General features: G+C 32.8%; 6 protein-coding genes across 9 annotated transcripts; 4 read left to right on the top strand and 2 right to left on the bottom strand.

Annotated features, from left to right (window-relative positions):
- The first annotated feature begins 4,703 nt into the window (after positions 1–4,703).
- Positions 4,704–9,508, top strand: LOC114413511 (inactive protein kinase SELMODRAFT_444075-like). 3 transcript variants are annotated; one of them, XR_003666922.1, is made up of 10 exons: positions 4,948–5,576; positions 5,847–6,001; positions 6,081–6,175; positions 6,367–7,391; positions 7,880–8,040; positions 8,217–8,293; positions 8,371–8,518; positions 8,629–8,778; positions 8,875–9,063; positions 9,166–9,508. XR_003666922.1 is itself a non-coding variant. In XM_028377965.1 (9 exons), the coding sequence occupies exons 1-9, from the start codon at positions 5,384–5,386 to the stop codon at positions 8,908–8,910; spliced, it is 2,040 nt and encodes a 679-aa protein (XP_028233766.1). In that variant the 5' UTR covers positions 4,704–5,383; the 3' UTR covers positions 8,911–9,154. The 3 variants fall into 3 exon arrangements, 2 of the variants coding, with proteins under 2 accessions (XP_028233766.1, XP_028233767.1); XM_028377965.1 differs by lacking the exon at positions 9,166–9,508 and having other exon boundaries at positions 4,704–5,576; positions 8,875–9,154; XM_028377966.1 differs by lacking the exon at positions 9,166–9,508 and having other exon boundaries at positions 5,386–5,547; positions 8,875–9,154.
- Positions 9,509–19,119: 9,611 nt separating this feature from the next.
- LOC114413509 (transcription factor MYBS3-like) lies at positions 19,120–20,671 on the top strand. The gene is made up of 3 exons (XM_028377964.1): positions 19,120–19,566; positions 19,914–20,110; positions 20,254–20,671. The coding sequence occupies exons 1-3, from the start codon at positions 19,290–19,292 to the stop codon at positions 20,578–20,580; spliced, it is 801 nt and encodes a 266-aa protein (XP_028233765.1). The 5' UTR covers positions 19,120–19,289; the 3' UTR covers positions 20,581–20,671.
- A 7,933-nt stretch (positions 20,672–28,604) lies between these two features.
- LOC114413508 (K(+) efflux antiporter 4-like) lies at positions 28,605–37,241 on the bottom strand. Of its 2 annotated transcripts, XM_028377963.1 has the most exons (20): positions 36,711–37,239; positions 36,225–36,268; positions 35,575–35,633; positions 35,367–35,445; positions 35,107–35,168; positions 34,933–35,008; positions 34,766–34,840; positions 34,477–34,548; positions 34,301–34,384; positions 33,407–33,475; positions 32,786–32,863; positions 32,521–32,609; positions 31,652–31,748; positions 31,515–31,568; positions 31,034–31,129; positions 30,448–30,636; positions 30,274–30,351; positions 29,987–30,031; positions 29,299–29,388; positions 28,605–29,200 (listed from the first exon to the last, which is right to left on the bottom strand). In XM_028377963.1, exons 1-20 carry the CDS (start codon positions 36,952–36,954, stop codon positions 29,120–29,122), a joined length of 1,761 nt encoding a protein of 586 aa, XP_028233764.1. In that variant the 5' UTR covers positions 36,955–37,239; the 3' UTR covers positions 28,605–29,119. The 2 variants fall into 2 exon arrangements, 1 of the variants encoding a protein (XP_028233764.1); XR_003666921.1 differs by lacking the exons at positions 28,605–29,200; positions 29,299–29,388 and having other exon boundaries at positions 30,274–30,369; positions 36,711–37,241.
- A 2,797-nt stretch (positions 37,242–40,038) lies between these two features.
- Positions 40,039–41,970, top strand: LOC114413507 (1-aminocyclopropane-1-carboxylate oxidase 1-like). Its single transcript, XM_028377962.1, has 3 exons — positions 40,039–40,285; positions 40,385–40,608; positions 41,096–41,970. Exons 1-3 carry the CDS (start codon positions 40,184–40,186, stop codon positions 41,691–41,693), a joined length of 924 nt encoding a protein of 307 aa, XP_028233763.1. The 5' UTR covers positions 40,039–40,183; the 3' UTR covers positions 41,694–41,970.
- A 1,845-nt stretch (positions 41,971–43,815) lies between these two features.
- LOC114413506 (cytidine deaminase 1-like) lies at positions 43,816–45,099 on the top strand. Its single transcript, XM_028377961.1, has one exon. It carries the CDS (start codon positions 43,839–43,841, stop codon positions 44,718–44,720), a length of 882 nt encoding a protein of 293 aa, XP_028233762.1. The 5' UTR covers positions 43,816–43,838; the 3' UTR covers positions 44,721–45,099.
- A 7,755-nt stretch (positions 45,100–52,854) lies between these two features.
- LOC114411405 lies at positions 52,855–71,730 on the bottom strand. The gene is made up of 17 exons (XM_028375098.1): positions 71,471–71,730; positions 70,711–70,824; positions 70,453–70,524; positions 70,267–70,310; positions 69,328–69,463; positions 65,959–66,024; positions 65,312–65,391; positions 64,469–64,568; positions 63,289–63,464; positions 62,300–62,340; positions 62,181–62,209; positions 61,316–61,385; positions 61,119–61,208; positions 60,067–60,308; positions 59,662–59,788; positions 56,842–56,891; positions 52,855–54,707 (listed from the first exon to the last, which is right to left on the bottom strand). Exons 1-17 carry the CDS (start codon positions 71,501–71,503, stop codon positions 53,235–53,237), a joined length of 2,943 nt encoding a protein of 980 aa, XP_028230899.1. The 5' UTR covers positions 71,504–71,730; the 3' UTR covers positions 52,855–53,234.
- Positions 71,731–72,089: the final 359 nt, after the last annotated feature.

The following is a 72,089-nucleotide window of genomic DNA, read 5'->3' as shown; positions in this document are numbered from 1 at the left end:
GCGGAGGCGTGGTGGTAGTTTTGGACTTGGATCGAACCATAATCAAGACTCCACTCCAACACTACGGCTTGTTAGAGTACATTCTCTCACACAATTTCTCTCCAGCAGATACCAATTATAGGGTTATTCATTGTTTGTGGATGCATTGTTTTGTTCCCCATTTTCCATTACAAAAATAAAGCCCTGTTTCGATTTTCAAAACATTTCTCAAATTTAGTTTTATTATTGTATCTACCTGCTTCTGTTCCATTATAAGTGAGTGACCAAATTTATAGAGACAAACAATATGATATTTAAAAGAAATGAATTTGAATTATAGATGAGAATTCATATTACATCATGTTAGGATTGGAATTCCTCATCATCAAACAGAGAGAGAATAGAAGAAAACACGATAAAAAAATGATGAATCTTACACTTTGTCAAATCGGCAGATTCACCTCTTAAAGGGTCACAGGAGGAAGACCTGGAGATAATCATTGGTCTCTAACCGTAAAAAATTACTGTTTGCGTCTAAGTTGGAATGCTATTTATAGCCTTTTCACATTGCTCTTGCGTTAACAACACTGAAGTATGTGTTATAACGTTGTAGCTACCACAAAAATTAAACCGTATTCTCACTTTCTAATGTTATCGAGTCTCACCCGATGATACAGAAAGCAATTTTTTTTTTTTATGAAATGATACAGAAAATGTTAATAAATCTTCATGTAAAACTTTTTCAAAATTCATGGTCATAACAGAGTGAGTATTAAACACCAACATGACGAAAAATTAATCCAATCTAACATATAAATATACTCCTTAAATCACAATGGAACATTTAAAACTTACTATATTTGTATATTGTATGAAATCTAATCCTATAACATTATGAAAATTGAAAACAAAAAATCTCTTTACAAATCACACAAGCAAGTGTCCTTCACAACACTTGTCAAACTACAGGGTTGTAACCTTACACCTCTATTATATATTAGTATATTAAATATAAACGCACATAAAAAAAAATCATATGACTGTGCCTAGAGCCCTAGACGCTACATCTCCTGTGATGAAGGTTCGCTCCTAGATTAACATATATATCATCATCACAAAATGAAAGGCAAAATTGGTGAAAAGTAATATATGAATGCTAATCCTCGGTGTACAATAGTACAAAAAAGTTATCATGACTTTTATCCTGTATTCATATATGTTTAATGACATGACATTTCTTACTCACATTTCAGGTCGAATGATTTACAATATTTTTTCAGTCATCCATAAGAATATTTTTAATGTCAAATCTTGAACAAATATCTTGTGTTCAAGATCTGATCTTACAAAGATCTTGTAATAAAAATAGTGTAGAAATCTTTAGGATGGAGAATGAATTCTCTTAGAAGAACCTGGAGATTTCTACATAATGTTAGAAAAATTACCAACAGAACCCCAAAAACTAGCTCAGAGAATAAGGATTGCCCCTAACTTATATAGATAGATTGACGGAGGGAAAAGGGGGTCACAACGTATGAGGAGAGAGGGATATTAAAGATATTGATTAGTTTAGTTAGTTACAAATCAATTTTTACATGAATACACTCTGATATCATCTTAGACTCTTAGAATGTGAATTTAGACCTAACTCAATTTCAAAAGCTAACTTAAGGAGTGGGAGTTGCCCTTCACTTATATATTTTAATTTGACTTTATTTTTAAGTGATGTGAAACTTTAGTTTTTCCCAAAAGGGAGGAGGAGGTCATCACTGTAGAGGGAAGGGGGAGGGAGGAAGGAGAAGGAAGAAGAAGAAGATGGTGGGGAGGAGAAGAAGAAAGGTCAAGAGAGAGGGAGGAGAAGAAAAAGAAAAAAGAAGTGCACTTTGGAAGAAGAAAAAAAAAAGAAAAAAACTGAATTGTGCTAGGAATTCCATGATTCATATAAAAAGGGAAGTAGGCATCTCGGTTTATTACACAAATAAATTCGTTTCTGCTATAAGGACTTCAACTGTGCAGAATAAAAGCCTCATGATCCAGGATACAGTAGCATTAAGCTTCACACGAAATGATATATTCCATGGATTTCTAGCACTTAATTACCAAAACCTTGAACAAGGCTCATACTACCTTGCCCTAACAAGGGTCATAATAGGTCAATGTCTCATAAAAAGGAGAAGGGACGAGAAATTAAATAGAAAAGGAGCTGAATGCGCTATTGGAGATGAAATTTGCATATTATTTACAATTCATGTCCCTAAACTTAATTAATTGAACTAACTTAAGGGGTTAAAATGCATAATTGTAAATGAATTGTTATATTTTTTTTGTTCTACTCTATTTCACTTTTCTTTTCTCACAAACAAACACCATGTTAATCATAAGTCATATTTTAAAAAACCAATACAAAATATGGTTGCTTTTCTGTAAAAAAAAAATTTCGCTTCCAAGTTCTGATTCCACCGGTTCTGAATTCTGATCAGCTGTAAGGAAAGCGACAACCTCAACAACTGTGCCATGTTACCCATCCCATGTGTGACTAACATGCAGACATATACAATTTTACTCGACGTTTTCCAAGCATAAAAGAAAGCAACCATGGATTCTGGCCATGCCATACAAGGAGTATATTTAATATTTAAACTTATATTTTTAAAATAAACTATTAAATTTTAATTTTATTTCAGTGTTGATTATTATTTTTTTCTTAAAAATTAGACATTTTGAATTTTAATTTTATCATAACCAATCTTTAAATTTTTTTTTTTTAACAATAAATACTTTAAATATCGTATCAGTTAATTATCATTAAATTTTACCTCCTTTACTTACAACTCTATCTATTAAATGGAATTAAATTATTAATTTAATCCCTCCTCTCTCTCTCTCTCTCTCTCTCTCTCTCTCTCTCTCTCTCTCTCTCTCTCTCTCTCTCTCTCTCTATATATATATATATATATACACACACACACACACAAGTACTCGATTTCTTTCCTAAATATATAAGAATAATTCTTATAATACTACTATTAATAAACATCATGATTATCATGTATTTCAGGTTCTGGTGGATAAGATTCTTTTAACAATATTTCAGTACTATGCTACTAAATTAAGAGTAAATATTTTAATATAACTATCATAAGTTCGTAGGTAACATCCCTTTATATAATTCAAGAGAAACAATTATGGGCAAATTGAAGCATTCCTAACTAAATCAAATAATAATTTTGATTTTAAGAAAAATTGGGCGGCCAACGGGTGGGTATGCACCTGATTTATATAAAGGAAAGCACTTATAGATGACTAGCTAGAGCAATAATATGAATATATTGTTAGAGAAATGGCTGGTTGAGGTGGAGATTCGCATTGAAACTATGGATGAAAATAAGATATAGACTCAATGAATCCGTAAAAATCATTTAGAGTGGATAAGTTTTTACCTATTAGATTGTTTCAAGTATATAGGTAATTATTGATAAAATTTTGCAAGCATGAGTACACGTTTGAACACTAAAAGTATCCATCTACCCTAAAATTGTGCACACATAAAATTATGTTTATACATTAATTTAGAAATTTACCATGTCACCACATCATATTAATGAATAACATGATGTAGTAAAATGATCAAATCCTATCAAAATTTTACGTAAAAAGGTTTTATACTAAAATGATTTTTCTATTTTATTAATTTGTTAAAAAATATTACATTAAAATATGTGTTATAGGTTTTTAAGTATGAATATGGACACTAAAAGTTGTTATTTACCTGCACATGGGTTCGAATCTATTATTAGCATGCATACTTTAATACCCTACTTAAACAAGTATTACCTATTACCTTCTTTATAATTATTAAATGACTATATCTTTAATTTATTTTTGGTATCTTTCGGAGGTCGATCTTTATAAATTGTAAGTCCGTTGACGAAAGGGAAAAGAAAACATATTACTACTATGGTTTGTTTGGATTGGAAGAATAACAATTGATAATCGACAGTGCACAGTATCATTAATGAACTCGCGATAAAGCATTATTACGTGTGAGAACACATAGCTCGCCTGAAACAAAGTTTGTGCCAAGTCTAACCTGATTGGTATAAACCGCAGTGCAGATATCGTCCATTAAAGATGCATATGCCTTATTATAACATCACCCTTTCACTTTCAAGTTAGTACATATCTTTTGTTGGCTCATTATATACATAGCAAACAAAATGGGCATATAGTCAATCGTGGCCTTAGTCCATCCTATCTATTTGTATTCAGTAGAGAAAAGTTTTCTCCGGTTAATGATTATAAACAATTGGCACCTTCCCACTTATGAAAGCAACATTTTCAATTCAGCTCTTCCTAGATTTTTGTAGTATTTTACTATTGCACCTTGTTGTGCCAAATGTTGAGTGGGGATTGACGTGCAGTGTAATTTCGTGCCCAATATAATTATTCATATTTCCAAATTAAATAATCTTAATAGTAGTAATTGGAACTTTCAAAGAGACTTCAGTTCAATGCCTTGTAACTTGCACAAGAATGGTACTGGTACCACACCACTAGTAAAAAAATCCACATGTCATGTCATCATTGACAACTATGGATAGTGATTTCTAAGTAAAACCTGTGTAAATATCACTTGCCAATAATATACTAATACTAGTACTACTTTTAACATCCATTTCCCTCGGTTCAAGTGACATTTTACACTGCTCATTCATCATGCATTGCCTTTTTCATTCTCATAATTTTCGGTAACTGAAAATGGCTTGAACTTTTGTGGGTTCCTAAGAAGGGGACTAACAATTCAGTGGTTAACATGATTAATATGACATGAACCTTTTTCATTCAGTTTTGGGATTAGTGAACAGGATTTGTCTCTACACTCTCACCTAAAAACTGTCCATTTCTTCGTGTCCTTACTTAATTGAAATTATCCCCCCCCCCCCCCCCCCCCCCCCTTTTTTAATTTCAATTTTTCAAAGCCCCTTCGTGTCTCAATCATTATGCACACACTGTCAGAGCAAAATGGTAATAATACGAGATGGGGTAACGGAATCTGTTTCCATAGCCTCACGCATTCAACGTGAAATGGGCATCCTCGGTTTGTAATTTTATGAAATGTAGTGTAACAAGCACTGTCCTTTCTTCTGTACCTGTTTTGTTTGTGGTGTCGCTCCCTGTTAAAGCGTGGATTTTCACTTGTGCTGTGTGTGCTTTAACTGGAAGGTTGTTTAACTAAAGTGCCTTGAAGTGTGTGTAGCCTTCTACTTTTTCTCTTCTGGCTCTGGGCGACACAAAAGAAGAACCTTGGTTTCCGAGGCTGTTTGTTGTCACTGCTCATTGCTGCAAAGTTGTAATATTTTGGCTGATTCAGATGGCTTTTGCGGTTGCAAGTTGAGAATTTGAGATGAGCAGCCAAAAGGGTCGTCATGAGCATGAAGAAGAGATGGGTACCTCAGAAAGCACCGGTAAAGTGGTTGTGGTTGCAGTGAAAGCTTCTAGAGATATTTCAAGGACTGCTTTGGTGTGGGCTTTGACTCATGTTGTTCAGCCAGGGGATTGCATTAAGCTGTTGGTTCTCATTCCGACTCTTTCCTCAAGTATTGGTTCTTTTCTTTCAATTTTTCTCCAGTTGCTTAGGCTGTTAATTACTTTACTCAATTTATGTCACACTTAATGACTTTATAAAGCTGAGATTAAAAAAGAAGTTAAGAACAGCACATTTTAAACAATTCAGTTTTGAACTTTCAAATATGTGAGGCTTTAGGACCTTAGAGTTGCTTGAGATCTGAACAATCCAGAAACCTTTTCTACTCATTCTAGTAGGGAGGTTCATGTCATGATTGACTATAATCTGTGCATTTTTGCAGACAAGAGGGTATGGGGACTTTCAAGATTTACTACTGATTGTGCCTCGAGTCATTGGAGATCCAGTTTAGGAACCATTTCAGATCAGAAAGAAGTTATTACAAATTCCTGTTCTCAATTAGTACTTCAACTCCATGATTTTTATGATCCAGAGAAGGTTTGAACATTCCTTTTCTTATTTATTTTTTTGCTTTGTCTAGTGTTCAGCTTTTCTAAACTGTCAAATATTTACACAGATAAAAATCAGAGTGAAGATTCTTTCTGGTTCTTTATGCGGAGCTGTTTCTGCTGAAGCCAAGAGAGTCCAGTCAAGCTGGGTTATATTGGACAAGTAATGTATATAATAATGAATACTTTTGTATTTTCACTTTCTATGTTAAAGGCTGTGTTGTTTAATACATCTTTGCTGTGTTTATTAATAACTTAATATGCAATGCCATTGATATAAGGCTGTTCCTGCTGTGAAATTACCTTAGTTACTTATGGACTGAACAACAATTATCTATTCTTCCACAATTGCAGAAAATTGAAGCATGAAAAGAAATACTGCATGGAACAGCTGCATTGCAATATTGTAATTATGAAGCGGTCTAGGCCAAAGATTCTGCGCTTGAATTTGAACAGTTCGTCTAAGATGGAACTAAACATGGCTTGTCCATTGACACTTACAAAGAACTTCAAAGACAACTCTGAACATGCAGATATAATTAGAGGTCCAGCTGTTACTCCTGCTAGTAGTCCTGAGCAAGGGTCACCACTACTGACTGCAACTGATATTGGAACATCATCCATATCAAGCTCAGATCCTGCAACTTCACCATTTTTCCGCTCTGACAATAATGAAAGACAAAGGAGAGGTTTTACCTTTGTTCATGAGGGACTGACAAACCTGGAGGATATCGAGTCTGACTCTGAGAGCGAAAAGCTAAGTATGTCATCCAAGAGTTCATATTTTCAGCCATGGATTGCAAATGTAATTTGCATGGATGGTGATTTCTCAAGACATGAGAACAACATGCAAAGATCCAGTGACAAGACTTTAGCTACTGCCTATGAAGCTTTGCTTCAGAAATTCTCAAAGTTGGATCAAGATCCTATCCTAGGAATGCTTAACTGTAAACTTGATGTGAACTTAAGCAAAAGTGTTAGAGAAGCAATTTCACTGGCTAAAACTTCAGCCCCTGGACCTCCCCCATTGTGCTCCATTTGTCAGCACAAGGCCCCTGTGTTTGGCAATCCACCAAGGTGGTTTACATTTTCTGAATTGCAACTTGCCACAGGTGGTTTTTCACAAGCAAACTTCTTGGCAGAAGGTGGTTTTGGTTCTGTACACCGCGGTGTCCTGCCTGATGGGCAAGTCATTGCTGTCAAGCAGTACAAATTAGCCAGTACTCAAGGAGACAAAGAGTTTTGCTCAGAAGTAGAGGTCTTAAGCTGTGCACAACATCGCAATGTTGTGATGTTAATTGGGTTCTGTGTGGATGATGGAAGAAGATTGCTAGTTTATGAATACATCTGCAATGGCTCTCTGGATTCTCATCTCTACAGTAAATTCCTTTGAATCCTTAAATGTTTTTTACCCATACTACATATCTTTGCAGCTGAAATAATCTGACATGTTAATTACCATTATACTCCCTAATGAAAAATTTGTCTCTCCAATGATCTTTATTCTACCTTGATCGAGGGATTGTCATCATAATCTTCATAAAATGTCTTTTGAATGGCTGTCCTACTGTGAATGTGCAGCAATCAAATATCTCATGAAGTACTAGTGTCATCAATGCACTTTTTCCATATTTGTTCATTTGTCAAATTCATTTAGAATACACTAACAGTGTAAAGATTTTTTATACTATCATTTAATCATAGATTGTCATGTATCATAAATTTATTGACTTTGATAATAACTATCTTAAAAGTCATACCTATTATTTTTTATTGGTTAATCTTTACACTGATAGTGCATGAAAACCCATTGATTTATATAGAAAAAAAAATAAAAAAACATTTAAGGGATCATTTGAATTTGCAGGACGAAAGCAGAATGTACTGGAATGGTCTGCTAGGCAAAAGATTGCAGTTGGAGCAGCTCGTGGCTTGAGATACCTTCATGAAGAATGTAGAGTGGGTTGTATTGTGCACCGTGACATGCGGCCAAACAATATTCTTCTCACTCATGATTTCGAGGCTTTAGTACGTCTCATTCTTCAATTTCAAAAATGGACTAATGAGTGTTCACATAATGGTTTCATATGCTGTTTAGAGCAATTACTTACTTCTGTTTAAAGATTGCTTATCTATGAAGCCATATGTTCATAACTATGCTTTTAGGTATGTTTTATAATATGAAATGTCTTAATTAATTTTAGGTAGGAGATTTTGGACTAGCAAGGTGGCAGCCAGATGGAGACATGGGTGTGGAAACCAGGGTGATAGGAACATTTGGGTAGTGCCAATTTCATTTTTCCCATTTTCTTTTGATTAGTTGTAAAAAATGATGATGTAAACCTTGGTTATTCATAGGTATTTGGCGCCAGAATATGCTCAAAGTGGTCAAATTACTGAAAAAGCTGACGTGTACTCGTTTGGGATAGTATTACTGGAGCTTGTCACAGGACGGAAAGCAGTAGATATAAATCGGCCCAAGGGCCAGCAATGCCTAAGTGAATGGGTAAGATTTCATCTGAAAATGTTTACTACATATTATAGTTTTCAATTTTTCTTATGATGTTTCAAGACAAACACTTAAAATTATTGCTTGTGGTTCAAATGTCTGCATAGGCACGCCCATTGCTTGAAAAACAAGCCATTTACAAACTAGTAGATCCGAGCTTAAGGAACTGCTATGTTGATCAAGAGGTTTATCGCATGCTGCAATGTTCCTCTTTGTGCATCGGACGCGATCCTCATTTAAGGCCACGAATGTCTCAGGTTGGAAAATTTATTCACATGCATTTTGCCTTTCTAATTTTTCTTATCCGGAACCCATATTCATCCCTCACTCATTGTTTATACTTTCTCATATAGGTGCTCAGGATGCTGGAAGGTGACATTCTCATCTGATTGCCTATCACATTTCCATTTCCCAAGAACATTAGTGTAGAACTAGTTCAAAGCTTCTTGCAGATTCTTCATTTGTAAAAAGCTTCGAGTTTTTCCTCCTAGATTTTTATATCAATGCTGTAAATGTTGTCTTCGGTTTTGTGGAGAGGAGAGGTGCGCAATTCGAACTCGTGTTAATTGTACAGAAAAACATTCCAGTTTTGGTTAAACCCTTTCTTCCCAATTTAATGCTAATTTCGTGAAACTGTTTTGAAGGTGTGTCAATCACTCAATGGAACAAGATTGCCTCAACTCAACTAACCAAGGCACCGATCTTCACATAGTGTGACATGAAATGGTGTGTTTGGAAATTATGTTGGAAAGTTGAAAAATTTAAAGCAACTAATGTTTTGGGTTCAACTGCATTTTAGAATTGATTTTTGCATAATTGAAAACTAATGGGCCCTTTAGGCCTTGGACAAAGCCCCCAAGTTACTAGCTTATGTTGATATATAACGTGTTGACTTGTTAATACTTACCTGACACTGAGGATAATTTAATGTATCCAATTGTTGACATGTACATATATCGAGGTCTGAGATGGGTTAAAACCATCAAATATGGAGAACCTTTTATAGACAAAAATAAATTAAATTTAGAAACATAATGTTGTTATTTGTTAATATTTATCAAAATGGTTAGACAGGTGAGTTGATAAAAGTAAAATCGCTCACCAGCTATTTTTTTTCTTTTTTTTTGATAGGAAGCTAATTTTATTTCAGTACCCCATAATTGTATTCTAATAATGTTTTGAACTACTGATTTGAAAAAAAACGAATTTCGAGATAATGAATGTATTCAGCAAAAAAAAAAGTAAGCTTGTACCAAGAAAAAAGAACATTAGTTTTTTTTTTAATATGAACGAAGAAATTATTGAAGATATGGGTACCAGAAGTACCGAAAGAGCAGTACATACAACCTTGATGCAGCATTAACTCACTTTAATGGTAAATACAAGGTAACCAAATCAGAGAAAAAAATTAAAACTCCCCAAAAGAGTGCCTAGACTTTAAAACTACATGTATTAAAAAACACTCTTTTATCACAACCGGTACATTCCAAAATAACAATTACCTCGGATATCTTTACTAACGCATCAGCAGCCAATCACAGATTCTTCTCCAAACGATACATTCCAATCCGGGAGAAGTTATGAAGAGTATCATGAAACTCTCTATTCCAACAAACTGCCAGAAATGACCTTCCAGGTTCTCATGAAGGGCCACTGAAAATGAAGGGGATAGCCACAGATTTGTAACTACTTCACATGGGAGGAAAAGATGAAGAGCTGATTCGATATAATTGTTGCACAAAACACAAGTCTGGTCAGAATTTACATCAATAACATCACTTTTCAACAAATTATCCTTTGTTGGTAGCCGATTCTTAAGGGATCTCCATACCAGAAAAGCAATTCTGTTTGGAATTTTAGTGCACCACAACACTGCCAAAACAACATTAGTAAGCAGTTATTAGTTATAAGGTTGATTAAGTGGTTGGAAAAAAAAGAAAACAAGAATTTGGTGGGAAGTTGGATCTTCCCTATTAACAAAAAGTTAAAAAATAACATTTGTAGGTAAAAAAAAAAAAAAAAACAGGGATTATGTACACACTATTTACCCGTGAACAAAATTTGTAAAATGACAGTCACAAAAAAAAATTGTAGAATGATAAAATTAACTTTTCCTGAGTTTAACAGATCGACTTTATTTTAAGCAGTTACTATATCCATTTTCTTTCTTTGCTTATTCATTCTCCTTTTTAATTTGTTTTCCAAAATATACACTCCCCTATTTACTTAAAAAAGGGGAGGAGATAAGCAAAGTGGATATAACAAATACCTTATTTTATTTTGGTTAGGAGTTCTTATTTAACAAGATGAGTATGCTGTTGTACATTTGGTAGTTAAACTTCCAAAAAGATTTTTAAACAGTCTTCTGAAATATAATTTAAAAAACTATTAAATATTTGGAAACTAAATTTTGGAAATTGATTTGTGACTCACTTTAAAAATTAGAGAGGAATAACTTATAAAAACAATCAAAATAATTAAAAGATGTTGCAACAAATAAAAAAGGTGTGTAAAAAAAATTTTGGACGAAGGCAGCGTTTATATTTCCCTTTATCAACTTCAGTCCAATGGGGTCCACCAATATGGTTCAACTTGGGCTCCCATGAGGACAAGTCTCGTGCATCAGTAATTGGTTCATCCGAAACAGTCGGAAAAGGCAATTTTTTAAACATACCTCCCTTAATTATTCATTGTACCTCCATTTTCTATTTTTTTTATTAAATTTACTTAATAGTTAACATAAAATAGTTTCTCACTGTGGTCCAAATAAAAAATAAAAAAAATCATTATTCATATAAATTTTAAAATAATTATCATATAAGTCAATAAATTCATCATGTTTAACCTATTTTCTCTTTCCTTCAATAGCTCCGAATATTATAAACAGTTTCTTCAAAATTTTCACCCCCTTACACCTCTCCCAAATCTCACTAAAACAAGTCCATCAATTCTTGGAGAATTAATCAAGCATATAACTCAATGCATATTTAAGGCGAGAACTAAAAAGAAAGTAATTTCAGTTATATACATCAAATCTCACAAAGCTTCAATTGCTTCCTATATGTGGTTGATCACAGCTTTTGGTGTTTCTAGGTTGCATGATACTCCTTGTTTGTGGTTTGAGGGCCGATGTGTGAGTGCTTGCAAGTTTTGGTATGATGCTGAAGTAGTTTCAACTATTCTGATCAGTCAATGGTTGGCTTCATGACACGGTAAAAGTTCATATTGTGTGCGCTGGTACTGTGATGACATCAGAATGAGTTGGTGCAGTGTGTGTGAGATAAAAAATTCAAAACCTAAAAAATTGATGAAATTTGAAAGATTTCACTATGGTATTTAAAAAAATGTTTTTTTTTTTAAAAAAATTGAGTAAAATTTGATATTTTGTGGCATAGTGAAGTGTGCCAAGTTAGGTGTAGCTAGTGGTGACAAGGATAGGGAAAGGACAATAAGTATGATAATAACAATATGTGAGTATGGTGAAAATATGAAGAATAATTATGTAGCATAGAGAAGTTATAAAAATTGTCTATATCCTAACTTAAAAGACTCCTCAACTCAACTTTTCCCTAAGGAATAATTTTTAATTGTGCAACAATATAGGGTAAACTAACAGGATAATCTTATCTTATGTTTGGCACAAAGTATGATTTAAATAAAATGGAATAAATTATCCTATCCTACCTTTTTCATCCTTGCCAGATGTTAATGTAAAAATTATTTCGATCAAGTGTCGAAATACATTTTTCTTTGACAGAATTGTTATTACAATTGAGATTTCAAGAAAAAAAACCCATAAAAACTATATAAAAGTCATCAATGATTCAGAATGAAGATAAAAAAAATATAAAAAAAAGATCAATGGTTATGACCGTTGAAAATGATTATATATAGCGATTAGAAGTTAAATAGTACAGTATCAATTTGTATAATATATAAATTATTAAAAAAAATTATAAGATTGATTTGATATTGGAAGAAAGAAAGATAATGAAAAATTATAGATTTGAAACTCTCTCCCTAATATAAATTAAAAATTAACAATTTAACATTATTATTTAAAAACAAAAGTTGTTGGAAACCTTTATTGAAACTGGTACAGTGCCCAATATATACAACACTCATCGAAAGCTTAAACGGGTTTCAAGCAAGTTATCAATCATTTTACTTCCAATTATATATACCATTTCAATTTTATTTTATTCTTTTTCTCCTTTCTTTTCAATTCTTTCCTTTTTGTTTGCAAATCAATCACCAAGTTGGCTTTTTTTTTTTTTTATAACTAAAATTAACTAATCACTCAAAAATCTTCATAAAAGTCATTCTCTTCTCCGAATCGACATCTGAAACCCAAGTTTTGATGAAAATTGCAAAATTTTCCACTCAACACCACTAAACCCAAAAAAAGTAAGCATCAATGCAATCACTAGGCTGCGATGCATGCTTATTGCCATCTTGATAATTTCGTAGAAAGAATATAATGTCATTGTCTTCCAAAGATATAATTACTAGCTAGGGAGTAGAGGAAAGATTTTTCTTATTTCTTGAACCTGATTAGACTGTCTAATGAGAACAGATAGCATATACTAGTTGATAATCACATAAGAAACCTAACGTTTGAATGTGATAGGTATTTCTGTAAAGAATGAACGTATGAGAACAACAAATTAAAAAAACAGATACTTCACCAGCTCTTCCACACTCAAACAGCAAAGTTGGTGTCGGAAAAGGATGTTTAATTTGTGAAAATGTCCGTACAGTGCATCACTGGGTCGATTGATTGCTCTTACAAATCTAATAGAGATTTTATTTTTAATTATGTGATGGTTATCACAACGTGTGAAATGAAGTTCTAGAATCAGTTGATAACAGCTGGCCTGGCCTTATAAACCATTTCAGTTCTCTTATTTGTTACCTTTCTAGCTAGGTTTTTTTTACATATATTCTCTATACGAAGCTGTAGATAAGATTTTATACGTTTGATATAAGGAAACATACATTTTAATTTTTTTTTTACTTAAAAGTTACTCTGGACAAATATGCACGTAAGGTGTGGAGTACTTACTTATCATTCCCATCCATATATAATTCTCAAGTCCATTGATTGAACCCGGCACAAATAATTGGTTATTTATAGAAGAGAGTGACAAATTAACTGATTTTAAATCCTTGAAACATGAGGAATCTTTGGGAAATAATAAACAGATGGAAACGTATGCATTCTATATTTCTGTGTTAATTTTACTAGTCAATTATGCAGAGCTGTTTCCATCTTTCTCTTTAGACTAATCGATAAGTGGTCGATCGCAGATAAATTATCAATTTAGAATGAGCTGTAATATAATAGAAAGCTAGATATACGATAAGGAACGCGGGGACTTGTTATTTATCTACAGTGTTTTTCAATCTGTCATTTGCACTAGTCTATTTTATCTCACGACTTTTAATTTGTCTTGTTTTACTTGTTAGTAATTCTTTTTTATTGTTTATCCTAGCTAAAACAGAAAAACTTACTGTTTATAAGCTTCTTTTATGTTTTTCAATGATGTGAGTTGTGTTATAAAATTCAACATTTTTTTTAATGTTTATCCTAGCTCATATATAATCTTCTTTTATATATGTTAATTTTTTTTCAAAGATGATGAGTTGTGCTATACCATTTTTATAAATCATTTTTGGTTAATTTTACTCATACATCAATGTCCAAATTTAGTTTATAAAGGAAGAGAGAGAGAGAGAGAAGAATCTCACTTGTGCATTTTAAGTATTCATTGATATATTAGTGATTTTTTTTAATCAGCTGGTATCTTGGTGATAATTACTCACGTAAACTATGATTATGCTATTCAAGGGTGACTAATAATTGCTCACTGATATTAGGCGATATGATGAACTCACTAGCTATAAACTATTGAAATGATTGCAAAAATGAAATTTCATATTGTATGAAATGCGCAAATGGGTGGAGTGCCGAATAGATCGAAGACCCATAGTTTCCTCATTTGCACAATCATTGTTGCTTAATTTTCCATGTTGCTTTTGACTTTAAAGAAAGCGATTACTCGGAAGAGTACCTCTTTGAAAAATTAGAAAGCCGCTTTTGGTGATTGTTAATATAACAAACATAAAGTACATATTATCGTGATCCTTCGCCTCTACCAAGTGGTGCCATCATTTGGTGAAAAGTTGTAGGGCTACTCCTACCTAGTATCTTATGCATCCATTGGAAATTAAATATGACTTGGATTAATTGTTTTTGGAGAATGAAGTGCCTGTGCATTGGATATTCAGTTAAAAAAACCTTTATTCTACTACCGGATCGATTTTAGTGATGCAATATTAATCTATCTTTTCAGCTAGAGTGGCACAGTGCTATATAATTTTCTCAGATAAAATAATACGATTGGTCATGATCGAAAAAAGTAATTAATTACTGGCGATTTAATTATCATAAAATTTACATGAAAAAGGTAACGACTAAGATAATGTAATGATACGAAGGGCAAGTGAAGAACACTTTAAAAGGATTTGTTTGGTTTAAATATTTAGATGATAGAGGATCAAAATCCATCCCTTCCAATATTAGAGGATTTGGAGATATTTGAAAAAAAAAAGTACATTATGTGTTGGATTAGACTTTAGAGTACGCGCGAGTACCTTATTCTAATATTTCTTTAATGATAATTAAAATGTTAACATAAACATTGTGACTCTACTTTAATAATATAATAAATATCAAATTAACAAATATTTATATTGATACAGAGAATTAACATATATTATTAACAAATGTTAGTATAATACAAAATTGATTATTTTTCATTAAACAAAAGTTATACAAATAGATTTAATATGATGTCAAATCTTTATTTGATAATAATTAATGACATTTTGTTTTTGCAATGAGGAGAAAGACACAATATATAAATTGTGCCGATTGAATTGTTCTTAACTAATTAAGAGACACATCTAAACATATCTTGAATCAAAGAGTGTGCGCACATTATATATTAAGAAAATAAAAAAAATATTCAATAAAAAGAAAACAACTTATTATAAAAAATACAAAAATATTTAATATTCTTTTAATTAATTAAAAACAATTGGTATATTAAATATTCTTGATTAGTATTTTCACGTATATATTCTCTATATCCTTGGCTGATTTTGACCTGTGAACTAACCTGCCCCGTTCTTTACCATTTGTCCTTTTCCAAATCCAATATATGTTTGTGAGTAGTGCTTCTTCCTCTGTGGATACCCAAAGATACTAATTATCAGTGATAAAGTGGATAGCCCAATTTGGTAAAATGAGGTGGAGATGCATCCATGCCGTATCGGAATAGGATAGTTTAATAATATTCTTAACACAAGCTACATTTATGCATGCACATGGATTAGTATCGTACTTTCACTAAAATTATATTCTATATCAATCGTATTCGATCGGAAAGCGGAATGTAAAAAGTGCTCTTTGTACTTCAAGAAATCATGAACTAAATTTTGATTAAACACTTCGTTACTGGATGCAACTCATTCTAGTGGCGCACTGGTGCCCACATATTGCTCTCAAATTTCATATGCATGCCTTTTGGCGTTTGAGTGTGAGTGGAACTAATTAATGGTTATAAAACTAATACCTATAATTAATTAGCCAATCAATTAACGAAGCTTCATTTTTTAAAATCGATCTAACAAGATATAGATCGTTTATATTAAAAATACATAAAGCATCGTGCATGTTTAGTACACATGAAAAGGTATGATAGAAAGTATACATATTCTGTGTGGAGCAAAAATAGTTTTGCTAATTTATATTTATAGTAACTAAATACACCATTTAAAGAATATTAACTAATATTTTGACCATGATTTGAGAGAAATTATAATATTTTAGATCGACAATCAATTTTCTGTTAAAATTATGATAATTATCAATATTTTTAGAGTGTGCTATTAATTTATTATTTAAATCTTAAAATCCTTTTAATTAAAAATAATATTTATTAGTTTGAAAGAATTTGAAATGTATTTTGTAAAATTCTCTAAAATAATTAAGCATCGTAACAATATTCAAGAAGATTCCTTTCTATGATAATGCCAAATAAGTCTCAGTTTTAGATGACCACATATATGGATGTATCGTCTGTCACATAAATTGAAATTAGCTTAAAGAAACCTTCAACTTGCCTTCAACTCAAATTGTATTATTAATTCATGATCTGGACTGAAATTCTTAACAGCTTAATTGGCCTCGCTATAAAATAATGATAATCACTAGCTAGGTAGCTAGATGAACATAATTATCCAAATTTTCTGTTTTGATATGCAAACTTAATGATATATTACCCTATTGATCAACAGGAATGTCCTCATCAATCATCACTTTTTTAATCGAGTGATTCTAAATCTAATTATGGCCAAGGGTACATCCATGGCAAAAGAGACTTGGATGATATTTTCAAAGAGACTTATTATATTATTAATTTATTATATTTTTTTAATTATATTTTTGTTTTTTTTCTATCTTTCCTAGTTTTTATTGTTCCGGAAAATGTTTTCTCGTAATGAAGGTGACCTAATCTAAAACACTCAACTGAAGTGTATTGTTTGTCATCTTAGGTTAAGGTAACAACCTTTTTATCCTTGTTTGAAACGAATATCCTATGTGATATTCATAGGTCAATGTGTTATGACATATCAAAATGTTCTATTATATTCCTTGATTATTGGGATCTAATTATGTCCATATCAGTTTTATGACACATTTAAATCTCTGAAAATAAATAAGTCGAGCTTAAATTTGATAAGACTAGATTGGATTAGGAGCCAAGTCAGAAGGACTGAGCTAAAAGGAACAAATAACGATTCGACCTAGAAGATACACAGTCCACAAACCTCAAACACAAAATACATAAAGGCTAGGATATGAGGATCAAATAAGGATCGATATCTGATTGGGAAGGTATATAGCCTTCGAGCATGAAATGCGTAGAAGTAAAGTTAAAGGGATCTGAAAATGATCCAACCTAAAAGATACACTTATCATATATATTATTTATCATATATAACAGTTTTTTATTTTCTATTTTTTCATCTTTTCTTCTTTCTATGCATAGATAGATAGACTCTTTTAAATATAGTGTTATAATGTAATTGACTCGAACTAAGTTTGAGTATATGTAAAATTTATCTATGATAAATAAAGTAATCACGTACATGATAAGTAAAAACATGGTTAATTACCCACACATTAGTTTACATATATAATTATAATAATAAATATATATGTGGAGTGTATAGAAACCTAATAGACATTAATCCTTATTATTTTCTGTCACACTTCAACTCGAATTCTCTCATGATACGTGAATTGTATGAAATAATACACAATAAGAGCTTCACATTCTATCTCTTGCATATCTAATTAGTAAACCATTACAAGGACTAAGAAGTTAATAAATTGCATCACAGTAACATAAAAACGATAATCATAAGTACTCTTCTATCCTGCAAAGAAGTTAGTCCACTCTACTATCAAATGTTTGAAAAAAGAGGTCACCCCACAAAATGGTTTGATGTTTAGACTTTGAACAGTATAACCTTGAATTTATTGACTAGAAACGTGAAAACGGGTGTTGTAATGTATGAGTTGAGGTAAAAAAAAAATTATATTTTATAATTCTATCGAATTTCAACTATAAGTTAACTTAGGTTATATATTATAATAATTAATTAAATTATTTCAAATAATATTTTATATGATAAATTATAAATAAATTATACTATTAATGTTTCAGTTTAAATAGTCTTCAATATAACACCAAATTAATTAGGCCAAAAAAAAAACTATATAGACTATATATACCTCGCTGCCCTTTACTACCTGAATTCAACTCTTACCACCCGGCACTAGTAGCTTACCACAAATACGGTTTCTATAGATTTAGCTGGAGAAAGTCAGAAATTTTCTTATCACGTTCACTTCACGTTATTTAAATAACAACGTGAATTTGATGTACGTTTAGCAACTTCCTTCGAAAGAAATTTTAGTTGACCGACACAACTTTCAAAGTCCTCCTTTCTTATGATATATTTTTTTTTCTCAAGTCATACATAGACCTACCTATGGAGAGAAATTCTTGACGGTCTTGTTTTTACACATTAATTCAATATTCCTGGGTTGAACAAGAATAAATTAGTATATACATGGGTCTAATTAAAAAATACAAGTAATCAATTACATGTATATATATGCATATATGTAAGTTACATCTACCAAAAAAGTACTGTTCGTTAGTAGATATTTATGTAGAATTTAAACAATATAGAATGTGGTATATATGCAGTTCCCTTAATGACTCTAGTATATTATATTATATCCACTCTTTAAAATAATTTGCAGGGTAGCTGTATACTTTATAGTCCCAGAGGACATAAATGCTCAAAATAAGATAAGGTATTCCTATCTTTATGATCTTTTTTTACAAAAAAAAAGGAAAATAGGAAAATGTTTATAAAAATATCAAACAATAAACTATATCTATCCAATCAACTTCCGTGGGTGTGACTCCATTGTCATTAACCCCACACCTTACTCTCCATCATCATATATACCATCAAACCAATCCATTTTTTCTGCTCTCTCTCTCTATCTCTCTCCCACACACACACACTCTCACATATACACATACATATCACAGTTTGGTTTTGATTTGAGGGGGGAGGGGTGAGAAAATAATCCTTGTTGAAGGGAGAATAGTTAATAATGGGGAGGAAGTGCTCACATTGTGGAACCATAGGCCATAATTCAAGGACTTGCACATCTTTGAGAGGCACATCTTTCGTTGGACTTCGCCTCTTCGGCGTGCAATTAGACACTACTTGTGTTACCATCAAGAAAAGCTTTAGCATGGACTCCTTACCCTCATCATCATCTTCCTCATTCTCTTCATCAAGAATAACCATTGATGAAAATTCTGACCGAACCTCTTTTGGGTATCTCTCAGATGGTCTCTTAGCTCGAGCCCAAGAGAGGAAGAAAGGTATATCCACACTTTTTCTTCAGGAAGATAATAGTAGTTATTACGTTTCTTTGTAGTTTCAATCTATAATATATGTCTGTACAAAATAAGCAGTCCCCCCCCCCCCCTCCCCATTATTTTTAGATATTATATGAATTTGTTGATATATGATTTGAAATTATTAATACAAGAAATTATATATGCACTAGCTAGTATCTTTTATCCTGACTTTTTGGAAAATCTTTGATTATTATTGTTGAAGTACTTTTCCTTCATTCCTATCTAGTATCTACCATTTCATTATATGTATATATATAATCTAACATTGTTGTTATGCTTTTTTTTTTTAATGCAAACTTAATTATCAGGAGTGCCATGGACAGAAGAGGAACACAGAATATTCCTTGTTGGACTTGAGAAGCTGGGAAAGGGTGACTGGAGGGGAATCTCTAGAAACTTTGTGACTACAAGAACCCCAACACAAGTGGCAAGCCATGCTCAAAAGTACTTTCTTCGATTGGCAACTATGGATAAGAAGAAGCGACGTTCAAGTCTCTTTGACTTGGTATGCATAACAAATTAATTCATATATGATGCTTTTATTAGCTACCTGATTTCACATTGAATGATATATGTTTCTCTTTACACTGAAAAGTAATTTACTTTTTCTTTTTTTCCTTTTCCTTTGTCGTTGAATTATTGTGGCAGGTTGGTAGCAACAAAGCAGGTTCTAATTCAGTTTCGGCTCATCAAAATGATGAGTCTAAATGTGAAGTTAAGAATAATAATGATGATGCCACTTTGTCGTTGCTAGGGCGTATAACCTACTTTCAACAAGAAACCAAATCATCAGATTATAAGCAAGAAACATTTGATAATTGCTCTAATCAAAGTCAACCAAGTGAAGAACATCAACCTGCAGTTCTTAATCTGGATCTCACTCTCGCAGCCCCCAAGGCAAAGACCCTGCAGGAACAAAACAAACCATCCCCTTCTGCTCCATTTCTGCCTGGGCCAATTATCAGCGTGACTTAAACTGCGATGTACCCTTTAATTTATCTGTTGTCAGGTGTCAACTGGTGTAGAAGATCTTATGGTCAAAGAAACACATTGTTCTTTGCAGTAATGGTCGTGAGTAGTCGTTATTAGTCCCTAATGATCTATGGAATGATCAGATCCCTTCAAGATATATAATACACCATCATATATATACATAAAGCAGTTGACTAATATTATACAACAAATTTATATGCAAATCTCTGTGGGATCCAAATTCCAGTTAGCTAGTGTGTTCACTGGGTTAGGTTACGTAATGAGATAATTCACATCAAATGAATTGAATTAATTTGATTAAATATTGTGTTTTTAGACTTCAGTAATTAAGTTTTTTCTTTTCTGCCTTTTTCTATAATCAAATATAGCACCTTCACTTAGTGCCTAAACCATTATCAAGAGTATCTTTAAATATGTTTGTTAACTAACTTTGTCATCATATTTTGAGCAAAGAACTCAATGAAAGATAAAGTATAATTAACCATAGAAAAAGCCAATAATGTTGATGAAATGTAATATCAAACATTTCGATACAATTTTTTTATAAGGAAAAACTTTATTAAATAAACAAAGTGGAAGGAATACTCTAATCCATTTACATAAGTCTCATATAGCTAAATTAGAGATTAAAGATAAATAAATACAAGATAAAAGATGAAACACTAATAAGAAAAAGATCTTTTTATCAAGTTCAAACATGTTCACGATCTGAGATTTATCAAGATAAATAAATACAAGATAAAAGATCAAACACTAATTAGAAATAGAGCATTAGTTGAACATTATCCCTCTTAACCTTGAACCATGCATGTGCACGATCTGAGATTTATCAAGTTCAAAACACCTATATATGAAACTAAAAGGGGCACCCCGCACATTATCTAAATAGACCAAAGAAAAGCATGGGATGGCGAATAGGGCACAACTTTTCCCTCTGAATAGAGAACTAAAGTTAGTAAAATGAGCAAAATATCATTAGGCAAAACCTCTGAAAAACCAAGCCAAGCATAATTAAGTTGCATTCTAAATTCGTTTTGTAACTGGTTAAGATAGAAAAGGTCATCAAAGTTTACCTGAAAAAAAAAACACAACACATGAGGTTTTTTTGCCCTTAGATAAAACTCCTCTTTTTACTCAAATTAATACAAATTGGCATCCTATCTAAAATTCATATTTTAATATAAAATTAAAGAATTGCAATTATTATTTATTAATTTATTATATTATTATTTAATAAGTATAATCATTTATCAATTTTGTTTATCTCATTAAATAATTGTACAGTGCATACGAATTATGTATATAATAAAGGTTTTGATAAGGCTGTCATAAAAAAATAGGGGTTTGGATATGAGGCGAATTTTGATTCTGGAAGAAGATTTTGCAGATTCATTACTACTGGTGTCTTAAAGCTGGCGTGTGGCTTTAGTTCAGATATTATTCTGCCTGTTAGTAATTTCAAAAAGCACTTTTCCGTTGTTTTGTCTCACACGAGGATTTTTTCCCCCCATAAACAGAAATGAAAGGGGAACGAGCATAGCACGGCAAGTTGAACTTGAACACTAGGTTCTAGATCATGGTAGTTTTCTTAATTTAACATAATTTAGCATGTGGAGTTGATTTGAGTGTTTAACAATAGATCGAACCATATATTAGTTTCTTCAATAATGGTTTAATTTGGATATCTTTCGTAAGTGTGGTGCTGTTTTTCTTTCAGTAGCTCCCAAGCAGCACAGTGGAAGAATTGAGTTTTTAGACAACCACATCAATCAAGGTTTTAAAAAATGTTTTGCCATCAATTTTGGCAGCAACATAAAAAAATTTAGAATCTTCGCGATTATATGATTGCAGCCGCATTTGTCGGTAATTTTTCACAATATTAAAGATCGCGTACCACCACAATTTAAAACTTTTCCATTTCAATACTCAAAGTAAAGGTTTGTTTTAAGTAACACGGTATAGGAAAGAACAAGTTATGAACATGTGCATTTTATTTGTAAGATGAGTTGATGATTTTTTTAATAATACCTTATCAGTACTCTTTATTTTTCTCTCTTTCTTTCTATTAAATCATTATTTATCATATATATTTTATCTCTTTAACTGGGTGTCAAATATATAGTACATTAAATGTCCAAAAATCAGTTTTGTTATAAGATTGAAGTGAAAGTGGATAACAAGCATGATAAGAGTAGCTCAACTGCTTGATACATCTAACTTCCTCCTGTGAATTAGTGCAGCTTTGAGTACATGAGGTGCCTGCTTCAGGGTTAGGTTGGTTAGACCCGGGTATTTTGGGCTTAACCATGATTCAGTCCAAAACAATGGGATTTTTCTCTAAAAAGTGGATGGTGATCAATAGATTTTTATTTTATTTTATATAATTTGAGGGGTTTTAAGACTAAAAATAGATTGGAGAGCTATAAAATAAATAATATACGATTATAAGTTTGGAATTTTGAATACGTACTTAGCCACAAACTTTGGTGAAGCATTTTCGGATATGTTGTTTTCTTGCTGCAACATTACAGTCATTAAGATTTCTGAGTATAATAAGTTACAACTTTAATTTGTTTTTTGTAATGTAATGAATAAATAAGCTGTTTGGAAGTGACCAGAAGCGCGATCCCTCTCACGCACATTTAATTTATCTATACCCCAATATATCTGCATTGGCACTATATACCATATGTCTCCTCTCACATCACAATTCACATTCAAGATGATGCAGATGTGCAGAAAGAGACTGATGCTATTCAGAAGAAAGAAAGCATATGGCCCCCCACATTGTGAACACGGACATTTTTGTCGTCATCGTAGAATCGCGGGCCCAGAAATTAAGTAAAATAAATGAATAAAACGTAGTATGAAATTCCTAAATAAGTCAAATTTTGAATCTGCTTTTATTTGGAAGAAATTATTACCTTGGCTAGATCTCTTCCAGTTTGACAAATTTCTCAACTCTATTAATTATATGCATGTTTCCATTAATAAATTTGTAAAGAACCTTGAAATTCAACAAGTCCAAAAGGAGTTATACCAGCTTGTTCAAGGTTTATATTCCTAAAGCTACGTGTGAGCTTAGTTGGTTGGATTTGATAATGCTCTTATTATAGCATATATAAGTGATCATTTGATTAAATTTCACTTGGCAGGGAAAAACACAATTAAAGCTACGGGTTCATTAAACAAAAAATCAAAAGATTCATCCTAACTAATTAATAAGATATATAGTAGCATTTCTTGTAAGGTAAAATTGTAAAGGTATGCATGGCCTTAAGTCAAATTATTTTTACTGATTCTTAATTTCTCTACGCCTTCTAAGTTCTAACTTAATAATATGCTAGCTGTTCCATAATTTTAGTAATAATGCTTTTCCTAGAAATTGTTTTATTGACTTGACAGAACTCGCCTATCTTATGTACGATATGACTGTCATTAATTATTCTAAAACAAACAATCGGCTGACTATTCATTTTGACATTTTCAACCTGATTTGTTTTTCTGGGTTTTATACTTTTGATAGGAAAGTGCAAACAACTTGGTAAAAAATTTAAAATAAGTTAGCAATCCGAATTTTTTAATATTTAAGCATATCGTTTCTACTTCAATCGCACGGCAGGCATGACTAGATGTTGGACTGTTACTTTCATTTATTTTCTCATTAACTAATTAAACTAATAGTACTATATTTGGTCACAAAAAGTATGGTACTATATGAAAGTATAAAGTATTAAGTCTTCATGATAGAATATTAATGTATATTTGTGTGACTAGAAACTGAAGCACATATCCTGCCACATTTTGATTATAAATATGAGGATAAGGATATGAGGGAAATAAAGCGCGTCCACAAGATTCTGTAGATAACATATGCCAATCTAACCCTTCTAGGACTTTCTCTGTCCGGAAAGTTCCTATCACTTTGTGTTAATTTTGTTCAGATCCATTCAAGAGTTGTTGAGAGAAAGAATTTCTTGGATACGAATATGGATGTGTACTTTTTCTTTGAATTTCCCAGATTGATTCGTTAGCATAGACTTCGAAGTAATACTTCTCAAGAATATTTACGAGAATCCAACCGAAGTTTCGGCGGCATATTATATATATATATATATATATATATATATATATATATATATATATATATATATATATATATATATATATGATAGTAACTTACATTTATATGCAACAAGGCACAAATTAATAATGCATTCAGTCTACCAATTCCAATTTCCGAAGAACGAAGAAAATCCTTGATTCATACTAGAGCTTGAAATTGATGGAGAGATTTCTATGAATCTGTGTGCACTATAAACTTCTTTGTAAATTATATATTATTAATTGGACACATGAAATATTTAAGTGACATAAAAAAATAGTTAATATTAATTTACTTAGAATATGTACAATTTAATATACAAGATTTTCTTTATTGATAAATAAGGTCAACCTCACTAACAAAAAGTTTGAAAAACTCATATTTTGTTTGGCAGCAGATATGGATTATCAATACATTCGTCTATTTTTATTTCTTTGATTGAAAAATAAAATATTAATAATTGTTCCAGCTTAAATAAGAAAATTATATTTTTTCTAGTTGTTGATTTTTTTTTTAATGTAATAACATTTTTTAATTTAAAAAAAATGTAAGAGACATGTAATAATTTGATTATTAAGGTTAAGTGAGGGAAGCATCGTGTTGAGTGTCATAATTTCGGTGAAGTTTGTATGGTTAAAAACGTGCTAGCTAAGCTAGCTCTTGAATCTTGACTTGAATTCTTGGTCTGTGCCTTTAAGTCAGCGGGTTAAGCTGTCTCAGTTTTTACTTTTTTAAGTTCTCAGTTCTTTCCTTGTTGGACCGTTAAACCTGCTCATTTCTTCCAGGAAAATGATCAATGTTTTAGGGTTTATGTATGTGGAACGAAAAAGAGATACAAACAAAAAGAAAAGGAAAGCAATTTTTTTTATAGACGTGATGTGATGAAAAAGGAAAAAAAATAAGTGAAAAAGAAGAAAAATGGAATAGAAAAGAGATGAAATAAAAGCTAGGTCCATGTTTATAATAATTTTTTCTTCAATTTTTTGATAAAATGTTTTTTTTTTGTACAAGTGTTATATATTTTATAATTTTTTACTGAATTAATTTTTTTATTTTATTTTATGATATATCCTTTCAATCGTTTTTATTAAATCAAAACAGTACTTTCTTCTTTAATCAATGTTATTGAAACTTTTTCAATTAATAATATACACAATTAATTATTTATGTATAGTTATTGTTGTGAAAGATGAGACATTATTTTTAATCACGCAACTATACATAAATATTTCAAACTATTTCACTTTAAATATAATATTGTTAACTATATATCTATTTTACTCATATACATGGTTGACAAATGATTTTTTTTCTTAAATAAGAATATAACAAGATTCAATGTATCCAAAAAAAAAAAATCAAGATTCAATAACTCATGTATGAAAAACACTTATAAAAAAATGTTAGAGTGAGTTTATTTAAACTTATTTGTTGAAAATGTACACCCATATTTTAATAAAATAAGTAATTTTTTTTAGTATATTTGTCTAAACTGTTTTTACTTAAAAAAATATTTTTTTGTTTATTTTATGAAACAAATCTTATATGTTTATTAAAAAAAAATTTTAAAAAAATTATTTTAAAACTACTTTTTTATCTTAGTTCCTTAAATAATAAATCTCAATATCTCAAAAAATTAATAACTGATTTCTAGTTAAAGATATCCGAACTTTACAAGTACCAGGAATAAGAACCTCTCACCATTTACTTGATAGAAAACACTATAAACTATAAACCAGCTATGATGGATGAGCATACGTGTAACAATGTAAGTACGTATAAGCACAGTGTTATAACCTAACTAATTAGGTCTATGTTTATGTTTAATCGTACATTTTATCATTTAATATTATTATTTTATAAATTTTATCTTTCAATTTTTTTTAACAAATTTTATCACTCAAGTTTTTATTTTTATTTTTGGTGCATTTTACCATCCAAGCTTATTATTTGTGAACATTACCACCCAAATTTTTAATTTTGTAAACTTTACTATCATATTAATAACAAAACAATACAGTTTTTTTTATAAAAAAAAACGTAACTTTTTGAGTGACATGTCTTCAACGACAAAATACACAAAAATTAAAAACTTGAATAATAAAATTTACAAAATAATAAAAGTTTCCTAATAAAATATGGAATTAAACCTTCCATCAATTTCTTAGAAACTAGAGTCATATAGTTGTCATGGATGACATTCAGAGTCCTATAACTAATATTAATAATATAAGAAACTAAGAAAATAAACTTTATATATGTAATAATAACAATAGTTTAAATTAATAATTAACCTAGTAAGCACAAGTGAAAGGATCGAAGACAAAGTGATTGGCGCCATCTCGGGGTAGCGTAGTACAGCTCTTATGGAATTATCTTGAACATATATGACATGGATAAAGGCATATTATACAAGGACCACCATTTTTCTTGGGGGAAAATAAATGCTGTCATGTTCTCCACGGACGCATACCTGGTTCCTCCTTCTGTTAGTGTCATTTTGAATATGGTAGTATTTAACACATATCTCATTCACTGCCCTAGCTCATACAACACAAACACACCAAGAAGTTGATACCACGAGCCCACGCCGGTTTCAAAATTACTTCGCCTACCCAGTTAGAAAGCACGTATATATAATATGGGCCAATGGGAGGCATCCACGTACGACCAGGGTTTCTGACTAGCAATGTCCTCCTGGTTCCTGCCATGAGTATTCACTATTCAGAAATAAATGAAGGGGACCACTCATTGAGGTACGTATGATTCCCTTTTGGTTGATGTTGAATTCTGAATCAACAATGAACAAACATGCAACCTGCTGAACAGCGATTGCATTTGGAAGAGACCAACGTCACCGTGCTCGCCACCATTCATTCTTATATATACTACCGATATGACAGCACATTTTTATATGCTCTATATATCATAAACAGGGGATTTAAGATGCCAAAAACATCTAACCAAACCCTTTCCGGTTATGTTAAACTTCCTGCAATGCGTTTTGTCATGTCCGTAAAATTTGAATGCATGGCTGATGATCACCATGCTCTCACTGTCCCTCTTTATCAGCACGTTCACGGGATTTAAATGTTTATCTATCTAATATCTATCTATTACAGGCTAAAATTAAAGGAGAGAGCAGACAGACAACTGAAAGATCTAGTCCTACATACACCACACATGCAAATGTAGTATTATTTTTACCTGTATGCATTATCTAAATCATATTAAAAATAAGAGCCTACCAAAAAGAGTAATATCAAAAAGAAGAAAAAAAATTGTTTATATATTAAAGGTGCAAAAAAAAAAAAATACTATTGTTGAATCATTGTCATATATGAAAATTTTATTAAATTTACTATAACTACCTGTTACACCTATAACCAATGTTTCTAATTGATTGATAATGTGACATGATGTAAAAAATAACTTTAAAAAATAATGATAAATAATTTTTAATTTAAAAATCGACAATATGTTCCTTTGACTCAGGCTAACATTTTTCAAACTACAGGATCATAGAAATCCCTTCCAAACAATCAAGTAACAGAGACATGAATAATTTTTCAAACAAAAAAAAATGTTAACATAATAAGCTTCAGTCTATATACCCAAAAACTAATGCCATTAAAACTAAAGTGTGAACAGTAAATCTACTTTAATACAACAATATTTTTACACCTAATTTTTTATACCATCCCTAGTTCCCTCTTTCGTAATAAAAATTGTTACCCTAGCTAGAAATTTAGGATGTTGGACTCGGACATTATTCCAACAAACTTCAAACAGATTGCCGGTTACTCTCAAAAACCGATGAAGTTTGCTGCACAAAAATACAACGTATTTAACAATCAATTAGAAGAAATGAACGGCAAATCAATTTACCTTCCGCTTCATATATATCAAAAAAAGAATTACCTTCCGCTTTCGCTTTCACTAATCATTCAAAAGTTTATGAACATGGTACATTTGAATTTGATGACTGCCTTAACGTCTACACTTGTACAGGGAGAACTTGCACATTCAAAACTTTAACCAACCCAAAATTTTTGGATAAAATAAATGGGGAAACATTCAAGAGGATTGCTTCTAAAATGAATTACACTACCAACTGCAACTACACATTCCTTTATACACAAAAAATAGGCCATTCAAGATAATAACATGGCCCAAGTTACTAGGTTAGTGGATGGATCCGGTTTAAACTCCTGGTTCCCGTTGGCCTGCGTTTGCTATTTGCATTTACTATTCCAGTGCGTGTTCCGAAAGCAGACAGTATATAAAGTATTTTGCGATGAAAAATATTTTCATTTAGTAACCTTATTTGCACTCTTAAACACCTGCCCTGCTTAGTACGAGAAGCCGTCAAGTAAAGCCGCAAATTTCATTTCTGCTTCATAATATATTTTAATATCATGAATCATGAGAGCCTTGAACCATTAAAGGAATACGCTTAGCACTGTCCGCTCGAAAGCTGTCCCCTTTAAATGCAATCTGAGAGTAAAAACATATTCAGAATCCTCAAGAAATTGAAACAACAAGAACCTATAATTTTTTTTTTAATCATTTCAGTTCCTAAAGCTGTAAGTTACCTCTGCCGCACTATCAGGCGGGAACCACCGCAACAATACCCCAAGATGCACAACAGCAGGAATTAGCTTGAAGAGCAAAGGTGTAGTCACCTGCACAATTTCTGTTTGTGTAAGCTTCAAAATCTCTACAAATAGTTGAGCGCTTAATACTCAACAAATCAACATTACCCATGAAACTGGCTATAACATTCAAAACTGTGCACAATAATTTTGCATAGGAAGGCCCAATGTTTTTTACTTGTGATAGCCTGCTTAAACTTCACTCAGATTTACCAGTGATATGATACCCTGTTTGTACATGTGTATGCAAACAGGACAAATAAAGATGATCAACCACACCAGATTGCTTAAAAGACTAGCATTTCAACATTGTTGTGTGATTGATTACTACCTCCGTTCCACTTCATATAACGTTTAAGATTTTGGCAGGGTATTAAGAAATGCAATTAATATTTTGAATTTCATAAAATATATTATGCAACTTCCCAATATACTCTTTATGTCTCTAATTAACTAGATTTTTTTTCTCATTTAATACTCGGTAACAACAACTCCTATCATTGGTTTTGTAAAACAACAACTAATTTGGAACATTTTTTATTTGCTAAAATATCATATAAAGTAGAATGGAAGGAGTAGTTTACTACGTATAATTATTAAGGTATTCTATAAAACAGTGCATACATACCAGACTAAGAGCTGTTGTTCCAAGGAGCAATAAATACAACTTTCCCTGCATTAAGAATCAGACATTCAATTTATGTACTTAATAGTAGCTGCAGAAACAATGCAATTACATTCACATTAAAAATGATAATAAGCACTGCCAGAAAACTGCATATTTTTTTAATAAAATATATATCCATATTTGCATTAAAATTGTTTTCTAAAATGCAGAAAGATAAATTTCACTGTCTTCATAAGCATAAGCACAACAAACTAGCTAAAATGTTTGTCTCAAAATGAAGCACATACCTCAACTAAATGAAGATTTGAAGCGCGGCTGAGAAGAACAAAGGCAAATTCCCCAATTTGTGCCAGGGACATCCCAACCTACGCATGTGGAATAACCTAAGGCTCCTCCGTTAATGAAATGTATGATGTAATCAACAAGCAGATGTAATTGTATTAACTGTTGTCAAATCTTACGAGTACTGAAGTCTTGTTATTGTATCCAAACCCCTTGACAACAGATGTAGCTACAATTGTTTTTATAATGATCACCAATATAACAGCTGCCAGTAAAATGTCAACATGATTCCAAAGGAAATGGACATGTATAAGCATCCCAATGCTGGCCAAGAACAGAGCAGCAAAAAAGTTGCGAATTGGCTCGACCTATAAATATTAACATTGAGTAAGCTCAGATAACTATAGCAAAACATAAATCATCTCAAAACTTATGTGCATGTGCTTCAAGAAGATTCCTTGAAATTCATTTGGGTGGACCACCCCCACTTTACAGGCATCCATGATGAAAATACAAAGCAGTATGAAACAGAATACTCAAACATCCTACTCCATTAAAACACACTTAACAAAACAAAGAACAATCGAATACCCACCAAGAAAAAAAAAAGAACATGATAAATAACAAGCAAAGGGTACTCCTCAAGTGTTGGGTTGGAGAGTTAATACAAACTACACCATTGGAAAACTTTTAAAAACTCCCAAAAAACATTATGTAGTAAAAATAGCAACTACAAAGAACATGTGTTCTAGGATAATGTCTTACTTGTTCAAGTGTATGTTGACCAAGATCTGTTGTTGATATCATCACTCCCGCAGCAAAGGAACCTAGTTCAAGGCTTAAACCCAGCTTATCGCTACACTGAAATGGAACAACAAATTATTAAAACATTTTGTTGAAGGAACACAAGTTGTTTGGACTTTATAAATGTATGTATAAATAAGTGTCAGGCATGCATGCATTTAAGCAATACAAGTTGTCTGGACTTTATAAATGTATGTATAAATAAGTTTCAGGCATGGATGCATTTAAGCAATCCCTCAGATTTAGAGAAATAAAGTTTGGTGCATATTACAAATCAAGAGAAAACAACCAGACTTGTCCAAGATTAAGGCTACAAATCAAGAGAAAACAACCATGAACTTGTCCAAGATTAAGGTTATTATACAGTGTAGATAATAAAACAGACTTGACAGAAGACAAGGTTTGCCAAGTAATGAAGATTAAGACTTGATAAAGGACACACCCAAGCAACAAGTAGGCAGAATGCCACTGATGCCAATTGATAAAGTTCATTGGTCTGCACCAAAATAAAAAAAAAAATCAGTTAAAACCTAATGGATAAACAAACATTTAACAACAGAGCACAAGGTCTATCTTCACCTGAGAGGATAAGCTGATCATAAGCTTAAGGAGCCATGGCACACAAGTATGAGATAATATTGTCAAAATGGCCAAAAAGGCAATTAAGATCACCAACCTGAAACAACAGAAATAGTAAATCAGAAAGAATAAACGGCTGAAACAAGCATACAACCAAGTAGGATGAAGAAATTCAACTAGGAAGTGGAGTATATATGCTGTTATTTTCATTTAGATTTTCTGGGATAGAATACGATTTTTTTTTATGACATTCATCTGGTCCTCATCTCATGGTCTCTTCAAGGAAGTCTTCCAACCATCCCAAGAATGCAAAAGGAACAAAGAGCTTAATTCTATTCACAAGTTTGTTTATTTTTCTTTCTATTTTTGTTGTGCCTTTGCAAAGGACGAATTTGTGTACTCTTTTATATGTACACCTTAATAATAATCTTTTTTATAATTATAGTTATAAACGTTTTATAATTTTTTATAGAAGACTTTAATAATATCATAATAGTGATATTAAAATAAAAGACCAGGAAAATCCATGCACTATAATGTTTCTTTTGATAAAATCTACAAGTGTAGTAGAACTTAATGTTTATATATCATGCTTGTTAATGGCTAAAAGGGGTCAAGCACACCAAAATTTCTCATTTCACTTGCATCTTCATCTTAAAATCTCATTACAAGCAAACAATCAAAACTACAAGCAGAATATCTTTTGTTAATCCACAAAATATATGTTGAATTAGACATAATGGAAAGACAAGACAAGAATACTATCCAGCTGCACTGGAAAACCTTGGGGCTTAATATATGTCATAGATCTTCATAAACTAGGGAGAGATAGCATAAATGAGGGACAACCCATCCTACGATTAACTTACGACTTAGTCATGGATACTACTCCCTGAAGAACACCTGATGTTCCACCCAAAACAGGAATCAGTGCAAAGAGCAATCCAACAGCACAATCCTGAAAAGAACCAATAATTTCAAACATTTCATTAAAAGACAAATGTGAGGAAAAAAAATTAACAAGGAATATCAGCGTCATTGATAACATTAGTCTCTAGTCTTTTTGCACAAGTGGCAGCAGTAATGTTTCAGTCATACATGTGCATTCATTAATACAAAAATAATAGTACATACCTGCAGTATCAGGGTTCCAATTATAACCTGACCATGAAGGGCATTGACACTATTCCTTTCCATTAAGAATTTCAAGACCTATGGATCAAAGAAGAATGAAAACAAAATAACATAACAGTAATGAGGAAAGAATGATAACATTTAGAAAAGAAGTGATCATAGAAAGAGCTTAGTACTTTAGATTTTTCATCTACAAGAAAACTTCACTCAACTTCTAGTGCATTGCACACGAATATCTCCTCAATCAAACACTAAATAGAACTGTATCCTTCATAACATTCTAGCCATAATTTTCATTTCCTTTTTCTGATGAAATAAATCTTACTAGAGGATTGCAATATTCACATCAGCAATTTAATTAACACTTAGCTGAAACACTATGACGGCTGTACAGAATATAGAAATTTGAATCACCAAATCTAATACAAGTGCAACCAGGCAATGATTGCAATTATTAAAGTGCAGGCATAAGTTACTTAAAATACTATATGCCTGCAGATAAACATTAAAACACATAACAAGTTCATTGTCCAACAAAGTTGTAGGCTTGTAGGCATACTTGAGATGTACATATAGAAAAAGGATAACAGAAAACATCTAACAGTGCGATTGGGAAATTACCACAGCTGTTGAAGACATGGATAGAAATGCACCAACAAATATTCCTTCAGATGATTTACCACCACATAACTGCAAGTAGGATTTAGGTGCATTTATCAGAAATTCACTGACACCAAATTGGAAAACTTTTGTAATAAATAAGAGTATAAGACAACATCAATTGTTTCACTCATAGAATGCCTCTAAATCAAACCATGTTCCAAGCAAACCATTTTAACAGTGTCTTATGGCACTGTATAAAAAAAAAATAATGATAACAGGGTCAACTGACCCATAATACATTAGACAAATGCAAGTCACTGATATACCAAAGATCTAAACCTGTGTTGTGTGTGACCTGTGGGTTAGGGGGCGGGAGGAGAGGGGAGCAAAATTATAATGTATAATTGGAAAAATGATCCATGTTAATATCAAAGTCTCAGCATGATATCAATTTGATCTGTAAATAAAAAAACTTAAACACAATTATCAGGGAAATGGAGAAAGGTATTGACAAATAACTCTAAATTGAAACAGTAAGATTACTGTATCAAACTAGGAAATTTTTAAGTTCCTTCCCATCAATTTTTTTTATCTAGTTTGATCTCATATACATAAAAGTATTGTGCCAACATACTCTTTTTTCTTGCCAATTCTCACAATATTCCTTTGAGATTTCAATTATTTAGTTCATTGTTCAAGACAGGTCTCATATTAGGAGAAAGTTATATTAATTCATCATGCTCCATACATAAATCAGAAAATCTTTTCAGAAGTGAAACAAAGAGTAAACGTTATGGGTATCATGAGTTTGTGGTATAACGGATAACAAGATGTTTTGAATGATATGGCTGCAAACTAGCAAAGTATACGAATTAAATTTTTGTAAACTATTTGTAGAAGTAAAAGGCATACTGAAGCTGTTATTCCACACAAGCACATAAATAAGAAAATTTGGAGTAGGCCTCCAAGAATAGCCACTGCCCGAACAACTCGAAGCTGCAAGCATGAAAGAAAGATATACATTATATATGACTGAGCAAAAAATACACAAGTTTAAGCTAAAAGGAATAAATTAGTATGCAAGCAACCTTTGTTGTTGAAAACTCTAAGCCCAATGCAAAGAGCAAAAAGATGACACCAAATTGAGCAACTGTCTCAACCTGCAAGGAATGAACACAATAAGTGAGATTACTAGGAGATAAAATAGATGACATTTAAATGATCACTTCATTTCAATGTCATATAGAAAGAGATTATCCATGACATCATGATCTCATTCACACAATGGTTTTATTTCTGGAAATAACATGGCTAGGTAAAAAGAAAGGGAAAAGAATCATTAGGGAACATAATAAAAGAACTATAAGGGTAACATACTTGGACCATTTCACTAACAAAACTCAAACCTCCAGGTCCAATGATTGATCCTGCTAGCAGATATCCAGTCATCACCTGCAAGTTGGAATGTATGGATGACCCCACTTTTAAGAGGTATATGGTAGAGATATCTACTGAAAACAATAAAGCAATGTTTGTAATCAAACCGGTTGTCCAGCACAAGCAAAGGCAATGCCACCACAGGTTGCAGAGACAATGACAACTACGAGATCTGATATCAATCTGAAAATATGGCATAAAAAAAGGATAAGCAGACTGACTAGTTAGTAGTTGCAGCCACTCATACATGAAAGAAAAAAGGATAGGAACAGTAAGTAAACCTCAAGTCTAATTGAAGAACTGGATACTTTGACTTGAGATTGGAAATGATAAAGACATTGTCCTGAAGTTGAAACAATTAGAAAAATAAAAAAAATTAAATTCACATCTGAGAAGAGTGGTTTCATGCATATTGTGATGATGTGGTAGTAAGTGGTAACAGAATTTTTTTATTTTTTTTGAAAGGCAAATGAAATGGTAACAGAATATTATTGCACTGTGTTTGAAAGACCTAAACTTCAAGAGCCTGAATCAGGCATACCTTTCGATCTATTAAAGTTGGCATATCCTCTGCCCTATTCTCATTATCCAAATTGAAAACATCATGGAACTGAAATGACCTGATAAAAAGCTTAACAAATGTCATAAATACTGGACATAGTTAGGGTGTTTGCATTAAATTTTTAAAAGGTTCCCTCTTGAAAAAAACAACAACAATCCATTTGATTCTACAAGAAAAAGGTGCATACTTTTCCTCTTTGCTATCATTTTTCTTGGGCTTAACTCTGGCAACAGTTTCCAAAACAGCCTGATACATTAAATATATCATGAGAAGGACATTAGATAACAAGTCTTTTCAAGGACAAATAATATGTCACATATATAAAATCCAACAAAAATCAGAAGAAACGATAGTTATGAAAAAAGGAAGTGACCAAGACTCAGGTCCCCACCCTAAAACTCATTATCCCAGAGAATCTAAAACACAAAGTTGACACATCATGAGTGAAATTTGAACAATCGTAACTTCCGTCCTTGAATCAGCTTAATGCTCTTCTAACTTAATATCATCAACATACTTTGTGTGTGTTTGGATTTCCATTTGGAGCCTCCAAAACAGACATCTACACTTTCCAAGGGAGCATATGAAAAAGCAAGAGTGTTGTATCATTGGGTTCAACGTCAGTTTGTGTTGGAGTGGACTGTTCTCCAAAGACACTATTAATTCCTGACCGGATTGAACTCTAGCCTAAAACTAGATACCTATACTACCAGAATTAGGTCGCTAGAGTGCTACACTCTATTGCCCTCACTCTCAACCTCAGGGTTGCTTCACCTCTAAAAATCCAAAAATTGAGGAAGCGAATAAATATATCATTAAAAGCAATTCACCACATACCTGCTGTTCAGCAACACTGTTGTTGAAACCACCAGGATCAGTACCTGCAAAAGAGTCAGGGAAGTTCACCAATTGCATTCGTTTGATAAAACTTTCCACAATGCTACACGTGATTCGTCAAAGATTCAACAAGTCATGCTAACGAGTCCACGTTTAGAAGTCGACAGCCTTTCATCGGTTTTCCATCATAGAGTAAAATTTAGAAATATTGTTTCTTCTCCCATCATGCATCACGCAAGATTCTAATCACAGCACACATTACTAGAAGAAGATTTCACAGAATAGAGAATTTAAATCCAGTAGCGCCTCAATATCACATGACGAATCAGGAAATTGCAGCTCCAATTGAACGGCATTTTGGAAAATTCAGATTGCAAGGACATAGAAAACCACGATCCGAGGAGTTTTAGGAACCGAATTAAGCGAAAAAACTCAGAAACTCTTGAACATTAAAAACAGAAAGTGAGAGAAGCTAGATCTGCGAACCTTCGTTCTGCTCATTATCGGGGAACTCTCTTTCGAGAGCCCGATCAATCATGTTGGCGAAGCTACCATCGTCGTATCTCGCAAGCGAGGCATTAAGGAAGGCGGTTGCATTGTCTCCGGCGAGGAGAAGCTCCGTCTCCGGGTCGGCGTCATCGGCGAGGAGAGAGAAAGTAAAAGAGGGAAGAGAGAGAAGCAGATGGCAGAGAATGAGAAGGCTGAGAAGTGCAGGTGACGTAAACCTCATCTCCCAGACTGAGAGAGAGAGAGAGAGCAATGGAGGAAGTGCTGAAACGACACGGCTGGGAGTTAGCAGCACCGTCGTGTTTGGCGCTGGACGCGGAAGAAAGATGCGACAGAGGGGCTGTGGAGTGCAAGCGGGAAAGTACCGAATGGTCCTCGATGTTCGATGTTCGATGTATTGGAAAAGGAGGGTTCAAATTCGAACGCAAGGAAAGGATGGCCAAGTGCCATGCACAATCCTGTGTGTGTCACTGAAAAGCCCAGATGTGTCTAACTAATGCAAGGACACACGTACACTGCGCTTTTTTGCTTAATATTTTCGGATTTACTGTATATTCAAAAATTCCCCTTTAACATAAATTCCAAAGTTGAGTTTTATTCGGGGGGAAATAATGATTACCATCGTTATTATTAAAGATATATAAACTATCTTATTCATTAATGTAATGGGATGGCAAGTCAAAATTCTATAAATAAGAAAAATAATAGTGTATATAAACTAAACTAAACTCTATTAATAAAAAATATTAGAAATACGTGACAGATAATTTGTTAACAAAGTATAAATTACTCCTAAACAATCAAATAAGCTTTTAAATTTAATTACTAACTGTTATTATTCTTAAACATATGTCAACATTATCATTAGAGTCACATGTTTTATTGATTTTGGATTTATGATGTAATTGTTGATTTACTATTTCTGTCGCTGACAATAGTTAGAATATCTATATGTATTTACGAAATTTAACATGAGAGTGCCCTTAAATATATCTCATCCATCCATTATTTTTAAATATTAGAGTATAGTATTTTTAATATAGTAAATTAGATAATTTTAATGATTAAAATCTCATCCAATAATGAATAAGTCAGGGGTTTTTTAAAGGATGAAGCTTATATCAATTAAATGATAATCAAAATACTGATACGTAGAATCATGAATGATTTGAAAGACGAGTTGCTAACTTGACTTAGACTGGCTTTACAACATTTGATGAGAAAACCAAACACCGATTTGTTGCGCTTGTTGGATTTAAGACTGACATGAAGCTGGAGAGAGGTTGCCTAAACGATGAGCAGTTCCAGCGGATTCCATTTGTAGGCATTGCTCACAGCAACTGTCAAGGGACACCAGTGGAGCCTGCACAATGTTATTTCAAGGATTCTAGAAGGGGAAAAATGCATGCATAAATAATTTTATTGTACCAAACGGAAATTATTTTATTCATCAATGCACAAAATAATTTTATGTAATCCTTAGACAAATTTTATCACAAAAGTGTATGAATAAATTGGTACAAAAATAAAATTTTATCGTTCATGATAATTATATTCTACTTAAATAAGATTATGATTAGTAGATGATACTTCCAGGATAAATCCTTAAACAAACTCTCAAGTTTGCTAGTTTTTCCTTCCTTGCGTGGGAATATTAATCACGAGATTAACTATAGTTGGTCATAAACAAGTTATCCAATTCAAAGTTTGACTACGGATAAAGAAAAACATTACTTGCAAAGACACTAACCCAGAATTGAACAAAGTTCAAGGATAGATGATAAACGGATCGAGTTTAAAGCTACTCAACATATTTATATTTTATCCTCAATATAATATCGAAAACTTGCCATTGACTAGCTTTTAAAATTATGGTGCCGCGTTTCTAGGTTTTATTGACAAAATAAACTAATTTAGTTGAGCATATTTCGTGCAAATTCACTGCTTGAAACTCTTGTGTTTTTGTAGTGTTGTAAGAGCATGATTGAAGTATAGTGTAGATTGTGTTAAATATTCTTGATGAATTTAGTGCTTAAACTCACTTTGTATAATCATGAATTTTAGAAAAGCTCTAAGTGAAGGTTTGTAAGAAGTGATTCAAATGTTATGGATGCCAAGACTTAATTAGGGTCTGTTAGTTTTGCCTTTTTAAAAACATTTTTCAATTTTTAAAAACTAAAAAATTAAAATTGAGTTTGGATGAGAAAATAACCGACAAGTAGCATAAAACTGTTTGAGAAATCAGTTTTTAAAACCAAAAACTGAATCAAACAGATGCTTATTAGTGTTATATACCAGAAAGTCAAAATGATACTTCTTTTGTAGTCTATTCAACATTGTAACACTCATTTTAATTAGTGTTATTAACAGTAACACGATGTGAAATAGTTATAAATAATGTTCATACTCGAGTGCAAACAATTTCATACAATTGTAAAACTGAATACTCTCTCGAGATCTCTCTATTGTGATCTTTAGAGCAGTGAATATTTGTGAATTTTTAGTTTTTAGTTTGTTAGGGGGTATTCAAACATAAGAGTGACCTTCCTTCTCTCCCCTGGTTCATCAATAAGTGTACCTTATATCAAAGTACAAAATTCATCATTTTCTCAAGAGTTTTTTAAAAAAATTTATATCCGCAGTTCCTGTCGAGATTGAAGATGGAATTTGGAAACCTGGTTCTTAATTTCTTATATAATTATCTTCATTTTCTATGTGCGGCGCCAGCCAAAAGTTGCAGACAAAAACTCTCTTAATTAAATTAACATGTTTGTCTTTTAAGTTAGTAAACAAAAAGTCTTGGAACTACTAATTGGATCTTTCAGTTATTATGTCATGCATGATGCATGTACAGGGATAGTTAAACTACCTTGAATCGAAAACTCTGAATAAAATAAGGTACATGGGCGCTTGAGTGAGTGAGTAATTCATCATAATCATGTTCCAACAGCATCCAGCCAAAACCGCCCACTGGTTCGATTCGCTCGACCCACATTCCCTTTTCTACATTTTTCCTCTTTGAATGCAACCTTTTCGATGATACTGCCCCTAGTTTTTGTAATGTATATACAGTGGATTTATTGATTTACCAGAGAAAGAAGCAGGCGACCCATAATGGCTTAAATTGGCTTTTAGTTGAAAGTATTAGTTAGTTAAGATATTTTTATATGTAAATCAATTATCACGACTAAAATTGGACTTAAAGTAAGGTGGAGAAAAGAAAAAAAAAAACTTTGTGTACAAGGGAAATTCGGTTGACCATTGGAACATAAGAATAAAAAATTGTACATGATCACATTATGGCAGTGAAATAGCTTTTGCGCCATTCTAGCTAGCTAGCCTTTTCTCTTACAATTTTTGACGTGGATTTAGATCTTTCTCGCCCTATATATACCCATCCTCTGTAACAAACCTTCAACAAAGAAACACTAAGTATCTAGTCTAGTACAAAGATGGAGATCCCTGTGATAGATTTTAGTAAGCTCAATGGGGACAAGAGGGGTGACACAATGGCCCTATTGCACGAAGCTTGTGAAAAATGGGGCTGCTTTATGGTATGGTATAGAGAATAAAAATTATATATGTTGTCCCTTTGTTTTTCTTCTTCATCATTTCTCAATTAATTTTCTTCCTTAACGCATTTGCATATGCAGGTTGAGAACCATGAAATTGACACACAACTGATGGGGAAGGTGAAGCAGTTGATCAATGCATACTATGAGGAAAACCTGAAGGAAAGCTTCTACCAGTCTGAGATAGCCAAGAGGTTGGAGAAACAGCAGAACACCTCTGATATAGATTGGGAAAGTACCTTCTTCATTTGGCATCGCCCCACCTCTAACATCAATGAAATTTCAAACATCTCTCAGGAGCTTTGGTAAGTCAATCCATATATGTTCCTTTTTTTTTTTTTTTACCTACATGTATTCTCCTTTAGAGATAATTTTGATTGAGACACGGTTAAACACTAAATGTGAATATTTCTCCAAACATAAATTCAAACTTTGATTTACCATGTGGTGGAAACTAACCCCTTATGCGGTTCTGCTAGACCCAACCCTTGTTGATTCATGTGTGGCACCTATAGAATAGCAGTACTAGACCTCTTTATTTCTCACACACAAGCAAACTACAAGTCCTAAGACATACAAAACTTATATTAATTAGGAATCCTGGCAACACGTTCATTAACATCCTCTTTCCGATCCACTTTCTTGTATTGGTTGAAAATCATGTGAGTTTCACTAGTCTAGGAACGAATAAACCCACATGAATTTCACCGTACAAGAAAGAATGTTTTATTAGAGAGTGTGTTGTTAACATATTTTGAACTGATATGTAAGTGTGTATGTAATTAAATGCAGCCAAACAATGGATGAGTACATTGCACAGCTCCTGAAGCTGGGAGAGAAGTTATCTGAGCTCATGAGTGAAAATCTTGGTTTGGAGAAGGATTACATTAAGAAAGCATTTTCTGGAAATGGTGAGGGTCCAGCTGTGGGAACAAAAGTGGCCAAGTACCCTCAATGTCCACGTCCAGAACTTGTGAGGGGACTTAGAGAGCACACAGATGCGGGTGGCATCATTCTACTGCTCCAAGATGACAAGGTGCCGGGTCTGGAATTCTTCAAAGATGGCAAATGGGTAGAGATTCCACCTTCCAAGAACAATGCCATTTTTGTGAACACGGGTGATCAAGTGGAAGTGTTGAGCAATGGCTTATATAGAAGTGTTGTGCATAGGGTCATGCCTGACAATAATGGAAGCAGAATCTCCATTGCCACCTTCTATAACCCCATTGGAGATGCCATTATTTCACCAGCTCCTAAGCTCTTGTACCCAAGCAATTTCCGTTATGGGGACTATTTGAAGCTCTATGGCAGCACCAAGTTCGGTGAAAAGGCTCCTCGATTTGAATCCATGAAGAACATGATCAATGGCCATAAAATTATTCCAGCTTGAGACTTGGAATAACGTCGCATTATTACCCTTGGGATATCTAAATTTACAAGTTATTATGTTTAGATTTGGAATAGTAATATTTTCTTTTCTTTTTCTTTGTTGGTCTATGGCTTTGGCCGTACAAGTAACGAAGATACACGTGTTCTTTGATTCCACAAATAGAAAAATTAAGGGTAATGATATATCTAGACATCTCACAATTTTATATATTTTATTAAAGCTCGTTATCTTTTTTTTTTTCTTATCACAAAATATCATGGCTCATAGTTTTTTCTTCTCTCCCTTTGTCTTCCCAGGTATCATGAGTTTCTAGGAATCATTTTTTATATAATAAGCTTTTACATGGTGTCTTTTCTTCATACAACCTTTTATTTGCTCTTAATTTTTTTTTTAAGATAAATATTCATTTGAATCCTTAAAAGTGTCAAGACACTGACATTTCAGTCCCAGTAAGAATGGGCTTGGAAATCTCTTGATTGGGCTTGGCCTTTTTCACCATACAATAAAGTAATCGCGTCAAAATAACTTTATTACGATAATATTTTTCTTCAATCGTGTAAGTACATGAATACTTCTAAGATTCCTTTACCTAACCACATCAAATGAATGTCAACTCCTACTTGATTATAAGTTTAATGCATATGCTAGCAGTGACACATCATCTCATCACTTTTTAATACTTTTATTGGGTACACCACATTTCCACATGAACATCTTTTCTATAAAAAAAAAATACATTTTATGAGCATAGCACATATTTTAAGCTTTCAGTTGATAAGAAAATAATATAATCTTGATTACAGTTGACGTAAAGCTTGCACATTTACACTAAGACTCACTCAATCAGATCACTAAAAGTATTTGACATGTTTTTTCGTGAAAAAATGTTAACTATTAATTATTAATTTTTTGTTTGTATGAAAATTGAAATCCATAACCTTTCTATTTTGCCTTCTTCACTCACCACCAAAACAAACATTATAACCCCAAAGTATTTGACATATTAGATAATTTTTTCTACTAAAATATTATGTTCATATTAGAACATTTTGCTCCTATCGTTTTCACGAACACTTCCTTTAAGATTCCTTTACTTACCACATGCACGAAATGAGTGTCAAGTCCATTCGATTGTAAGTTAAACGCATAGCTGGAGCACATGCTTCGTCAACACATTTCGATATTTTTTATTGGGGATACCACTACATTTTCTTTTTTAAAATAGAGCTAGTAACAAAAAACAGGTAAAATGTGTTTTGAGAGATCAAGCTCATTATCATGTAAGCAATTACGTATAAGTATCTTTATAATTGAAGAGGAAAGAAAATTAAATTGTTTTTATATAAGTTGTAATTAAGTCTTTTTATAAATTATGATGGAGAGCTTATTGAAATAAAACGAAAACAAAATTATAGACATATTATAAGTTATTTTAACAATCTCTTTCAAATTTTAACAGATGTTTATGTCATAAATTTAATTCAAATAAGTTGTAAATTTAATGAGTTCTTTGCAACGAAATAATAAATATATTTTATTAATTATATTATATATTAAATAGTATGAAAAACAACATTTTTTTATAACCATTTGTATTTAGATAATAGTATAAAAAAATTACATTGTGAATGTATATAATATTTATAATAGGGAGAGAGCTAGAAGTGTTAAACGGGCGAAAGTAAAAGGAAAATATTTGGTGAAATACTTAATATGTTAACCACCTAATGAGAATAAAAAAAAAAGAGAGAAAAATATACATATAATAAGATTTATAAAGCGAGAAATGAAAGATGTCAAAAATATGTTAGAATTATAAGTAATTCACGAATCATTTATTACCGTGATTAGTAAAATAATGAAGAAAGAAAAATAATTTTTAGACAACATTGAATTATTTATAATTTGAGAGAGAGAAAAAATAAGTAATTAATTTGATTGATGATATAATATAATTAAAAAAGTTATTAATTGAATTTTAAAATTTTTGATTGTGAAAATATAATGACTAACCAAAAATTAAGAATGTGTTTGGGCATGGGATGGGTAGCGAAGCGTGTGTTACCCCCTTGTCGGTAGCAAAAGGATCCCTATCTAGTATAAATGGAATGATTGTTGTTGGTTGGGCTCAGACTTCATTTTTCAATGGATCCACCACCCTCTAAGTTCGTAATCGAAGCATCGGAAGCCCTTGCCCTGGCGGAGTCCGCCGCCGTGACCCTCCCGGAACTCCTCCCCACCCTGGTCCCCGCCGCCCAGCCCCTCGCCCGACCCCCCATCTCCAAGTTCTCCGTGGCCGCCGTGGGCCTGGCCCCCTCCGGCCGCATCTTCGTCGGCGTCAACCTGGAGTTCCCTGGGCTCCCCCTCCACCACTCCGTCCACGCCGAACAGTTCCTCATCACCAACCTCTCCCTGAATGCGGAGCCCCACCTGGTGTCCCTGGCCGTCTCCGCCGCCCCCTGCGGGCACTGCCGCCAATTCCTCCAAGAACTCCGCGCCGCCGCCGACGTGAAAATCCTGGTAACCTCGGAGGCCACAGCAGAATTCAGGGCACTCTCTGACTTCCTCCCTCACAGGTTCGGTCCCCACGACCTTCTCCCCCTTGAAGCTCCCCTTCTCTTGGAACCCCACCACAACACCCTAACCCTCCAACACTATCTCAACGCCCACGTGCCCAATCACAAGTTGAAAATTGCGGCTCTCGAGGCCGCCAACAAATCCCATGCACCCTACAGTGGGTCCCCCTCCGGCGTCGCCCTTCTCGACTGCCATGGTAATGTTTTTAAAGGCTCCTACATGGAATCCGCCGCGTTTAATCCCAGCTTGGGCCCCGTCCAGGCAGCCCTCGTCGCCTTCGTCGCCGGCGGCGGCGGCGACTACGACCGGATTGTGGGTGCTGCGTTGGTGGAGATGGACGGTGCCGTCGTTAAACAGGAGCACACGGCGAGGCTGTTGATTCACTCCATTTCCCCCAATTGCCAATTCGACACATTCCTTTGCCACAACAACAACAATAATGAATATTGAATCCCTTGTTACGTCTTTGGAAGTGGTTCGAATAATTAATTCAATAATGAAGTACTAGTGCATTTTAATCAAATCCTTTACATATTTAATTGGACTGCACCAGCTTCAAGTAATTAATATATCTGGAAGGCTGAGGATATGCTTCAATTTGGCTTTAAACTTGATCACGTGTTAATCATCTTTTTAATACTGCGTCTGGAAACCATTCAAACAAAACAACAAGACCAGTATATATAGCTCCATGCTTTTCGAATCTACATGTGACCACCTATATCAGCTATATGTAATCTGTTCACAATTATGCCGTATTTTTAACCTAGTCAATTCCATTGTTTTTTCGTTTAATATTAACTAATCCCCCCAATCACATTGTTCTCTAGTTTTTCTTCCGTGTCAATTGAGTTGGGTAGATTAATAAGCACCAATCAAACGTGTACAGGACCGTCCAAACGCGCCTCCTTCTTGATGTACTCACTTTTGTTCATATTAAAACAAATAAAACAAAAGTTGCGGATCAATACCCTTCTACTTAGGTGCAGGAATTAATCTTTTTTAATTTTTTTCCTATCACATCATTTGCTATATTTTATTATTTTTTTTACTTTCTTAATATTCTTTCCTTTTTCTTTCTTATACTTAATCACCCTAAAATTAGGTAAAATACCATTTTAGTTTCTAAAAGTATATAGGGCTGTAATATTAATACTTGATACTAAGAAAATATCAAACAAAGTCTAAGAAATTTTTAGTTGTTTCATTCCATTCCTAAATTTAATTACATACCGACATTTTAATTCTAAACATATATTAATATTATCACTTAATTCATTTTTCTTTTGGGATTATTACACATGGGGATAACCGGATAAGGCTCCCAATGTTTTTGTTATACGAAATATTGCACGTATGTATTAATTAGTTGGAAATAAAAAGGCCTACGTACTAATTTTTAAAACAAAAATAATGATTTCACACTTCAAGATATGTATATACTTTGACAAAAGAAGAGAGACATGGAAAGGGAAAAAAAATTATATGTCACGTACGTAAAGGATTAAGGCGTTCTTTAAACAGTACTTTAGGGACGTAGTATTTGATTTCAGTGTCATCCTGTCAAAACTCAAAAGCATGCATGGTGTTTTGTCCTGTATATCGCAGCCAAGTAAGTGGCACTTATACTTTTTGGCCCACGTTCCTTTGTCTTCCAATTGGTGGCTTTGTGGAGTATGATTTGGTAGATCACCCTCCAACATTATTGAATCTTTTCAAGACACTCTCTAAGTTTAATCAACTATGCTATCATTATCAATCATAGCCAAAAGCCCTGAATAATTTCATACAAGTTCCCATAGCATCAAAGCCATCTTTCTTTTTTGTCTTATGTTATTGTAATTAGATCGTGCCACACAAGGAATCTTAATTTAGAGCATTCAAGTGTTAAGTGTAATAAATCCGATGTCTAGGTCAAGTGTTAAGTTATATATTTTTGATGACATTCAATTGGATTGTGATATTTTAGAGATGATTTTTCGTAATTGACGTAAGTATTATCCTGAGATCTTCAATGTACACCCTAAACAATTACATTATAATATTAGAGTGATTTAAGATAAAATCAAAGTGTGGATCATTTTTACCTTACGGAGTCGGTCGACATATGAAAAAGGAGTTGGTCAACATATGACCCGGAGGGTACATCATCAATAACCTTTCTTAGTGCACAAGCTATTATAAAACGCTTTTTTAATGGGCAGTTTCATTGAATAGCCCCCACCTAAAACTACAAAAGAAGGATAGAAAACAAAGAGTAAAGAAACCCCATTTTAATTTAAGGAACTTTGATCAAACTGTAAGGTTGTTATCATCATTCATCACAATAACATTTTCCTTTATCCTACTCGACTAAGCACAGTTCACTTTGTAAAGAACATTGCTGGCTTAATTATCAAACAGAACTAGGTGCTCTGTATGCAAATTGAATGGTGGGGCATGCAGCTCGAATGGACTGAATTATTACTTGAAACCCACTTTTGGTACTTTCAATTAGCACGGTATGATGCCGAACTTGGTCCTGAAATGGTAAAAGCTCGAGTATCATGTAAATTAATTGCCACTCTACTTTTACATGTGTGGACGACGGGTAACAAGAGTTTCAATTAGGACGCAACTATTAGTATCAGGAAATGATGTGCTTCAGAAAATTACATAATGCTTAGAATCACCGTCAAGATATATTTGAAATCTTGGTTTGGCCTCCGTAAGCTAATATAATATTCTCAATTACACTATCAGTTGCATGAGAAGTATGATAACCGTGAAATATAAGTTAATTTGATAATTAATTTTGATTAAAAATGATCATAATTTCTTTATTTTATTATTATTTTTAATGAAATAATGAAGAAAGTAATATCTTTATTATTTTTTATTAACAGAATTAAAAAAAAAAAAAGATTTCAAGTGTTTTGAGGAAAAAATAATGCAAAAACTAGAAGAAAAAAACTTTAAAGAAAAAGTTGGAAGAATCGGACGCTCGCTAAGCGTGCACTTCATAGGCTTAGCCCACACTGCAGGCTTAGCACACTATAGGCTAAGCGCACACTGCAAGCTTAGCGCGCATAAGGCCCACGAAGAAGCCCAAAGACGCTCTTAGTGCGAAATTAGCGTAAAAAGTAAGCTACCTAGTGCCTATATAAGGAAGAGAAAGCAGAAGGAAAAGACAGACAATCTCAGAACCCACACATTGAGTCTACCCCTTAGGGGAAATCCTCTTTCCTTAGTCATTTCTCGTTTTCTTGTTATTAGTCATCTATCACCTTCTTCCATTAACTCTAAAGTGTAAAGTCTCGTATGGCTATGAGAAGCTAAAACCCCTTTTGTTGGGAGTCTAGAGACCAAAAATTTTGTAATGTAATTCTTTCCTATTATCTATTTAATGCAATCTTGTTTCTATTATTCTTCTCTGTGCTTTCATGCTATTATGGTCTGATCACTCATATAATATTTAGAGGGTAATGCATTGAAAAATGATTATTTTCTAAAGAATTGGGAAAATATATCTTAGTGAATTCATTGCTAGAAATAGATTGACATTTATTTTGCCCACGAATTTTTGCATCTCTTATCTTAATGCGGTTTGTTATTTGATCTTTGCAAAGAAATTTGGGAAAAATGATAAATAAACTAGGCCTTTCATGCAGGAAATCAGAGATAAGATAATTCAGTAGATGCAGGTGCAAACAAGAATTTCATAAAATAGAGAAAATCAATTATATTATAAGTAGTTTTGGCATACTAGGCCCCCAACATTATTGTATTCTGATTATATATTTTCACATTTAAACTATTATTTATTTTTTCTTATTATCTTTTTGCTCTACCTTATTCAAAATTTGACATTTACAATTCATTGTCTTTGTTTTCTTTTTTTATTTTTATTGTTTAATAATTGGATTTGCATCACTTAAGTACAATCAAAGTCCGTGTGAATTCGACACTCAAACTTTTGAATATTTTACTATTTATAATAAAATTGATACACTTACCAATCGGTTAACAAAGTATCAACAAAGAAATTAAAAACAATAGTATGCTAAGAGACTAGATTCTGATCAAGATTAAGATATTCTTAGAGAAAGGAAAACAAAATCATTCGAGTTTAGAGGAATAATACCCTATATTGCTGAATTAACCTATTGATCAATCAGCCAAGGGAAGTAAAAAGAAATATGAAATATAGTGATCCTGGCTAGATTGTGACTCGAGGTGGTGGGTCAGTTCTGAATGCAGTATTAAGATAAGTAAAAGAAGAGGACAAGAGAGATTTTATTGTAGTATTTCTTGTTAGATCCCTACTGCATGACTTAATCCATGGTGATTGAACTGACACAGTCTCTATGATTACAGCATGGACCAATACAATCATTAGCCCAACAGAGATACCCAGGCACTGCCGCATTTTATACAGTGTTACATTGGTAAGAATAAAAGCAAACCTATGGTGTCCAACAACAAAAGAAACCAACAAATTAATACTTGCAGTAGGAAAGGGAAGGTCTGCATCACATTATCTCTAACTTGTTACTGTCTTTCCTACAGATTTTTCATAATTAACACTTTTAGATTATGAAAGATTTTGAGAAGAAAATAGAGTAGAAGAGAGAACGAGTAAAAAAATAAGTACATTTTTAAGTTATTTGGATAAAAAAAATATCAATATCATATTATAAAGATATATTTGTCTTTAAGAGTAGAAGAGAGAATTAGTAAAAAATAAGTGAATTTTTATAATTAGTGGCAGATCTATAATTTTTTTTAGTGAGATAAAAAATAATCTAATATTTTCTCGAACAGAAAATTATATCAACTTTATTAAAAATGATAATAAAAAATAATAAAATTTAAAATAATAAAATAAATAAAATTAGTATCAATTTATTATTTATTTTATCTTTTATAATTATTTATAATTGTCTTTTTTTCTCTGTCTTTCCTAAAAAAATCATTTTAAAAAAAAATTAAGAGAGTAAATATTAAAAATATTTTTATTAATAAATCACAAATAATTATATAAGTGAATTTAACATCACAATTTAATTTAAAATCTTAATATTTAAATTTATAAATATTTTTCAATTATATAATACTTAATTTTTTTTAATTTTTAATGAAAATTTCATCTCACACTTATGTTCTAATATCTTTCTCACCTATTTCTCTCTTTTCAAAATCACCTGTAGGCTTAAACAAATAAACCGTAATAAGTGAATTTTACATGGGTCTTATTAAGTAATTAAACAGGGTACTTAAGTTATTTTTCATAAAGAAAATGTGATCTCTAAAAAACACGCAACCTATCTTAATTTTTAACGTGTCAACTTTGCGTGCCAACAATTCCAATCTAATCCATTTATGTTTTGCAGGCCAACACAGATCAAGCTTAACTGAATTAAGTTCAGCTGTATATTATCGTATACCTGTATCACACGCCGGCCATAAACACAAATACAAAAGGTTGAGTCCATTAAATAATTAAAAATATGCGATTGGAGTTGTGCCCCGAGATTATGAAGAACAGAGAAAATATTTGCTTCTATAACTGAGAGAAAATTATGTTTACCCTAAAAATAAGATGATGCGTCAGATGGTAAAAGTTATTCCAAACTAATAAAGCATTTTACATTTTTTTTATAAATAATTTTAAGAAAACATTCCTATTCAGTTAAAAAAAAAAACTAAAATCACACAAACAATAAATTAAAGTACCAATATTTTTTTGTGTTTATTTTTATTGAAAAGGTAAGGAAAGACATGAAAGGAGAAGGAACGGAAGACCAAAAGTTGGGTTTTCTCTCATGGAAGGAAAAGTGATATTTTGGGATTGTTCCAAAATGAGAAGGAAAGATATATTTTATTAAAACCCATCTAAAAATGCTTTCCTCTCATGCTCAGGAAAAAAAATAGTAGAGAAAGTATTTTTTGAAAAAAAAAAACCTAAACACCTTTATAGTACCCATTGTGTAGGCACTAGCAAAATTATATAAATAATAGTTTCTTAACTACATTCTTTTATATATATAATATTTTTTTTCCCATTTCTATCATAATTAAAAAAATTGTCAATTTATTTGTTTCTACCATTTTACTTTCACAAAAAATAGATCCTAAGTGATTTATTTAAAAAGATACAAGGCATAGATTATGTGTACTAAAAATTATTGAAAGAGATTTTTTTTTATTAAGATCTGTTAGACTTTTTTCCGCAATTAAAAAAGATTAAGAATATCAGAGAAGAAAATATAAAATAAGATGAATAATATAATAGTAAAAAATTATAAAAATAAAATAACTCTAACTCAAATGATATGATATCACAGGCTGCCATTTCTGTACTTGGAACCCGCGTGTATGCATTGCTGACCTCTCAGTTTTGTGGTGCAGATTGTGGAATCAACAATCAGCAAACTCAAGGGGAGAGAAATTAACTGGGCAGACACTAATATTAAAAGAAGTACATAGCAGCTGTAATTTGATTTTGATCGTTATACTATATAATATTCTAGAAACACGTGGTTCACATGTTGCGAGTAGACAAGTATGAGTAAATTAATGTATCTGATAGCTTTATCATTTACATAAACAGTAAGCAATCATTTCGTCCCGAAATTAATATCTTTACTCATTTTGATCCTTCATGCCGTGAAAAAAGCAAAATGAATCTTCAATTTTGATAAGAGAAAATAGTATATATATTTACGATATTTTTTATACTGTTATTTTATTACAAACTATTATATATAATAAATTTATTAATGTAAAAATAATGACTTTAATTGACTGATAGTATAAAAACTTTTGTACTTACAATACATACTTATTAAACTCTTTTAATATAACTATCAATCTATTTTTTCCTTTAACTTTGCTAAAAAGTAATTTAACTTTTTCTTTTAACAATTATCAGTCAATTAGATATATATTCATCAATCTAATTCTTAACACCACGAATCAAATATATTGATAATTATCAAATTCAGGAATTAATTTGATTGATTTAACGATATTAAGAACTAAATTGATCCGTAGTGCTTATTTAAAAGACCAAATTTATTGATAATTATTAAAGTTGGAAACTAAGCTTATGTTTGGCTCCTGCGTCCAAGAAGTCAATACTGGCGTAAATAAATACTACTACTGTACTATTAGCTTCAGCATCAAAAGAAGCCTTTGGCATGATTTTGGTTCTACACCGACGTAGTTTAGACACTAAATTTGCTTGTGTTATATCAATAATTCAGCTTCTATTTGTTTTAAAGTTAGAAAATATATTCTTGTACTTTTCAATGCAAAATGCACATTTCAATGTAAATATGTCATTTAAATCAATTTAAACACACACCGTAATAACATGTAACAGTTCAAAATCAATTATCGCTAAACTAAATCAGTACAAAATTAACCAATAATGTTGATTTTAAGGATTAAATTGATTAATGTTTTACACTTCACCTAACTTTAGGACCTGATTGTGCCTAATAGCTTTATCCTGTGTGATTTTAGAATAGTAATGACTTCGATCACAATTTTTTTTTAAATCAAAAGGAGTAGCCAAACTAGAACATAATAGACGTAATCTCAACTATGTTGACACCACCAATACTATGACCAGAAGCTACGCACCCCAGAAATTTACTAATCAAAACAATTCATAACAAAGCATACAATTTTTAATCGTCTCAACCTCTTTATGTATAATCCTCTATTCGGCAATCATTGCCATCAAGCCTAAACCCAGAGAGAAATTTGATTCCCATATCATTCAATTCCTACATTTGATCACCACATCCCATAGCTAATGCCTAACATACCATGTCCGAGATTTCCATTCAAGTTATGAAATATATATTTAACTGAACCAGAAAGAATGTTCTGTTATTCAGTGATATGCTATGCTATATTAGAAACACTATTTATTGAACAAATGCCAAAGTTGATAAGGGAGCCACGTGTAGAAGATGATAAAGGGACACTCCATTTACATCCCAGTTAATTCTAGGTCTCACGATCCATTAGGAAGGTCTGTTTTCTGCATCTGCATGAAAGTTCAGCTTTGCTGATAATGACTGAAGTTAAGGCTTTGTTTATTAAGCAGGAAATAAGTCAATATCCATATCTATATAATCAATTTTGATAAGCAAACAAAGCTTCACCCTCTATATGCACAGTGACAATGATGTTGAGAATGAGAGTCAACTCAAAAACCATATACTGCCAAGTTCAAATGTTCTCTCCTTTTCTACTAAGGTGGTCTGCCAATGCAGAAACTAGCACTTAAATACACGAGTTAGAAAACAACTTGGATGAGGTTTGATGGAAACAAACAGAGGATTCCCTAATATTTTAAATGAACAAAGAAAAATGGACTCGCAGCCGCAGGCTAGTGTAGCAGTACACGGTCTACATTAGCTATCAGAGCTACACGCCTATTTCAGAAATTTATGCAGACAGGAGTTAATGAATTTTAAACTTAATAAAGACAATGTGCATTGATGTGCAAATGAAGTTATAAGAAAAAAAGATCAACCAGCAAATATGAGAATCGAGAAATTAAAACAACTGAAAGATGGAAACAGCGTAGTGTTCAAATCCATGGATCCTTGTTGGTAGGCAATTTATGATATGTGATTAGAGATCCAAATGGGGATCTCACTCAATCTCAAGAACATATATATCATGTGATCGTATACTACTTACAGACCCAAAATACACATTGTTAAAGCTAAGCTTTCCCTCTACTTGTGCTGCTCATAACAAACAAAAATGGAACTACCTTTATTACATATAGACTAATTTCAGCGATCGCATGCAAAGGTATATGACACCTATACTTTCTGATCCGAGCGTCACTCCTAGAGAGCACATTATTTATCATACAGCTTAGCGATCAAATATTTTACTCACTAGAGTTCGACATCTGCAATGCTGTCCACCAATAAAAGCTCACGGTCTTGTCGCTTATGCAGCAGATAGTAGAACGGACTCAGCAAATGAGGCAGAGCCATTATTAGGTGCTCCCTTTATCTTGAGAATAGAAGTAATCAAATTATAAATCTCAACATTCTCAAACGACGGTATCTTCCTCCCTCTAGCAAATCGAGGACCATGTCCAATAAAAATAGTCCTCATGGAGAAAACCGCATTGTCATAACCGTGCGAACCGCCACACTCTTGGCGCTTGGTTCTCTTCTGCTCAACCTTGAAACCTTCCTCAATCAACCCAATTATCGGCGCAATCCGATTACTCGCGGCATAATGAAGCCGACTAGGCAGATCCTCCTTCAAATACACCCTCAAAAACTTCCCATTGTCAACCTTCCCCGAGCTCAACCCTTCATTCATCTTAGCGACAACATCAGCCGGATCATTACCAGAAGGTGGACGAATTGCAAGCACAGGAGTATGCGTCACAACCCAATCTTTAGGAACATCAATCCAAGGAGCCAAATCATCAAGGAAGATCAACTTCTTATCACAAGTACCAACCATTCCATGATCACCAACCATAATAACACTAACATCCTCAAAAACCCCTCTTTCCTCCAAACCCCTAATCAACCTCCCCATCATTCTATCAATCCTAGCAACAGCCTCAGTGATCTGAGGATCATCAGCACCAACCTTATGACCCTGATGATCAGGGTCCTCAAAGTAAAGAGTCATGAAATCAGGAATCTGATCACTAGGCAAATCAAAGTACCCCAAAACCGCATCAACCCTATCCTCAAACGCAACAGAAGAATTATAGTGCCTGCAATAATTGAAAGGACAAGACCAAGGACCCTTATTTACCTCAGAACCAGGCCAGAAATAAGTTGCAGCCTTTAAGCCGTTTTTTACCACAGTTTCCCACAAGGGTTCCCCGAGCCACCACTTGGGGTCATGGCTGTTACCCATGTAAAAGGGTTCCCCAGAGAGTGGATCGGTGAAGTGGTTATTAATGATGCCGTGGTAAGCAGGGTAGAGGCCAGTGGCGATGGAGTAGTGGTTGGGGAAAGTGAGAGAGGGAAAAACGGGAATCAAACCGGCTTCGGCTTCGGTTCCGTTAGCGATCAAACGGGAAATGTGGGGTGTTGGGGTTTTGAATTGGTAACCGAATCGGAAGCCGTCGGAGGAGACTAAGAGGACGACGGGGCGTTTGAGTTTGGACAGAGGACGAGCCACGAGGAGAGGAGAAGGTGGTGGTTTTGAAGAGAAGTAGAGAAAGGCGAAGGCGAAGGATGTTGATAAGGCAATAGAGGTGATGAGGATGAGAGTGATGAAGAGGGCTTTGTGGGAAGAGGAAGATGGGGTTGAAGAACAAGAGTCGGTGCTGAAGGAAAGAAGACATTTTGATGAAGGAGAGTCTTGGTCGTCGTGGTCTTGGGTTGGGATTGGTGTGGGCTTTGTTGAAGTCAATGCAGACAAGGGATTGGAACCCATGTTGGTGTTCTATGTACTAATGTTGCTGGTTTCTTCCGAGGTTGTGGTTAAGGGAAGCTCGGAAGAGAGAGATTAGGTAGAAAAGAGAGAAGCTTGAGTAAGATCTAATTCAATTGGAGCGTAGTCCTGTGAAAGTGTTGGTTGGAGAAGGATCGGTTTCAGAGTAGAGAAGACAATGTTTAGAAGATGCTGAAAAACAAAGGAAGGACCACATCGTGCCAATCATCAATGGACAACAGCCTACCAAAATTCAATGATATTTAGGGTTAAGAATAGAAAATTAAAATTATTAACAAGTAAATATTCTTTTTCATAAATGTTTTTACTTTAGATATTTAACATCAGTCTTCAATGGAATCGTTTTTTTTAACTTTTTTTACTAAATTTTCATGTCCCATAATATTAAAAGGAAAAACTAATTTATTCTAAACACTGTTGTTCAAAAAAAGATTATTGTAAACAATAACATGAGGTTTAATGATTAAAAAATTAAGCTATTGAAATGGAGATGGATTTGCCAAAAACTCACCAAATACACCAAATTTGTTGACCAAAAACTCCAAACACGACATGATATTATGGTATGTTTGGACGGAAGTATGGAAAAAGAAATATAAATACTAATGTTTTTTTTTATTTGATTGAAGAAAAAAAAATAGTTTATAGAGACAAAAAATTGAAAATTTTCTTGTATTTCATTTTTTTTCTCAATTCAAATTTTTAAATTTTTCTTTCCTGTTTTTTTTTCTTCAATCCAAACCGAGGATACCTGATGGAGGCGGGGGATTTTTCAAAATTAAAATTTACTTTAAAAATATAAATATCTATAATTAAGTGTTTTCAAAACAAATCAAGAACATTCAGTACAAGTATATTAACACAGAAGATAAACTGATCATTCTTTTTTTAAAAGATCTAAAATTATATATAAATGTCGATTGTCATATTACATATCACTAATAACCATTAGTTTATAATAAAAATGGCCCTTAAAAAATATAATAAAAATTGATAAATAATCTAAAAATTTTACAAAAATGTTGTATTAGTTATGTTATAAAATATTATTGAACTGAAATGAATCAAGTTACTCACTTTATTATTTTTTAGAATAACAGTAGTTAACAATTATTGAAGAAGAATTTGATTTCATCAAAATATTAGAAAGTAAGAAAAAAAGATAATGTTTTGTTGTGACAAAGGTCATTGCTGAGTAAATAAATTAATATTATAGAATTCATGTTTGATTTTCAGCTTATAATAAATAAAAAAATCAATGAAAGATAGTTATCAAATGAGATTTGTCTTTGATAAGTGAGACACTTATCATATGTCACTTGGGAAAAAAATTAACATTTACAGCGCATACCCAAGGATCGATGGATAGTTTTCTAAAGTTTTTTTAACACTTATATATATTTTTAATATAATAATTCCGGTCAGAATTTACAAATTTGAAGTTTTTTTAACTCTAGACCTAGGTTTCATCTCCGTTTCAGCCAAGAGGAGTGGCAGGAAAATATTCTTTAACACACTTCTTTCTTTGTTAATAATGACCGAAATTTAATGAAAATTATTGGAAGAATCACAAGAGAAACACGGTAAATAAGACCACATCCACATGACTTCCTTCCTTTGCTCCTAAGTCAGAGCTGTACATATGTCCTTTTCTGAACCACTGACTGCTACATCCAACTAAAACGTTTCATCTAAGTAAAGAGTTTAAATTTTATATATATATATATATATATATATATATATATATATATATATATATATATATATATATATATATATGTGTGTGTGTGTGTGTGTTTATTTTCACAAATATGTTTGATAAAATTTAACCACATCAGGTAAATTATTTATTAGATATCAGATGTGATTTAGTGTAAAATGTTTGAATACAATAAATAAGGAAGTATAAAAATAGGACTCACTGTTTTTGGCTTGGACACATTTATCATGATATATACAACAAGCATCAAGGCCATCACAAGGTTTTTCCCCGGGGCACCCACTATACAGAAGTCCACAGTACTTGCCATATCTCAATAGAGGCACTGTCATTCCAAAATTTCATTACATTTTTTTTTTTATTTCTCCCAAACACATCATATATAAATGTGAAAAGCAATAGTACCTGAACAGAAGCTTGACTCACATGTTCTATGTTCTGCTGCACTCTTTGTTCTGCAATTGCAAATAAAGAGGAATTAGAGAGTGTGTTGTTAAATAAAGTGTTTGGAATTAAAAAGATGAAGCAAGAAGCGAACCACAGAGACAGTGATTCCAGTGGTTTCAACTCCTATGTTGAGGGAGAAACGGGAATGTTAACAAGTTGAGGACAAAGGTGCAAGAAAAGAACAGGAGTCCCTACTTGGATAACTGGGATGGAACCATTTTTGTGGAAAGAAGAAAAGGTAGAGAGAAAACTGAGATTAATGAAGGGTGGTTTTGCTTTAAGGCTCTGATTTATATGAGATACTACAGTGCCAACTGACAAGTAAGGAAGAGAACTCAGAAATATGAGAAGTTGGCAGAGCTCAGAAAGAAAGATGGGAGGGTTTGTGTTGTAGTAGCACGTGACCTGTAATTTCATCATTATTTCAAATATTCTCTTCTACTATTTTCTTGTCGCTCTGTTCTTGCTATAATTAGCTGCATTCCATTCCATTTTTATTTTTATTTTATTAATGGGTGGGAGTGGGAGGCCAAAAATGCCTAAACACAAAATAAAACTATATCAGGAACAAGAAACTATTAAATAGTTCAAGATTATAACTTGTTTATAATTCTTGTCAATTTTTACTTGATATCTATTTAGATTTTTAAATTTTAAAAAAGTTCATGATAATTAATTGTTTGTTATGTAAAAATTAATAGAGATCATATGATTCAAGACTACTTAATAATGTAAGAGATAAGACTGATCTATGCATATAAATTACAAGCATAATAAGGATGGAGAGACAATGGTAGGGAAATTCATAAGATCAAAAATCACTTGAATGTTGAAGTTACATCGTAGATAAAGGCAGGTCAAAAGGAATGAAAGATAGGGCTAGGTATGGATCTAGGCATCTAGCAGAGAACTTTCATGGGTGCATACCTTTCACCATTCCAAGTTCCAACCAATCAATTTTAATTGTTTTTTATTTATCATAGCACTCTACTAACAAAAAACAAAACTAGTATTCCAACAACAAATAACATTTTCTGATAAAAAAATTAACTAGATTTGGTACATTCTGGCCAATCTTGGACTCATTAGAACCTACACGATGATTATCAATTTCTCACAGATCGACCATAAACCAACCAAGGTTCTCCACTAATTAATCAGACTGTCACAATAGTTCTCCTCATATCTAATCAGGATAGCCTTTCCTAACTTGAACCGTCAAATAAGAGCGGAGTATTTTACTATATGCTAACCCGATGAGAGAACAATATATATAACAGTGAGGTGTTTCTACTTTAAGTGGAATAACTAATGAATTTACCTTGTTCCATTGCTTGAATATAATGATCAATAGTTTGGGTTTTCACGGATCATTAGGCTGTTAAATGACAAATGAAATACAAGTTGGTTTTTATTATTATTTCGATGAGTGTCAAAGAACTATAAAATCTCACATCTTTGGTGAGATTGATGGTTGGCCCTTCTTTTGAAGAAACTAGTAAGGAACCCTGCGTAGGCACAAGTCATTTTGGTTTATACTTTTTTTTCCTGATAACTTATGAAATAATAAGATGAAAACCTATGTAAAAGAGCAAATGCGATGCAAACTTTTATATTAGAAATTAACATGATACCATGCACAATAATAATAGTCATAAGTGAAGTTCATATTTAATGAATTACAGGCTAGCTTAAAAAGATAGAGAGACTAAAATTTAGAGTATATTGGTACATTAACCAGAGACTTGATTTATCCATTGAAATATGTTCAAATAGGATTCTTTTATGGTGTTGTAGATGAAGATGTCATGGTAGATAAAAATAACATTCTCCTACCATTTCAATTTTTACAATAAATCATGCATCAAGTATATATTTTTGTAAATTCTCCTACTTCACAGAGGAAAAAAAATTCCCTGCTTCATTTCATAAGAAAATATTCATTCCATGATAGATAATATAACATATTCAATATATTACTTTAGTCACATGTTAATAAGCAAGATTTTATTTTATTTATATTTAAACTGTTATAACAATAAATTAAAGAAGTTTAGTTTCTCTCTAATAATTTAAATGTTATTGTAGTTTTCAGTGAATTATTTCTTCTCTTGAGTTGAGTATAAAATTCTCAAGAAGATAATTTTGCTTGAAATCACTCGTTAAATTGGAGCAATCATGTCTTGTTAGTTGATCGTGCTTGGTAGTTAAGTCAATTAAGTTTTATTAAATAAAAAAAAACTAAAGATGTGATTTTTACGTGATAGACTTCTAGAAAAGATTTTGTAAACATGTACGCAAGTGCTACAATTTTTCAAAGAACTAAAGAATGAAAAATATAACTTAAAAAAGCTAATTAAATGCATACTTTTATTTTATTTTATTAAATTAAAACTTAAATTACAATACTACCCTTAAAATAAATTAGTAAAATAATTAAGATATATATAGAAAATATGGATTACATTAATTTTGTCACACATCTACGACATATAAAGTTGTGAATTGCGTACCATCATCTATTAGACTACAAATTTTTTTTTTTCTAGCCCTGGTGCAGCGGTAAAGTTGTGTCTTGGTGACTTGTTGGTCATGAGTTCGAATCCGGAAAGCCTCTTTGCATATGCAAGGATAAGGCTGCGTACAATATCCCTCCCCCATACCTTCGCATAACGAAGAGCCTCTCAGCAATGGGGTACGAAGTTTTTTAGGTTGCTTTTACTTAGAGGCCTCAGGTCTCTGCTGGACCACTACCTCACCCTCTTCATACAACCATACCTTTCACACAATACCTCTTCATCCTTTTTAATAAAGAAACATCGGGGTTGAACCCCTTCAAAGAATCCATATAATTCTTAATAAGTTTCTGGCACTTTTCTGCCCTAAGAGCCAACCGAGCTTTACACTGATAATATATCAAAAGTAAACTCTAAAATATATAATAAGTTATAAAATTATTAAAGGTCCATTATATTAATTTTATAATCTAAGGATTATAACTACATTTCACCATCTAAAATACACCTCTTTCAAATCTAATAATGTAACGTGAGTTTATTCCAGGCCATGAAATACAAGGACAGAACTAAAAGATTTGATGAATTACAATGATATTGACAGCTGCGATTGCTATTTATAAGAAAGATGATGAAATAGAAGTATTAACGGCAACAATGCTGTTTAAATTACACGTGCACAATCACCAGATTCACATATCAAAACTGCAGTGTCTTTGCTTATTTGGCTTGCTAACTCTGGCTGTACCTTGAGATATTCACTCCTGACAAATGATGCAGCTTCAGTTGCAAGGTCAGCCTCCACAAATGCAAGGCAACACCCTCTAAACCCAGCACCACTGAAGCGCGCTCCCAATACACCGGGAGCCCTCAAAAGGATCTCATACAGTTGAATCAGTGGTTCACAACCTTGTAGACACATCATCATTCAACATGATCATCAATAGTTACTCTAACATCTAATTATCCAAGGATAACTTGTAAGTTAAGTTTCGTGTCTCATAAGTATTAGGAGATGTTATTTTCAAAGCACGCATACAATAAAAACTGATGAAAAATTTTCAATTGATTTAAATCAAAGCTGATGAAAAATTATTCATGATGCGTTTGATTAAATTATTAGATTCCTCTTAAAAAATCAGCTGTTTCATTATGGTCTTCTGTTTATCGATACAATCCAGATATACTGCAAATGATAGGACACCAACAGCTCCAATCTAAAGTTTGGGGTAAGGTAAAATTAAATTTGGAGAACTAAAATAGAAAATAAATATTTTGCTTTGCAGAGAATCTGGATTCAATAGTGAACATTCCATCATGTACCAAGGGCTTGGAAGGAAGCTTTAGGAAAGCAAGTAAGAAAAGGTTCAGAGGAAAATATAGAGCCGTAGAAAAGGAAACGACAGAACGAAAAATGTTTCGGAGTTCTAAAGGGAACAACACAAGTTTAAAATTCAACACTATTTAAGTATATAGCCCTGTAAAATGTTATTGGTTTTCACGCTCAATTTTTTTTTGTGTGTGTGCATGTGTGTAAATTTTCAGGGCTATATACTTAAATATGTGCAGCCAGATATTGGAAAATTATAAAACTGCATAAGAAATATGTTTTTCTACCCCATTTTGGTTTCCTGTACTTCATGTCACTTTCATATTAGAAGAGCAAGAAGATGAAATTTCAAAACATTCCAATAATGAATTTGGGGATTTAGGTTATACCACATTCATAATTTTGAATGGAACTCCGACCAGAAGCTGTAATAAGCATTCCAAAATCTTTTAACCTGCCCATCGCCCAAGCCTCAACTCCTGGGTTAAAAATTAAATAAATTATGTTTATAGAAAAAAAAAAGGTTAAATGAGCAGGGCATAAACCCTCAAGATGAGATCTATCTAAGCTATTCAACTGATTATACCTTTCAAAACTCGCATATTCTCAGAGAAATAATGCTCTGCTCTTTTGGCTAGATCAGGTTCTAATTTGTGCTGCACAAACAAAATGTAGGAGTACTTGATTATGCTAAAATCATAGTCGGGATTTATAATATACAACATATGAAAGAAGCATTAAACATCAGTAAATAAGCTGGAACAAGTAAACAGGTTCAATTAACTAGCATAGCAAAAAATCTATAATACTTTCTTACAAATGTTGATATAACATGCACAAGAGAAAAAGATCGGAGTGACAGAAATGAGAATGTTAAGATGGATGTGTGGACATACAATAAAAGACAAGATACGGAATGATTGTATATGGGAAGTGGTTGGTGAATGGTGTAGCACCAATAGAAGAAAAGATGACAAAAAGTAGATTAAGGTGGTTTGGACATATGCAAAGAAGGCCAAGGGAAGCACCAATGAGAATAATGGACTGTATGATTATAGCCCAGTGAAGAAGAGAAGAGGGAGGCCAATAAGGACTTCGGAGGAATTGGTTGGGATAGATCTCATGGTAAATAATATTTCTAAATTTTTAGTCTTTGACCGAGCAAAATAACATTGGGTAATCCATGTAGCCAGACTCACCTACTAGGACAAGGCTTTTGATGTTGTTGTTGTAGTGCATAGATTCATAGAAAGAAAATATCAGTGCATTTATTACTTTTCTACAGTTATACAATTTTCAAAATCATATTCCTTGAACAAAGAAACTTATTTATTTAGCTATACATTTCATGTTTATTGTGCCATCACCCAAAATATAAATTGTGCATTATTATATCACAAATTTTGTAAAGATCTGCATACTTATCAATTTAACATGCCAATGCTTTATACCTTGTGAGCCTCATATACTTCTGGATCAACTGCTCAGTGGAAAAAAAAAATATCTTAGATCAGTTAGCTATTTAAAAAAAGATATAACTAGGTTCACAGTGAGAAGGAAAGATACTGACCATTAGATAGGATGGGCTCTGTTTTGTAATCTCCAGATGCTCTGCAGAATGAATAAAAAATAATATAAACTTCCTGGGCGTTGATTATCTCTCCAAATTCATATACATCAATTTAGTTCTAATTGTAAATTGGTTTCAAAGGGAGCAAAACCTTAATAATAGGAAACTGTATGGACCTATACCTTGGCGAGGGGGAGTATAGGAACCAAAACCCAAATGAGTAAAAATTACTAAGACAAAATTTAAAAGTCTAGTTTGACTTGCATAAAAATAAAAAATGATGTTCAAGCTTAACTCATTTATTTAAATGAGCCAAATTTTAAGTTTTGGTTTAGCTTGTTTTAAAAATATTAAACCCAACTTATTTTGCTTGTTTTATAATTATTTTCCTTCTCTTTACCAAATATCTTCTTGAAATATCAATCACAGAAGAGCTAACTTGATTACCTTGCTAATGTCTTATATGTGGATTTAGTTATTATTGCAATTAAAATTTCTACCATGCATCCTTTAATAAACTAAGCGACCCAGTACACAATGCTCCAACGTAGTGGGGTTTGGGTAAGGTAAATGTATGCAGCCTTGCCCCCACAAACAGAAAGACTGTTCTAGGATTTGAACTCGTGACTTTTAGGTCACAAGGCAGCAACCTTACCATTGCGTCAAGGCTCAGCCTCATCTTTTAATAAACTAAACTGATGCAAATTTGACAACATCAAAAATTGATTCGTGAGAGATCTAATTGAGATTAATGAGGAGTAAAAGGTATTTTATCCATTTTGGTAATACCACTTCCATCCTCTAGCTCAGTTTATTGACACCCTTTTGTAAGTGTAAAGTTTGGCATTTGGCAACAGCTCTTTAGAGTTAGACACTAAAAATTTAGAAATGTCAAATATTTTGCAATGCATGTAAAGACAAGTTCTTATTAAAAAAAAATGAATGACAATAGTAATAAATTTGCAAAAGAAGAAAAAAGAAAAACTTACTCAAGAAGAATTTGTGCAGCCTCTCGACACTCTGCAACTCGCTTGTTATATCCAGGGTTATTCATCAAAGCTTGCTTCAACCCTGAAAGTGCCAACAATATTCTGGTTGCTTTTGGTTCCCCACTCTCGTTGTATTCTAGAACCTTTGGTCGGTAAACAAGCTTATAATCTTTGGTCTGCATGTGCAAACTAACACATGAAAATAGAGGAAGGACAACGATAACAGGGAGAAATTATTTGTAGCATAATTATTAATTAACACCATTATTTAATAATGGCGTTAATTAATAATTGTGCTAAATATTTAATTTATTAATTATGCTGACATGTCCCCCTATCTAAAGTAGGATAGAAATAAACCCACTAGGGTCAGCCTAGTGGGGGGGGGGGGGGTGGAGGCTAGTATGCATGGCATCATAGATTTAAACCTCAGTGCAACATTTTTTTTTTCCTAAAACAGCTTAATATGACAAGCTAAATGCCACAGAAAAGTTTTAAGCAAAACAACAGTAAAACAAAATCAACAAAATAAACTAGTTATTTACATCTTCAAAGATATCCAGCTCATCCTTATCCAAGCAAACAAAAATATTTTTCAACTTTCATGTATCTGAATTAAGGACGTATCAAAAATCAATGCCTACATGAAACAGATCTAGCAATTAATACAAGTTTGTGGAACAAGCAATTCTTTATATTTGTAAGATGACAACTTATGCTACAAGTTAGTGGCAGAATTTTGAAGTGTTTTGGCTGATAAATTCAATTGCCCCATCATTTAGCAAGTCCCCTACTCTTCCAAAAAAATAGAAGGCTTTAGGGTCAAGGAACTTAGAGGAATATATAAACATTGCCACTGAGGATTTGGTAAATGATATCATCGGCAATTTATTTCTTGGGGGAAAGTGGGGAGGTGAGCCAGTCTAGTTTCCCTTGTATATTTTACAATGACCTACACTGTTCGATTGCTTTTCAAACACATACTCTCTCATTACCACCCTCCATATAGGTGAAAAAGATGCATAAACAAATATATGGACACAATAAGAAGCTTGAGTGACAAAAGGGCACATGATCAACATGCCAGATACCAAATCTAGTTCTGTTACTGATGGGTATGCTTCAAAAAATCAAAATACATTAAGAACTTGTGATAACAACACATTAATCCAGGTATTACCTTGCAATTCATGCACATCAAACAACCATGGCTTGAAAGTAATATAGCTGATTGGTCCATTATGCCATTTTTCAGACCCAAATATTCGTTCTCAATCAACCTATAAAGACAAAAGTAACATTAGAGGACTGATCTAATATCACCAGACAATTAAGAAATGACTCAGTAGCATATCTATGATCGCAATGAATGAAAGGATGAGGATCTAATTCCTTTTAAGCTTTGGTGGCATCTTAACTTTTCAACTTCGATTTTGAGCTTTGGTAGCATCTTAACTTTTCAACTTCAATGGTAACATTTTAGAATCATTTTACTCTCCAGCATAGTGAGTAACTAGCTTGCAAAGACGTGTAACAAGATTGTGAGAAGCAGAGATTAGAAGGAAAATATTTCCCTTTTTCTTACAAACAGCTGAAAAGCACCAAAGCCTTGATAACAGAAATATGCAAACAATAATGTTGGGGGGCAGGGGGGATGAAGACTGTTAAAATATTTGACTGTTTTGTATTGATGAAGACGTGACATTCAAAGTAAAATTAAAAGGGGCAATGCTAAAGAGTGCACTGGATATTGGTTAAGGAGCATTTAGTACACCTTATCAAATGCTTTCAATTACTTAAGAAATTCTGATGCCTTTGACAGCACTGATTCATACATTTGTCCGTGGTGATTGACTTGGTGGTTGAAGGGAAAAGGGGGCAGGGAGAGGTCGTGGGTTTGAATCCCTCCCATTGACAAAAACTAACAAACTAGCAACTAACATTGGCCGATAAAAAAAATACATTTGCCCATGGTTCAAGAAGAATGCATAGTGACTGTCTCCAAGGACTTGGATAGACTTACCTATCATAATCAATATTTTCTGTGGGAGATATTACTAAATCATTTGCATATTGCAAAGCCATGAGGCAAGCTACTCCAACCTGCCAAACAATGAAAGTTGAAATACCCAGAGAAAGTCAGAAGACATGGGCAGTTGCCAACAAGGATCTATCAAGGTGTTTTTCAAAAGAAACCAAAATGAACAGCTTATTAAAAAACAACAAAAAGAAAATGAGCATAGGATCAGATTAACAGATATTAACATTATTTGGAGAGTCGAATAATATATTGGGATCTGGCTGTAATTAAGGTATTATTAGTAATTCAGGGTTATAAAAGTATTTTTATTTTTAATAAAGCTACAGTCAAATAAATAAATAATAATCATTTCTTCAATCATCATTTATTTTGTTACTACTAGGAATTAAAGTGCACATGGATGCACAAAAGAAAGCAGATAACATTGACAACAAAAATTGCTCTCCTCTCCTAGTTCATCTTCTGTTCCAATATCCCCATACCATGCTTGAAAGTGAATTTTGCTCAAGAAGCTAAACTAGCTAGATCTTCTTCTGATGAAATTTTTTTCAATTATTACAAGTCCGTCATACTCATAATTTTAAGGACCGAATTAAGAGAAAGTAGACAGGGAGAAGTCACTATCTTACTGCAGCAGAAGAGCTTAAACCCGAACTGTCCAGACCTTCAGAACCACATATGTATCCAATGATACCCTGGAAACATTGTAAAAAGGATGGGTGGGAATACATTTTGAAATAACAGAAAGAAATTGCATGCAGTGATCTTCATTGCAAGAAAACCAGAAATACAACACAAGCAGTTTCTTATTTTCTGGCCATGAGGTTGGAGAAAAGATATTTACAGTTGCACCCATCTAACATTTACCCGAGAACCAGTCCTATACAAGATCAAGATGACAGAGGTAAGTTCCATTTTGTTTTCTAGTAAATCAAATGTCATCATCAATAATCTTACTTGAAGAACAACAACAACAAAAAGGTTTTATTGGGAAGGAAAGTATTTATTACATCAGAAATACAAAAGTGCAATAAATATTCTTTCCCCAATAATTTAACTTTTAGTTGCTACGGCTGATGTTTTAAAAAAAAAAAAAAAAAACTAATCTAAACTTTAAAACAATTAAAAAAAAATGGGATGTGCCAAAATAACATCTCATAACAGGACCCCAGACATAGGATCTAATGACCCCAAACTTTGCTAAACATGACAACCTTGTGCAATGCTTAAAATCTGAAAGCATGTTGAAAAAGCAGCCAACTAAAATATCACAAACTGTATTGCTTCCATGAAGTCCTGAACAAAAATAAGCAACCTACAAACATAATACATCTTCCAGTACTTTCTGATTACAGAAAATCTTAATAATCCCTTGGTTATTTCAAGCTATTTTCTTTCTTTTGTATAATTCAGTTGGCCAGCTATACAACCAACTATACTCTATAATAGTGAATGTCATACTTTAAAAGGATAAGAGAAAAAAGTGGGAGTAGCAAAAAATAAGATGGATAAGTGGTCGTTCAAGAAAGGATAGAATACAAATGATTGTGTACAAGGAGATATTGATATCTGAAAATTAGTTAAGATGGTTTGGATATGTGCAAAGAAGACTAATGGAGCCGGAGGCACAAATGAGGAGAGTAGATCACATTGTTAGCCAGGGAACCCATTATTATTCTTGTTTATATTATATGTTGTAACAATTAGAAATATAATCAGCCTATTAATTTTATACATTTAGAATTCCTAATTAGGTTGTCCGAATCAGGGATTAGAATGAATTTGTCATTAAGAGTTGAAAATCAATCTGGACTATTTATAGAGGAGAATAGAATCAAAGAAGGCATCAAGCAAAAATTTCTCGACATGGTATCACGGATCTCCTACCTTGAGACTTTAGCCCTCCTTCTATGACAGAGTTGTACACCTTCCAGCAACGGGTATCACTCTTCCTTGTTCCTTGCCTACTATCTTGTGCATTTTTGGTTTTGTGACAACAATGATGTTGTTCGTTTGCAATTTTTTGGTTTTTTGTCGTTCAACAGTGTCTTGGTTATCTGGTTCGCAATCCCTAATTCTCGTTTATTGTTTAGTTCGTGATTCCTAGTTGTGGTTTGTGGTTCTTGATACAACTCGTCTTGTGCTCAATGGGGACAATTTCTAGTTCTTGCTATTCGTGGTTTTCTGGTTTTGATCCCGATTCTTGTTTGTTGTTGTAGGTTCCTTATGGCAACAGAGAACCCTTGTGTCCACTTTAGTGGCAAAAACTATGGAGCCTTGAAGTTTCAATTCAAGATGTTTGTGAAAGGAAAAGGCTTGTGGGGCCATCTAGATGGGACTTCAACTGCTCCAGCAGACAATACACTAGAGGCATGGCAGATCAAGGATGCCTAGATTGTAACTTGGATCCTCACTTCCATTGAAGCACCCTTGGGTCCTTTTTCTACCTCTAAAGATATGTGGGATTACCAAAAGCACTTACAACCAGGACAATGCTGCAAAACGAATTCAATTGGAGCTTGACATGGCTCTATTTGGATAAACTTCTTCATAAACACTTATCGAAAAAGAAAATAATAAGGTAAAATGAATCAAGTTTTTCCTATAAGTTAAAATCAACTTATGCACTTAAACATTTATAAAAGTTTTCTCATCTAACTTCTCCAAAAGCTAACATGTATAAGTTGATTTTAACTTATGGGAGGAGTTTAATACATTTTATCGTCTTAATTTCTTCTTCTATAAGTGCTTATGAAGAAGTTTATCCAAATAGGAGCATAGCTACTTACCATCAAGGAAGTCTCTCTATTTAGGATTATAATTGTAGGTTGATCGTTCCACTATTTTACATGTTGATGTTTCCAAAACTCTCTTATTGTTGTTCAACAATTCTATGAATTCAGCAAACAAGATCAATTTCTAATGAAGCTTTTTTGTTCAAAGGAGAACCTTTCAGACCACTACTACTTCAATGGGCCCAACCTCTACTCCTGCAACCTCCAGTGCAGGAACTTTGACTGTGGAGAGTGTGCAGCAACTGGTACTATCTGCTCTTTCTGCCTTGGCATTCGAGGTAAGTCCAATGCCATCTTATCTCAACACTGATTTGTTGATTCTGTGGTCTTTAATCACATGACTAGTTCCCTGAACATTTGAACAATGTTCGCACTTACAATGACACCAAAATATTCAAATTGTTGATGGTAATACTCTTTCTATTACTTCTGTTGAAGACATTAATCCCTCCTTTTGAGACGTGTTAGTGTTCCTTGGACTTGTTTTGAAGTTAATTTCAATAGGACAACTGATGGACAACAATTGTAATGTTAACTTCTTTCATGTTGGTTGTTTTATGCAAGATCAGGCATTAGGGAAAGTGATAGCGAGGGAGCCTAAAGTGGGCAGACTATTGCCTCTTCAGTTTTCTCTACCAAGTCTTTTTTGCTTGTAGTGGTGTCCCAAATTTAAGGATTAGCATAGAAAGTCTAATCATCCAAATTTCACTGTTTTTGGATTGTTGAATAATAAAATTTCACTGAATTAATTTTAAATACAAACATAACGAATTTTTAAAATTATAAGCACAGTAAAAATAATAATTATGAAAAAATAGCTTCAGTCTGATTTGCTAGTTGATTTTAGAGTTTCACCAAAGAACTCATAGGGAAGTTGACAATAACCTCTTGCTACTAAGGTTCATACTTAGATAATATCAATACAGAATGGATGGATCCCTTTCCCCAAAATGTACAGAACATCGAACTTGGGGGTAATTATGCCTTTTAGTTAACAATTTTTAAGCCCTAAGTAAACTAAACTGCAGAGCATAAATATTCAACTTAAAAGTTGTCTTGTACCATCATTCTCATAATCAAAGTGAAAGTGCAAGTTAAACTATATTATCATATAGAGCTGCTATCCATCTGATATACATATAGCACAAACTCAGCATAATCAAGTGATGAACAGAAAGGTGAACCTCTGGCATTATATCTGACCTTAGAAAGATTGTTTCCTCTACTCTGTAGTGCATATACGGCTCCTCTAGCATAACGCCCCCAGTTACATTGTTCCTGTAGCTCTGATGAATCTTTGTCCAAACTCTTATCTTTTGGCTGCTGAATCTCATCAACTCTATCAAATATCAATCACTTTATAACTCAAAACTGGGCAAATTATATAATGTTCTAGATAACAAAATTTTGCAATAAAAACAAGAATAGCCCAAGATCAGAATGACATTAGAAATGCATGTCATAGCTCAATCGACACTAGCCCTAAATCTTGAAGATTTGGGTGTGATGATGACATTGGAGGTTTGATCCTCCATCAGACTGGCTATCCCCTCCCCTACCCAGGTACTCGCACCTACTATGTAACTCAAAGAAGAAATAAAGAATGGCAGTTGAAATCATATACCAACTACTACTTAGAGAGCCCATCATTCAGCCATATACGTAATGATGGTGAAACTTCACATCATTTGTCAATTAGTAAGAGTTAGCATTTATATTTCATCTTCATTAACCATTACGAAGCATGTATTGTAATCCTAATGATTTGGTCAGAGGTGGCACACATGTTAGGACTGTGAGGAAGAGGGGATTACTACAGTTAGGATATTGATTAGTTAGTTAAGGGGTTAGTTTGTCAGAGGGGTTTATTAAATATAAATAGGGGAAGAAGGATAGGAGAAAGGAGAAATCCTTTGTGAAGGGGAAACCCTTGGAGGAGAATTTTCTCTCCTATTTTTTGTTCTTTTCATCCTATTTAATAAAATTCTTTCTTTTCTTTGCCATTTCAATTCTTGGTTCCTAACAACAAATCTAAATAAATGCATCTGGCATGCATTCACTCAAGATAATTTTATAAGAAATGGAATAGAAATTTTTAAAAAAATTAAGAAACAGCAAGCTCTATAATCATTGACCACAGACCTGAACTTAACTTCTCCCTCAAACTGTCCAGAACGAATTACAACCTAAAATAAAAGTCCCAGAGATCATTCATCAGACAAATGAAGGTATCATGAATAATGAGTCTGTGAGCGTAGGAAGCATATAAAGTGAAAACAGGAAAGAAGTTAATTATGACTTTATGAGCATGAAAGAAGTCAACTTTACCTGATTACTGCCAGAAGGAGCAAACCCCAGAAGTATTCCCTTATTGATTGTCATAGCTGCAACGGTCCCACCCTGCAAATACCAAAAGAAATTGCAAGAGAACTCCTTCAAATTTCAAATGAAAATTGTGAGAATAATGCCTGGCAACTGAAAAGGTGAAATTTATCTGCCCAGCACCACCGATCTAGTACATATTGCTCAAGACCAACCCATTGAGTTTCTTTTGCAATAACATAACAGAAAGAGATATTAAAATACCTGATGATCAATGTGTGCCCCCAAAGGACATATTCGATAGGGAGATACCACAACTCGAACTTCCTCTTTATTCAGATCCACTATTTTCGAAACTCTCTCTCTCAATTCATTTAGCTGCAGATTACAAGTAGATCAATCACAAGAGTATCAAACAGTATTGGAAAGAGGAATAGTTGATCAAAAGGCAATTCTTCTTCCACTCCAACTGTTCAGGTTCTCTTTAACATTTGTCAGTTATTTTCCACTTCCATTGTAACATTCCATTCGTCAACTTTCGAAAGGCTCAAAACATTATGAATTAAATAAGTTGTTAGCACAATACAGTCATGCTACACATGATCCTAGGTTGAGCCACAATGGAGAGGATTCACCAGAAATCCCTTGCTCACGATCAATCAATTTTATTATTAATAGAATAATATAATATCCAAAACCGATCCAAACACTCTTGCCATCTAGACCAAGGTAAATGCGGAAATGATGTGCAGTTACCGATCCCTACGCAACTAAAGAAACATTGAGTGGGAAAAGACAGACAAGTACGTTATCATTGATTTAATGATGCGTACAACACAAATATAAACTTCCAGCTGAATATGCCAATTGCAATATGCAAACTAAACGATGCAAAAACAAGAAACAGAGTTCAGTGAAGAAACAGAAACAGCTTCAGGGCGTAGAAGAAAATTAAGTTACGCAAAAATGAGGACGAATTAATTTAAGGAGCAGATCAGAATATAAATAAGCACAAAACAAGCACCTCAGCATCAGAAGGCCAGCACCGCGAAGCCATCTCTGCAACAGCGAAGGGAAGATTCAGAAACAAAGAGGAGATTTGGAAAACGAACAGAAGCACATGCAGTTTTTGGGATGGTGATAGTGATGAAGCGGTGCACTTTGGCGCATATACATATACATATAAATATACAAATGAAAACGATCAACGGTTGGTGAAGGTGCAATATCAGACAACTCGCAGTAGAAAACGCATTTATTTTTTGTATGACATGATATTTTATTGATCATACGAACCCTCTGCTCAGGACAAATTAGCACACAGTCTAAACCATGCTTGAGAGAAAAACTGTGAGGAAATAAAAAATTTCAAAATTTTATTTCTACAAGTCGATCTTTTTTTAATTTTTTTTCTTTCTCTCCGATCTAATAAAAAAAAATACATCATGTTTTCTTCCTTCCTATTTTTTTTTTCTTCTTCCATCTAAACATACCATTATAGACTGTATTTATTATTTTTTTAATTTTTAGAGTTTTTGGTTTCTCAATCGGATCGTGAGATTTTGATTTTAAAATTAATTATCGATTAATCTTATTTAAAGTTTCTTATTTTCTTTTAAAGATGTATTATATGAAAAATAGAA

This window comes from Glycine soja, chromosome 5 (assembly GCF_004193775.1).
Source record: "Glycine soja cultivar W05 chromosome 5, ASM419377v2, whole genome shotgun sequence".
In the NCBI taxonomy this organism is placed as follows: domain Eukaryota; kingdom Viridiplantae; phylum Streptophyta; class Magnoliopsida; order Fabales; family Fabaceae; genus Glycine; species Glycine soja.
This window is presented reverse-complemented; position numbering and strand designations above follow the sequence as displayed.

Coding starts and splice junctions, on each gene's coding strand:
- LOC114413508 (XM_028377963.1), bottom strand. CDS start 36,954: ATGAGGTTTACGTCACCTGCACTTCTCAGCCTTCTCATTCTCTGCCAT. Junction 36,269..36,710: donor CGATAATGAGCAGAACGAAG/GTTCGCAGATCT, acceptor ACTCTTTTGCAG/GTACTGATCCTGGTGGTTTC. Junction 30,637..31,033: donor GTCAACATACACTTGAACAA/GTAAGACATTAT, acceptor TAATATTTATAG/GTCGAGCCAATTCGCAACTT.
- LOC114413506 (XM_028377961.1), top strand. CDS start 43,839: ATGGATCCACCACCCTCTAAGTTCGTAATCGAAGCATCGGAAGCCCTT.
- LOC114411405 (XM_028375098.1), bottom strand. CDS start 71,503: ATGGCTTCGCGGTGCTGGCCTTCTGATGCTGAG. Junction 70,525..70,710: donor GGGCACACATTGATCATCAG/GTATTTTAATAT, acceptor TGGTATTTGCAG/GGTGGGACCGTTGCAGCTAT. Junction 70,311..70,452: donor CTCCTTCTGGCAGTAATCAG/GTAAAGTTGACT, acceptor CTTTTATTTTAG/GTTGTAATTCGTTCTGGACA.
- LOC114413511 (XM_028377965.1), top strand. CDS start 5,384: ATGAGCAGCCAAAAGGGTCGTCATGAGCATGAAGAAGAGATGGGTACC. Junction 6,002..6,080: donor ATTTTTATGATCCAGAGAAG/GTTTGAACATTC, acceptor ATATTTACACAG/ATAAAAATCAGAGTGAAGAT. Junction 7,392..7,879: donor TCTGGATTCTCATCTCTACA/GTAAATTCCTTT, acceptor TTGAATTTGCAG/GACGAAAGCAGAATGTACTG.
- LOC114413509 (XM_028377964.1), top strand. CDS start 19,290: ATGGGGAGGAAGTGCTCACATTGTGGAACCATAGGCCATAATTCAAGG. Junction 19,567..19,913: donor AGCCCAAGAGAGGAAGAAAG/GTATATCCACAC, acceptor CTTAATTATCAG/GAGTGCCATGGACAGAAGAG. Junction 20,111..20,253: donor GTTCAAGTCTCTTTGACTTG/GTATGCATAACA, acceptor TTATTGTGGCAG/GTTGGTAGCAACAAAGCAGG.
- LOC114413507 (XM_028377962.1), top strand. CDS start 40,184: ATGGAGATCCCTGTGATAGATTTTAGTAAGCTCAATGGGGACAAGAGG. Junction 40,286..40,384: donor AAAAATGGGGCTGCTTTATG/GTATGGTATAGA, acceptor TTGCATATGCAG/GTTGAGAACCATGAAATTGA. Junction 40,609..41,095: donor AACATCTCTCAGGAGCTTTG/GTAAGTCAATCC, acceptor AATTAAATGCAG/CCAAACAATGGATGAGTACA.